Below are 72,089 nucleotides of genomic sequence, written 5' to 3'. Positions count from 1 at the left end.
GAGAACCCAAATGAAACAAGTCACGAATTATCTAAAAACGATATTTCTTTGTCAACTAATGCCAAAGTAGGCTGGCTGATACACTGTGATTCCTTCTTCCTTATGAAATAAGCTTCCATAATCTCCCTGCTCATTTCATCCCGATGCCTAAACAAAATTTTAGTTTTTGTGACTAAAGGGCGGCACTTTTTCTATTTCTTTCTATCGTTTTCTTTCCCACAATCGCGGCAGTGATCTTTTAGATGAGAATATCTGGTGTCTGAAAGTGAGTTAAGATGTTCCCTCAGGCGAACGTTAATACAGCGGCCTGCCTGACCAATGCAGACTTTTTTGCACGAGAGTGGAAGTTCATAGACTACAGAGCATGCGCATTCCACCAACGGTGACCTGTGAGTAACACGGCATTTGAACTGACTAACTCCTAATACCTTTTCACTACGGTTCCTGATGGCCCGGCAAAGCCCGCTCAACTTACAAGGTGCCGAAAAAACAACTTCGCCTTCAAACCTACCAGCTACATTTTTCAGATTATGGGCTACTTTGTGAATGTAGGGAATGACCGCCCTTTTCTTAGATGCCTTGTCCCTTTTTGAGTTGACGAAATCCGTCCTCACCAGCCGCACCAACTTTTCGCATGTTGCCGAAATAACCGAATCAGGGTACCCTGCGGTTTTCAGCCTGCTGACCTGTAACAATACACTCTCTTCGATACGGTGAAAACACGAATTCTGTAAGCTCGAGCGGAGGGCAGACACAGCTATTCCATTTTTTACATTCTTTGAGTGTCAGGAAGAATAGTGCAATACCTGTTTCTGGGATCTTGGGGAGTAAAACCAACAAATATGGTCGTTCTTGAATAACAACTTAATACTCAGAAACTGGAGAGAATCCTTCAAGGGCACTTCAGAGGTAAACGACAGACCTTCTGCGCACTCCCGAAACAACTTCAAAATGTCTATCATCCTCCTGTTGAAGTTGTCTCTTTTAGTCAGTACCAAAAAATCATCCACATATCTGAAAATCTTCACCACCATTCCGTAACTGTGTTTACTAATTTGTTTATCAATCCCACCTAAGAAAATATTGCTCAAAACAGGCGCTACCCTAGACCCAATACAGATCCCCTTTTTTTTTGAACATAGACGCCGCCTTGCCAGCCTACATGAGTTGAGAAGTACTTGAAACTGGGCTTGTTGGTGCATATTCGTGAAAGACATGAGAGCGCAAAACGGGGACACGGACGAGGAAGGGAGCAGCGCTCGTCCTGTTCCCTTCCTCGTCCGTGTCCCCGTTTTGCGCTCTCATGTCTTTCACGAATACATGAGTTGACTTTAAATAAAACGACAACAGTTCAAGAAAGGAGTCAAGAGAAACCCTGCACTGACCCATAAAGCCTACTTCATCATTGCCATCAATGATGCACTTTTTAACTGCTTTCATAATCCCATTGTGAGGAAGTGAGCAGTAAAGATCTTCAATGTCAATACTGAAGCCTGTACAACAACCTGGGTGGTTACGCTTTAGGAAAAGGGTTACCCAGGAAAGGATCATCCACAACTAGATACGAAAGGTGCTTTTGTAGATAACAAGGTACGCAGTGCTGCCAAGGGCCAGTTTCCGAAATGATAGTTCTGAAAGGAATGTTAACTTTATGAGTCTTGGCGGAGAAAAACAGATCTAACAGCCGCCGCCAGCGGTACAAGATTACATTGGTTCAGTAACGAAACGCACTGTTTCTTAACACTCTGGGAATCTACATCGACACGATTAAAGCACTTACTTACAGACTGTGAAGCCTTTTCAGCAAAAATGCGTTCGGGTATAACAACAAAATGACCTTCTTTATCAGATAAAACAAGCCGAAAAATAATTGCACTCGAAAAAATCCACTAAAGAACGTAAGTCCTTATGTCGTCGAGTTGCCCCTGGGGACGCAACCAAGGCGTTGACGCTCTCTTCAAGGAATCTCGGGCGCACCCCTTCAACGACTTCCCTGGAGACGGTTCTTGAAAGGGCCAACCTTTCCACCGGTGACAGTAGCGGTTGTTGGCGTACTTTGGTCTGCGCTCAAGGGTCTTCAGATGTTGCGCCGGAAGTTGCGCGTCGCCCAGAAGCTGCACTTTACCGGCAGGAACCTCCGTCTTCTTCCTAGGAAGGTGTGGAAGGGCAGATGTCCACAAAAACTCCGTCGTCTGCTGTGAAGTGTCGAACCATTCCCTGTACAAAACCATGCCCTTTGGTCATAAAAACTAAAATTTTGTTTAGACACCGGGATAAAAGACCAGGGAGATTATGGAAGCTTATTTCATAAGGAAGAAGGAATCACAGTGTAGCAGCCAGCCTACTTTGGCATTAGTTGACAAAGAAATATCGTTTTTAGATGATTCGAGACTTGTTTCATTTGGGTTCTCAGGGTTGCCTTTGTTCGGAGTTCACCACGTGGCATATGTTGCGATTGTTGATCTTGATTCTGCTAGACCAATGCTCTTTGCTCTGTTTGTTCACGTGATTGTGATGTATATGTTTTCTCTTTTCAATAAAAAAATCAGTTTCGAGTCAGCGCTCGTCGTTGTGTCCTCTTGCTTCGTCTGTCGTCTTGTTCGCGCTGTTCCCTCCCACGATATATAAGACAACGCTGCTTTCAGTGTCTGATTATCTGTTCTCGCTTCGGCGAGCGCGGCGTCGGCCGCTTATCTGTTTTTTGAGCAGCGTCCGCTCCGGCGGACGCAGTTGTTGCTGCGACGCGCGTCTTTTCTTTCCTTTTGCTCTTTCCTCTGATCTTTTAACTCTCCTCTATCTGCACGTGGCAGTGGTGGTGGCTTGGCTCGAGCCAGTAGGCAGGCCTGTGCAATTTCCTATCCATCCTTCTCTCAGTCACAACAACAACAAAAATGGCTGAGGCTTAGCTTAGGTTAAGCCTAGTCAGATGCGAAGCATATTGTCGCCGAGTTGCATATCGAGCACGCCGCTTGGCTAGACGTTCTTCACGCTCTTCATCAGTCTCTGTAGCACGCTGCAACTTTGTTGTTGTTGTTGTTGTGACTGAGAGAAGGATGAAGAGGAAATTGCACGGGCCTGCTACTGGCTCTAGCCAAGCCACCACCGCTGCCACGTGCAGATAGAGGAGAGTTAAAAGATAAGAGGAAAGAGAAAAAGGAAAGAAAAGACGCGCGTCGCAGCAACAACTGCGTCCGCCGGAGCGGACGCTGCTCAAAAAGAAGCGGCCGAAGCCGCGCTCGCCGAAGCGAGAACAGATACTCCTCGTGGCCGAAGCCGCAACTTTTGCAGGCGCACCCCCTTGTATACCGCCGCTCCAGCATCACGTGTTCACTACAGCGCACGTAGCGGCAGAAGCAGGAAACACATTGGTCGCGACGCCTCGCGCGACGGCGCGAGCTGGGCCCCCGTTTCTCATCTGCTGTGACGTCACGCACCACGTGGTCATCCTTGGTCACGACGCCTCGCGCGACGGCGCGAGTTGGGCCCCCGTTTTTCATCTGCTGTGACGTCACGCATCACGTGGTATGATATGGAGGTCACGAAAGGTCAATGGTAACGACACCGCCGCGCTCGAGGAGCTGGGTTGGGCTATTTTAGTATGCTTCGCATAACAACAGTGTCTGATTATTACCGTCCCCGGCATGGAGCTTTGGCTGTGTGCGACCGGCGATGCATCGAACCCCAGCGTTATGTTCAATGCATCATAGTGCTCCGGCGTTCTATGTAGAACCCTTTCATGCCCTCCGTGCAATGTCAGTGCACGTTAAAGATACCCGTGTGGTCGAAATTATTCCGGAGACCTCCGCTATACGGCACCTCTTCCTCTCTTTCTTCTTTCACTCCCAACTTTCTCCCTTCCCTTAAGGCGTGGTTTGGGTGTCTATCGAGATATGTGAGGCAGTTACTGCGTCACTTCCTTTCCTCAAAACCAATTTTCATTTTCAAGCGGCGCGGCGGCCGCGTTTCGATGGAGGCGAAACGGAAAATGGCGTGGCTCAATTTGGCTGAGCCGGGTTATACGGAGCGAAAGGCAACCGAACCAGTGGCCGGTGTCGACGTGGAGACGTTGGCAGCATCCGCTGCCCTTTCCCGCTTGAGATGCTCTTGTTTCCTGTGCCACTGATTCTCCAGATCTACAGTCTTTGTCAAAAGTAACCAGGCTGCCTGGTTTTAAAGGGATGCTGAAAGGTTTCCCAAAAAAATTGAGTGAAGAGATGCACTTTACAGTTTTCCACCCTCGGAATTCGAATTTCTCATCGAAATTAGGCAAAGGAAAGCGCAACCTATTTTATTTTGGCGAAAAGTGCAGCAGCAGCCTCGGGCCAGCTCGCGCGCCTCGTTGCCGCCTGTGATTGGTTGAGCGCCTCGTGACGTAAACACTGGCGTTGGCTCGGTGAGCCCGGCTCGGTCGCCGCCGATGTAGTACATGAAGCGCGGCGCGCGGTGGTTCGGGCTGTTGGTTTGATGCTTATATCACGATGTAACACATCGAAGATTACCAGGAGGATCATGGCGTCATCCCCTACATGTACGAACCAATCGCAAAGAGCAAACCGCTCCAAGGAAGCAACGATGCTGGCGCAAGCGGTGCTTTTGGCTTGAACGAAAGCGAAGCGTCAGCATCTCCACGTGTTGGAAATGTCCATTGGTAAGCATACTTTTCTAGCCAAACTTCATTCAGAGATACAATAAATTAATTTTGAAGCGAGCAAATGTAGTATAGCACTGCCCCACGAAATTTTCCTAATGCAATGTAAGCGGATGCGACCGTCGGCATTGTTGTCTTGCCGCTTGTCGGTGCTGCCGCAAATCTGCTTGTAATCCACACAGGCCATTGACATGCGCAAGAAGTTATCAGGCTCTTTTTAGACGCAAATTTTATGCTGGCATCGCTTCATGGTCGCTGCGTGCCGGCTCTGTGCATAACACACGTGTAAAACAGAAGTTCGCGGCGCTTTGCGGCAGAACTCGTCGAGGTGACAAACGTGCGCCCTCCGTTTTGCGTTCCAAGATGGCATCTGGCAGTAAATTAAAATCCTTTGTTTAGGCGAGTTGCTTCATAGTGCAAGCCCTTGTAGGAATATCTCCATCCGTTTGCGGTCGCCTTTATCGCGCTGTTCTCAGATCAAGCGACAAGTGATTTTTTTTCACTAACTCGATGGCCTCGTGCTGCAACCCAGCAGGCCGAATCGCAAGGCTGGCTGTAGCACACGTGGTGCACAATTATATAATATTATTATTAATGTATGAAGCCATGCTGCACTCGGCAATTTTTTACGACTACATGTGTTATTATAAATGTATTCCTGGCAGAACACTTTACTGGTATTGGCTGCATTAGAACTTCAACAGACTTGTCAGCCTTGTCATCACTTTTAGAAAAGTTCGATGCAGGGTCCTCAGCAGCATCTGCCAGTGGCATTCGACTTGTTGCACAGTCCTGATTTGTATTGCTGTTTGGTGTGCATTCTTGACTGTCTGGTGTGCAGCCTCCAGGTGTGATGTCATTTTCCATGCACTCTTGATTCGCACTATCGTCTGGTGTGCAGTCTTGATCTTGCAGCAGTTCGGCAAGAACCTGAAAGGCATAAGCCATATGATGTTATTGTTGCAAACAGAACAAAAGTGTGCTTCAGTATGAGTAAAATCTTCTGGTTTATTTCATAAACCATTTTGTTGATTGGCGAGCTCCGTGAAAAGTGAGATCATTTATTATATACCAGGTGTTTCTTTAGAAGGTCCAAAATTTATTTTTAAAAACGGGTAACTAACTTTGTATTAATTTTATCCCTGGGGCTATATTGGGGGATATGGCAGACACCAGTAATAGGCAGAAGGCTTCCATTAGCTCACTAAACTGCATATCTTAATTAAATTTTTATTTTCATATTATGTTGTATTTGCAGATTTGGAGCACCTCCTATACATACTATAGCCAAGCAAAAAAAAATCTCTTTAAAAACTTACACCCTGACAGGCAACTTCACGCGCTAACACAGCGCCAGCAGCCCCGTCCGACGTAGATCGCTCAAAAAAAAGAGTACGCTTTGGGGCCGGACTGCAAGCGCCATGACTGCGCACATTTGGCGCTGACGAGGCGGCTATCAGCAGGGCCCCAGGCGAAACCAAACTGAAAACGAAACGCCGCGCGCCCGTATACCAGAAACATCTGCAAACAGTTTTCTCGGCGCTCCGAGCACGAAGAAAAATGTGCCCCGTACTACTACTCCCTATGTTCTCGCCACTGCGGGCTACGCATGAATCCTAGAATACCTGAGCTCCAATGTAATTGAGTAAAGAGTCTGCATATAACGTCTTTTCACGTGCTCGCTTACCGAACGAAGTTCTCTGCTCACGCGTGGCGCGCAGTCTCCGGTTGTGAGGCGCACTTCGCGTCGCTCCACCTCTTGCAGTATTAGTAGCAGTTTAAGATTTTTATTCAGCCAAAATATTTAGGGCCGAGCTCTGATATGAGTAATGCTGTACGAGATGCATGTTGCATCTCGTGACGAGCTCCTGTGCGCGAAGACAGACGGTATTGCGCCGGGTTTCAGTCGAGCTGACTTTGTTGACAGGCCCAATGAACGCATTATCGACAGGCTCTGGTTATAGTCTTCATCACGAAAGTGATCAGAGCATAGCACTGTAGTCTTTGACGGCTTGAAATCCCTTCGCTTCACAGCAGCGACCAACCTCGCGGAAAGCTTCTTATTTTGCGGGAAATAATGAAAGACCACATCGTCGCGGCTGCTGGTGTTAGTACAGCCGAAGGCTGCGCAGAACGCCGGCATGATGGTCCACCGCTTCACTCGATGCTGCACACGTTTCTGTACGTCACCACAAACATAAAAACGCACAAATACAGGAACGCACGGCAGATCGAAGCAGCTTACGATGACACGCACGCAGAAACAAGCACGGTCGCGGAGGCTGCGAGGCGACGGAACACCAAGGTTTACGTCACCACCCCACGGTTTCCGGTTTCGGCTCGCATCGTCAGTGTCATCAGCAGCGCTCGGCGGACAGCGGGGGGCGGAGCTACCGCGCAATTTTAAACGGCGATTACGTCGATCCTAAGTGATTAATCTGCAAAAAAATTTCACCCGCATGATTTTTAAGGTTCCCACATCCATACGTGAGCATCTTAATGAATTCGAAAATCTCTTCAGCTTCCCTTTAATTCTCAGTCGTATATTTAAACTATTATGCCAGCCCTCAAGCTCTAAATCTCCGTATGGCAAGGAGAACCCCTGTCCTCACCTTCAAAGAACTTTTCGACCTTAGGGAAAGCCGTAAAGGCTCTACTATACAAATCAAAAGCAAACGATGCAGCCTGGTTACTTTTGACAAAGACTGTACCTCCCGTTCTTCATCGGCTTCTATAGACCTTTTCAGGACCCCCGGAAAAATCAGTTTTCTGGGCTGTGCCGGGAACGTGGGGAGCTTTGTGCCCAACTCTTTCCTGTACTACGAGCACAGCCCAGCGCACAATATGGCGGCGCCCATGGACCTCTTTTTGAAAAGGAACCCGCTTTCGCGACTTTTCTCTAGCCAACGCGGTTTCGTGACGCTCTCTGTCGTAGAAACAGCCCGGCGCCTCCAGTTCTCAGTCGTACAACTTGTCCCGGTGACCGGTTCTGGCTCCATGCCTCTGCGGTGTCTTTCGTTGTTGAGACTGATAGAAGGATGAAAAGGGAAATTGCACGGCCCTACCGACTGGCTCGAGCTGAGCAACAACCGCTGCCACGTGCAGATAGAGGAGAGTTGAAAGATGCGAAAGGAAAGAGTGAAAGGAGAGACGTGCGAGAGACAGCACTCGGGCGCTTTTTGCGTTTCGCCTCCATCGAAACGCGGCCGCCGAAGTCGGGTTCGAACCCGGGTACTCAGGCTCAGTAGACGAACGCCTTAAACATCGAGCACCGCGGCGGGTCGGCGCCTGTCCCTAATTCGTGTTACCCATGGCGGTAAGTTCATTTTCTCCGGCCCCGTAAAGAAGTACGCTTGGCACTTTCGTTCTGACCCCTGTTGAGTAGAAGTCACACGATAAAAACCAGCCGCTGACATGCTCAGCCATCCAAAAAAAAAAAGAAACTAACTACAGGGTTAGTTAAACTATAAAGATGAATAATTAAAATGGTTTTCAGAGAACAGACGTCCGTATTTCTGTTAGCAGAGCTATTTAATCAAGCCGCGAAAAACTAGGCGAATAAGGCTGAAAGTTGAAAGTTGAAAGTTGAAAGTTTATTGAGTAATACTATAAAAGTTACAAGCGTATACAGCGAGAGGTCCCATGGTACAAGACCGCGGGCGGGACCTCCCATGAATATAAATTTCAATATGCAACATAATATAAAATACACAACACATTAATTAGCGACGAAACAGAATAAATATAAGCACATAGTGTAATATTAGTTACTGAAATGTTTAAACACAAACAATGTAATGCACGATAATGTAAAATAAAACACTCACAGATGCCGCGATACATATAATCAATAACATAACAAAAAAAATCACAAATTAAGAAAGAAAAGCTAGTTAGTTAGTTATATTGATTTTTATGGCGCAAAAGCAACTGAGGCTATGCTGCGCCAACCTCAAGGTTAGAGTTTTTGTTAATGGTGAAGCTTTTTAAAAATACTTAGAGTTTGTTTAAAACGTTGGCTTCCTTGAGAAACCTAAAAATACATGAAATGTCAACCAGTGCTCGATCACCTAAGAGTAGCATGGGGTGTAATGGGATGCTTTCCCTGTAAAATGTTGTGAAATATTTCTTTCTTAGTTCTTCTAATTTTATGCATGAAATTAAAATGTGGTTCACTGTGAGTTCAGCACCACACATTTCACAGACAGGTTTGTTTTGTTTGGCTAGCAGAAAGTTGTGCGTGAGGTGGGTGTGTCCAATGCGGAGCCGACATAAAATAACTTCGGTAAAACGTTCTTGATGCCTACATGATTGCCATTCCCCTAAAATTAGTTTCACAGAATGTAATTTGTTGTTTACGTGATCTTGCCATGCGGCCTGCCACTTATTTCTGAGTTTACTGTTGATAAACTTTAAGCAATCCCTGTGCGGTACGCTCACTTGTTTTATTTGGCCATTCCGGGCTTGTGCAGCGCATACATCTGCTTTTTCATTACCTACGATTCCAACATGGCTAGGAACCCAGCAGAATTTAATGTTACGTTTTTGTTTTGTGATTTTAACAATGTTATGTATGATGTTACCTATTATGGGTTCAGCAGCATTTCTGGAGTGCAGTGCTTTGAGCATACTCAGGGAATCGGTGTAAATGATGCTATTTTTGATATTCTCTCTTACTATTTTTTCCACAGCTACAAAGATGGCATAACACTCAGCAGTAAAAACCGATGCGCATTCTGGTAGTCGCATTATCTGTTTGTTTTTTCCTTGTATTACTGCACTTCCAACGTGATTTTCTGTTTTTGAGCCATCGGTATAAAATTCAATGTAAGTGTCATACTTTTCTTGTAGTGCAAAGAATTCCTGTAATATGTACTCATTTGGCGTTTGCTTTTTATCTAAATGTGTCATTGTGAGGTCACATACTGAAGGCAGGCTGTACCATGGTGGTAAATATTCATTCCTTTGTGCAATATTCGGTAGGGCATCTAGTACTGTTAGCTCTTCACATTTGTCTTCAAAGCGCAATAGTAATGGTCTGATAGAATGTGGTTTGTTGATGAATAATCTTTTAGATGGGCACTTGGTGACAACTGGATGGCAGAGATGTTTCGGAAGAGAACGGATTTTTAAGACATATGAGCATGTAAGGGCGATTCTTCGGTCCTCAAGAGCGGGCTCATTAGTTTCAACGTATAGGCTGGCTACTGGTGATGTTCTGTATGCTCCAGATGATAGGCGGAGACCAAGATTATGAATGGGGTCTAATCTTTTCAAGTAGGATGCTCTTGCCGAGCCATATACTATGCACCCGTAGTCCAGCTTGGAGCGCACCAGAGAGCGATATATTTGTAAAAGGCTTGCTCTATCGGACCCCCACCGCTTCCGTGAGAGCACTTTTAAGACATTGAGGGCTTGAGAAGCTTTCTTTTTAAGGTTGTTAATGTGTGGTAGAAATGTGAGTTTCTTGTCGAAAGTTAGGCCTAAAAATTTGTGTTCTTGTTTAATTGGTAGCGCAGTGTGATTCAAGTATAGACTGGGATCGACCTGTAGGCCTCGTCGCAATGAAAAAAGAACAGCTACTGTTTTTTGAGGAGAAAATTTAAACCCATTTATGTCTGCCCAAGCACCTAGTTTATTTAGTGTGATTTGTATTTGTCTCTCACAGGTTGATATGCTAGAGGACGTGCATGCTATTTGTAGGTCATCTACATAGACTGAATACATTATGGACTTGGGTATTACTTTAGCTAAGGAATTCATTTTTACTATGAAGAGTGTCGTGCTTAGAATGCACCCCTGGGGTACGCCGTTCTCTTGGGTGAAAGTCATGGAGAGAGTTGCTCCTAGGCGGACTCGGAATGTGCGGTTAGCCAGGAAGTCGTTCAAGCAGTTCAACATCCTGCCGCGGATACCTAGCTCTGCTAGGTCACGGAGGATGCCGAACTTCCACGTAGTATCGTAGGCCTTCTCCAAGTCGAAGAAGACCCCAATACAGTGCTGCTTGTGGATGAACGCCTCCCGGATGGTGTTTTCTAGGCGGACAAGATGATCTGTGGTGGAGCATGTTTTCTTAAACCCACATTGGTGTTTATCTAGTAGTTGCCGAGATTCAAGTACGAAGGTTAGTCTAATGTTTATTACACTTTCGAAAGATTTAGCAATGCAGCTGGTGAGGGCTATTGGTCTGTAACTGCTAGGACTTGTTGGTGGTTTTCCGGGTTTGAGAAAAGGTATTATGACTGCTTTTTTCCACTCGTCAGGTATATTTCCAGTTATCCAAATTTTATTAAAGAATTTTAACAGTGCCTCTACAGCAGCCTCGGAGAGATGTGCAAGCATAGCGTAATGCACGTTGTCTGGTCCTGGTGCTGTCTTTTTTCCAGAAGATAATACTTTATTTAATTCTTGTAGTGTGAGAGGCTGGTTATAATCCTCATGTATACCTGCTCCGGATGGAAATTTTTGTTTTTCAGCTATTGATTTGTGTTTCTGAAATGTGTTTGTGTAGTTGGATGAGCTTGAGATCTCAGCAAAATGCTCGCCCAGTATGTTGGCCTGTTCTTCTAAAGATGTTTGTGTCCCGGGTGCTGTCAAGAGAGGAAGTGTGAAAGGGGTATGGTCACCAGTAAATTTACGCACTTTTTCCCACATTTTCTTTGATGTTATTGAACTATTTATTGAGGAGACATATTTCTGCCAAGAGGTTTTCTCTGCATTTCTTCGCACATACCGCGCTCTGGCTTTTGCCTTCTTAAAGGTGAGTAGGTTCTCTGCAGTGGGATATCGACGCAGAGCGCTCCAGGCTTTCTTTTGTTGTTTTTTTGCTAATGTGCATTCTTTTGTCCACCACACTTTGTGTTTCTTTTGTGCAAGTCCTGTTGTTTGTGGTATAGCGAGTGTTGCGGCTGATATTATGCATTCTGTAAACTTCTCATTAATTTCATCTGTGCTAAGGTCGTCACAAAATTCTTTTTCCAGAGTGGCACTTTTTGTAAAAAGTGACCAGTCGGCGAGCTGAATTTTCCAGCGCCGTGGCCTTGTGGGGATGATTGGAGTGGACGATGAGAGCCTGATGACGGTAGGTAAGTGATCGCTGCCCATGGGGTCATTTAAAACATCCCATTTAAAATCGTTAAAAAGTAATGGTGATGCGAAAGCTAAATCGAGAGAGCTCATTTTTGCTGAGCTTGGACAGCAATATGTGGCTTTTCCCGTATTTAAAAGACAGACATTATTAGAAAGTATAAAATCTTCGATTGTTTGGCCTCTAGAGTCACAGCGTTCGCTTCCCCAAAACGGAGAGTGAGCGTTAAAATCGCCAACTACCAGAAATGGCTCCGGCAGTTCATCGATCAGGGCTTCTAGATCTTGGCATGTTAATGTGATGTGTGGGGGAAGATATACGGAACATATTGTAATGGTTTTGTAGCTGATGACGCTAACCGCAACCGCCTCAAGTTTCGTTTTCAATTTGATTTCTTGAGTCGGGACGCCGCTTTGGATGATGATTGCGACGCCTCCCGAGAGTCTATTTGCATGTTCGCGATCACGCCTAAAAGTTGTATAATGTTTTAAGATATTTGAATGTTGTGGACCAAGATTGGTCTCCTGGAGACATAGGGCTAGAGGCATCACTGACCCTAGAATATGAGTTATATCACTGTAGTTCCTCAACATTCCTCTACAGTTCCATTGTATTATGAAAGCCATCTTAGTTTTGTGTTTGTACTGATTGAAAAGCTAGATCAAGTTGTTTATGGCCCCGTGACACGGGGCCTGTCTCTTTTTGACCGATCCAGGGAGCTCCGCCGACCATCCGACGTGGACGGTGAGGGGCTGCCCGGGGTCGTGTCCATCGCCTCTGCAGAGGCACTGGACGACCGTGCAGGAGGCACATTGATTTTTGAGTTAGACCTCGACCTGTGGGAAGAGGTCTTTGGGCCCGCCGACCCGGGGGTCTGCGTCCCCTCCTTTGGGGTAGGCGGAGTAGCGTGAGCTACTCCACCAGACGGCGCGGATGGCCCCGCCCCAGGCTCACTACGTGTGACCTGGACAGGTACCGAAGCCTGGTGTGGTGCGCCGCGCCCACGCACCACATCGGCGAAGTTTGTTTTTGCAGTGAAGGAGAATTTGTTTGTTTGAGAGTATTGCCTTCTTGCTTCTTTGAAAGAAATGTTTTGCGTAGTCTTGAGAGTAATGATTTCTTTTTCTTTCTTCCAGGACGGACAAGCCCTGGAGTAGGCAGCATGGTCGCCTTCACAATTTGCACACCGTGGGTTAGCAACACATTCTTCAGATTGGTGTTCTTTTGACGAGCATTTTGCGCAAGTTTTGCGGCCGCGACAACTCTGCGAGCCGTGGCCAAATCTCTGGCAGTTGAAACATCTGCGTGGGTTGGGAATATACGGTCTTACATTGATTTTCAGGTAGCCTACTTCAATGGATTCGGGTAATGTGCTCATGTTGAATGTCAAGATCAGGTGTTTGGTGTCCACTTCTTTGCCATCCTTCCGGATTTTGATCCGGTGGACATCTATAACTTCTTGGTCAGTAAGTCCTTCGAGCATTTCCTTTTCAGAAAGGTGGACAAAATCTATTTCAGAAATGACGCCTCGTACAGTATTCAGAGACCGATGTGGGGTCACAGAGACAGGGATGTCCCCAATGGATACAATTGTTGCAACTTTTGAGTGTTGTGTGCTGTCGCGCAGTTCAAGAAGTAAGTCGCCACTGGCCATTTTTGACACCTTGTAGCCAAGGCCTAAGGCATCTGTCAAGCGTTTTGAGACTTGGAATGGGGATATTATCCTTGCTTGCATTTCTTCTGCTTTGCTATGGATGACGTGAAATTTTGGAAATGATACTTTTCTTTTTTGAAAAAAGTCGTCTGCTTCGGTCCGCCCTCTCTTGAGAGAGCGATCAAGTTTTGAAAGGGGGGGAGCCATAAAAAATTGAGGTTTTTCGGTCATGGTGCCAGCCACCCACCATGGAGCCCAACAGGGGGACGCGACAGGAACTTGAAAGCAAGTCCTGCCCACGCCAGCTGTACACCTTAACTATAACCTAATATGACTCAACTCAGGGTAGTTGGTCACACACGGTTAACCCTCGCCGCCAGGAAAAAGAGGAAAAAACGAAGAAGAGAGGAGGAGACAGGAGAGTTGTAAGAAAGAAATAGTAAAGTGAAAGATAGAGGGGAGGATAGGAAAAGGCGACTGCCGATTTCCTCCGGTCGGGTCAGGCCGGAGGTGCCGTCTACAGGAAGCTGGGGCCAAAGTGGTGTGTTGCCTCCGCCGAGGGGCCTTAAGGGTCCAAACGCTCGGCATCGGCTCAACCACCAGGATCCCCTTTTCCCCGGACACGGCGATGCCACGCACGGCTAAGCGCGGATGCTCGGGTCCGTGGTGACGCATTGTTCACCATCATCCCCCTGCGGGGATGTCCCTGCGGATGCTCGGGTTAACCCCGTGGTGTCGCCACTCACCAACGTCTGCATGCTGCAGACGCCTCCCTGCGGGGAGAAAGAAAAGCTTTAGTTTGACCTTGAATAAAGAAAGCGTATTAGTTTGTTTGATGTCTATGTTCAAAGAATTCCAAAATGATACGGATGAAAAATGAAGGCATTGTTTCCCGTAGTTAGTTCTGACCTTAGGTAGTAAAAAGTTATTACACAGCGCAAAACGTGTGACGATGTTGCTCATGATCGTGCCGGGAGAAAATATGCTTAGCGGGAGATAATGATGAAGAATCTTAAAGAATAGGATACCAAGGTTGTAAAAATAAAGGGCCGAGGTAGGTAGAACGTTTAAATCTATAAACAAAATGCGGGAGGGTGACATTCGAGGGGTATTGGTTATGATGCGCATGGCTTGCTTTTGCAGTTTTATTAAAGGCCAGAGATGAATATGATAGGCGTTACCCCAAGATGAGATACCGTAGTTTAAGTGGCTGTGGATGAATGCGTAGTAAAGAGATAATAAAGTTTGGACTGGAAAATAGCTTCGGGCTTTAATTAGTGCGCGTAACCCATAAGAAATTTTCTTGCACGTTTCAGCTACATGATGATTGAATTTTAAGTGAGGGTCAATGATAACACCAAGAAAAGAAACTCGATCTTGCAGTGAAATAGCAGCAGAATTGAGGTATAGAAGTGGTGTGATGGGCAATGACGTCTGAGGGGGATGGAAAATCTGGAAACAAGTTTTAGTGACGTTCACGGACAGGCGGTTAATGTGGCACCAACGCTCAAGAGAATTAAGATCATTCTGTAGGTTAAGAATCAGCTGATTAATGTCCTGGTGCGATGATAGCATGGTAGAGTCATCTGCGTATAGTATACTATTGCAATTCTTTAAACAGGATGGTAAATCATTAATGTAGAGTAAAAACAATACAGGGCCAAGAATTGAGCCCTGTGGAACACCCTTGTTAATTAAAGCTATGTTAGATGTATGGTCATTAATAGAGACTATGTGCTCTCGATCACAGAGAAAGCTCTTCAAGAGCATTAGGGGAGGTCCAGTGATACCATAAGATTCCAATTTTTGAAACAAGATGGAGGGAATCAAATGCTTTGCTAAAATCTATGTAAACTGCTCCTGAGAACATTCCTTTATCAATTGTTAGCCTAACGTAATCTATGAGAGACGCTATTGCAGTATCTGTAGATAGTCCGCGCCGAAAGCCGTGTTGACTATCTGTCAATATGTTAAATTTTTCAATATAACTAGACAACCTTACTTCAATTAGTTTTTCTAAAATTTTGTCAAAAAAAGGAAGAATTGCAATCGGACGATAATTATTTGGCAAAGCTGGATCGCCTTTTTTGAAGACCGGTATTATTTTCGCTATCTTGAGCTGCTTGGGATAACTGCCAGATTTAAAAACGAGATTGCAGATGTGGCAAAGGACTGGAGCAAGCAATGACCGGATACTTTTCACATGCTTTCCATGGATATTGTCAACGCCGGGGCCGGTCGTCTTTAAATTAGCAATTACAGATAGAATTTCGTCTGGACACGTGGGGGTAAGAAATAAGGAGTGAGGGCAGCGCTCAAGAGAAGGTGTGCATAACGAAGAGAAAGGATAATTAGGTGAATTGAAAAAATAATTGCTAAATGTATTCGCCATTTCCTCGGGATCAGATAAAGTAACACCACCGTGGAAAATAGATTTAACAACACTAGGTGACTTACGAATATTCAGAAATTCGTCAAGCAGCTGCCATTTTCGTTTAGAATTGTTAGCATGTGTGGATAACTGGTTTTCATAATAACATCGTTTAGCTTTCTTTAGAAGTGACGTTAGTACACTGGAATACCTTTTATATCTTAATTTAAGACGCAGATTGAACGGCTGGTGTTTAGTTTTCTTATACATGTTTTCTTTTTTCTTCAGAGAGTTTAACAGAGCAGTAGTTATCCATGGGGAAATGGGGGTAACATATTTTCTCGTGGATGATTGGAGCGATGTGCATTTATTGATTGCTGATGAAATTATTTTCGACAGCTCAAGTACAGCCACTTCTGGGTTCAAGAGACCCAAAATGTATGAAAGATCAGTATTAGATATGGCTTCAAAATATTTTCCGCTATCAAAAACTGACTTTCTCGTGGACATGTTGTTACTACAGCGAGATGATAGTGCGCAAAGAAATACCGGAAAATGATCAGTGACATCACATTCTATCACGCCAACCGGAGGAGCAGTGGGAAAATTCGAAAGAATATGATCAAGTAATGAATGCGAGCCATGGTCAGTACAACGCGTAGGCGTGCTAATTAAATTTGCATAACCATAGCTGTAGAAACAGGTCGTGTAGTCGACACAGATGGGATTAGTCATGTCTAGCATATTGATATTAAAATCTCCCATAATGAAGACGTTTTTATTTTCGAGTGATAGTTTATGGAGATCTAGTTCAAAAGCCCTGCAAAATTCAGACGCATCATTTGAAGGAGACCTAAAATAGCGCCGCATATAACCTTCTCTGTGCCACCAGTAGATCGGCAATCAATTTCTATCCAAACCGATTCGCATTTACTCACATTCAAACACAAATCAAGACGTCTTTTGTAAGCAATGTGCTTTGAAATGTAGATAGCCGAACCACCATAGGGGTTATCAACACGGTGTGCGTATTCGCATGAATAGCCAGGAAAAGCATACAAATCTTTATCAAGGGATGATAGCCAAGTTTCAGAAAATGAGATGATCGAAAATTGATGCTGAAGGGAAGTAAGCAAAGCGGTTATGTTATCGTAATTCTTCCGTAGGCTACGAGCATTGAAGTGGATGGCAGACAGACCTTTAGCTTCGGATAAGATCGAACGAGCATATTCCGGGGAATATTGATACGTGGCGGCTAGAAGCAGCAATAGAAACAGCAGAGGTAATCTGCTACGCAAGGGACCGACGGCTTGGAGTAGTCTCACAGCACACAAGCTCGCACCTCAGCGTCGTCTTCTTAACAAAACCACTTCGTCGTCCTCCCAGCGTCCATAGCATGACCCCCCTCGCGGCAAAAGCACCGTCCCGGTGCGCACTACACAGGCCAGCTAGACGGCGAGTTGTAAGGTTTGAGGCGGGACACATGGACGATGTCGGTGCGGGGAGCAGCGGCCGGGGATGGCGGATGTAGCGGGGTGATCTCGTACGTCACCGCGGTCACCGGACGTACGACCCGATAAGGGCCTGTATATCGGGGAAGCAGTTTTTCACAAAGGCTCACACGGCGGGAAGGGACCCAGAGTAAAACAAGAGAGCCAGGAGAGTAGGTGACTTCACGACGGCGACAGTCATGACGTCGTTTCTGATTGACTTGGGAGGCTGACAGCCGCTGGCGGGCGACAAGACGGGCAGCGTCGGCGCGAGCGATGGCATCCCGAGCGTAAGGACTCGTGGCGGCGGTGGCGGGCAGCACACTGTCGAAGGGCAGCAAAGGATCGCGGCCAAAGAGAAGATAAAAAGGGGAGAAACCGGCTGTATCGTGACGCGTAGAATTGTAGGCGAATGCAACAAATGGGAGGCTAATATCCCAGTCGCGGTGATGGTCGGAGACGTACATGGAAATCATGTTGGTGAGGGTACGGTTCAGACGTTCAGTGAGCCCGTTCGTCTGCGGATGGTAGGCCGTGGCGAATTGATGACGGACGGAGCAGAAGCGGAGCAGTTCGGCGACCACTTTGGAAAGAAAGCAGCGGCCGCGATCGGTGAGCAGGTGACGGGGAGCACCGTGGTGGAGTATGACGTCGTGCAGGAGAAAGTCAGCGACATCAGTTGCGCAGCTGGTTGGGATCGCTCGCGTAATAGCGTAGCGCGTGGAGTAGTCCGTCGCGACCGCGATCCATTTGTTTCCCATAGCAGACACCGGAAAAGGGCCGAGCAGGTCGAGGCCGACACGGGAAAACGGGTCTTCGGGGATGGGAATCGGCTGAAGGTGTCCGGGAGGGAGAACCGAGGGCGTCTTCCGTCGTTGGCACAGCTCGCAAGCGGCCACATAACGGCGGACAGAACGGTATAGACCGGGCCAAAAGAAGCGGCGGCGCACGCTGTCGTAGGTGCGGGAGACTCCAAGATGACCGGCCGTGGGAACGTCATGAAGCTGCTCAAGGACGCTGCGGCGCAGGTGTTGCGGGACCACGAGCGAGAGGTCAGCGCCGTCAGGCCGCATATTGCGCCGGTAGAGGACGTTCTCATGGAGCACAAACGGGGCAAGCGACGCATCACAGCGGTTGGCAGTGAGGCGGTCGATGAGGGAACGTAGCGAAGAATCCAAGCGCTGTTCATGAGCAATGTTGCGGAAGGCCGAGATGGATAAGACGCAGGCGTCAGCCTCGCATTCGTTGGAGGAAGGCGCATCGACAGGGTAACGGGACAAGCAATCCGCGTCCTGGTGCAAGCGGCCGGACTTGTGGACGACACAAAATGTGTACTCTTGAAGGCGAAGAGCCCAGCGCCCCAGCCGGCCTGTAGGGTCTTTGAGCGAAGAAAGCCAGCATAAGGCGTGGTGATCCGTGATAACAGAGAAAGGGTGCCCAAACAAGTAAGGGCGGAATTTGGCAATAGCCCAAACCAGGGCGAGGCATTCCCGCTCGGTGATAGAATAGTTGCGCTCTGACACAGAAAGGAGACGGCTAGCGTACGCAATAACGCGAAGCTTGTTGCGTTGCCGCTGAGCAAGAAGGGCACCAATGCCATGGCCGCTCGCATCGGTCCGAAGTTCCGTAGGGGCTGAAGGATCAAAGTGAGCCAACACAGGCGGAGCAGTGAGGGCATTGATAAGGGCTCTGAAGGCGTCAGCTTGGGGGGGTCCCCAAGAGAACGGGATGTCCTTCTTGAGGAGCGTGGTAAGAGGTCGGGCTATTTCCGCAAAGTTCTGGATGAACCGGCGGAAATAGGAACATAGGCCGAGAAAGCTGCGCACATCACCGGAGGAGCGCGGAGTAGGAAATGAACGCACGGCGCGGACCTTGTCGGAGTCGGGTTGGATCCCAGCAGAATCGACCAAGTGTCCAAGGACCTTGAGCTGTCGGCGGCCGAAGGTACATTTCTTCGAGTTCAGCTGAAGACCAGCGCGGCGGAAGACGGCAAGGATGGCTGAAAGGCGATGAAGATGGCTTTGGAATGTGGACGAAAAAACAATCACGTCATCTAAGTAGCAGAGGCATGTCGTCCACTTAAGACCGCGCAGGAGGGAGTCCATCATGCGCTCGAAGGTGGCAGGGGCATTGCATAGGCCAAAAGGCATAACTTTAAACTGGTACAGGCCGTCTGGGGTGACAAAGGCGGTTTTCTCCCGATCCCGTTCATCGACAGCGATCTGCCAGTAACCTGAGCGAAGATCGATGGAGGAAAAGTAACTGGCGCCGTGCAAGCAGTCGAGAGCGTCGTCAATTCGGGGCAAAGGGTAGACGTCTTTCTTTGTGACGGCATTCAGATGGCGGTAATCGACGCAGAATCGCCAAGTTTGATCTTTCTTTTTAACAAGCACGACAGGGGACGCCCAAGGACTACTCGAAGCCTCGATGATGTTGCGGGCCAGCATCTTGTCCACTTCTGCCTGAATAACACAGCGCTCTGCGAGGGAGACCCTATAGGGCCGTCTGTGAATAGGGCGGGCCTCGCCGGTGTCAATGTGGTGGGCGACAACACAGGTTTGACCCAAGGGACGGTCCCCAAAGTCAAAAATATCACTGTAGGAGGACAAGAGGCTGTGAAGAGCTGTAGAATCAGCAGAGGGTAGATCGGCCGCTATCATCCGGGAAATAGAATCCTCACTGGAGGGCTGCGATGTAGGTACATTGGATACGGCAGTCGTTGGGTCAGGAGCCAGGAGAGAGACTGTGCAATCGGTCAATGGGGACAGATCAGCAAGTGAAATGCCGGTCGGAAGTACCTGAGGGGACAGGCTGAAGTTGAGGACAGGGAGGCAGGTGCAGTTGTTGGTGATGTGGACAATGGTGTGGGGAAAGATGTAGGGAAAGATGTGGGGAAAGATCATGGCATTATGATGCCATGATGGCGGTTAGAAAGATGTAGAACGGCAGCACCCGTATGTTTATTCACGGAAAATTTCAAGGTCGTCTACATTATTTATCCGAAAGACTGTGCTGTTCTGCTCCTTCCTAGCTAGAATAACACAGTTCCACACAGGCTCCCCGATCTTGTTCGTCGTACTAAAACTAACGACACCAAGGTACGCGTCATCAAGCGCATCTAATGGGAGCGCGGCGTGCAAAAATAAAATGGAATGGAGGGGGGGGGGGGGGGGGGGTCCACTAGTTCCACACCAAAGCTAAGATCTGAAGATGCTGCGCAGCTGCCAGGTGTGTTGACCAACCAGCTAACTGCCCGCTTTATGAAGAGGTCGTGGCTTTTGTCAGGTGACGCCCAATACAAAATATGTGTCTTGGAATGGATAAAAAATCGTAACTTACCCACTCACTAAACAACTCACCCACCAACAACCCACTGAGATACCTAGCTCAATCATACTCGGTTCCACAAATTCGCTGACTCTCTCATTCACAAATTAATTAGTTCATTCATTAATTACTACTAGCTCGGTAGACAGACCGATATTTGTGTGTAAAACTTGCCAAAATTTCCTTGTGTCTTGTTTCATTGGTATTAATACTCTATGACCCCCCACTTTGATCACTCGACGCTCGCATCCTCCGGGTAACACTCACAACACATTTCAGGTTTGGTTGATTTTTTGGGATTTAACGTCCCAAAGCAACTCAGGCTATGCGAGACGCCGTAGTGAAGGGCTCCGGAAATTTCGACCACCTGGGGTTCTTTAACGTGCACCGACATCGCACAGTACACGGGCCTCTAGAATTCCGCCTCCATCGAAATTCGGCCGCCGCGGCCGGGATCGAACCCGCGTCTTTTGGGTCAGCAGCCGAGCGCCGTAACCACTGAGCCACCACGGCGGGGCATACCCATAATCGCTCATACCCATTCGTGGCCGTCCAAGGAACATGCACTATAAAGGTGTCCACTTCGCTATCAGCCATACATGGCATCCGTTACAGGCGAATTCTCGGAAATAGCCTCAGGAGCGCTACTGGCAGGAAAGAAATCAGCGTGAGAAAAAAAAATTGCAAAAAAATCGATTTTGCTGTAGTTTTGTAACTATAGTCCGACTTCTGATACATAACTGTGCATTCCCGCGCTGCTAAATTCAGCACACTGTTAAGAGCCGTTTCTGTGAAAAATGAATTGTGTAAAATATAAACTAAAATAAAAATAGATTGCGTGGTATTTTTGGAATTTTAAATTTTGTTTCGTAGCGCTACTTTTGCGCTTTATTTATGACAAGATTGATTGATGCACCTTTGAAAGCATCATTTCCATAGAACACCTTATTATTACTACTTCTGAACCCTCATCTCAACCTAAAAACTGCGAGTGAGGCCTATTGAAATAAAAATGCTAGAGACCAACCAGCTTTTCCGCACTCTAGTTGTACAGCATCCTGACGCTCTATCGTTTCGCAGCTGGCGTCAAGTTCCTGCCGAAACATAAGCATCGCCGCTGTTCAAAATCCAATTTCAGCCACGCGCACAAGAAACAGTATTTCCCGTCGAACGCGTCATTCTTTTATTATTTCACTCTGGCCTTATTCTGTCCGCAGAGTTTAGTGCGACTTGGTCTCGACCAGTGCTGAACATAGTGCCATTAGTGGTCACAATCAAGGACGGAGGGGAGCGTTCTTCAGTGATAGTGTTTACCCAGCGCAAGCGACAATTTCTCCCTCGTGGTGAGAAAATACGTTTGGAGAACCCCGTTCTACTCAGCGTTTTATTATTGGACGAAAAAGCTAGCAAGGCACCCTCGCTTAGGGATAGTTTCTTCTCGGTGAAGCATGCACATAAAGGAAGTTTTAGTTTCGGTCAGCACCTGACAAAACATTTTATTTTGTTTTTTTTTCCACCCGTATATGTCAGGCCTGCAGGTTGCAAATGCTCCCCACGTCAGCAGCTACAAATGCGCGTCGATAGACAGTCAGTTGGCGCACTGAAAATCTTGTTATCGAGCATCACAATCGCTCCTTTTTCCTGTCTGTTGCTTCAGGAGTGGCTGTATTAGAAAAAAAAATCACTCTAGCAGATTCCTCAAACATGCGAGCCGCCTTCTCTGACAGACGTGCAGATGCTACGAAGAAAGCCTCTCTCTTCTGAAGATTTTTCCTGTAGAAGTACCTGGTATATTTCTTCCGCATTAGATAAAACACGTGCTATGAAATGGCACATGGTTTGTATTAGATAAAATATGTGGTAGGAATCCATGTTGCGGGCAAACTTCGAACCGTACAAAGCAATTTGTTATGTGCACACCAGAGTTTGTTTTCGCAGTATTTCATTACAGCCTCAGGTGTTCAATGCTTCTTGGGCACAGACCTCGTAGCTTGCGAGATGTGACGTCCTCTTCATCTGACTGATTTGACGTCATCACCATCTTCACCGTAGACCTTGGCTTGGGGGGCCCTGTGGTTTCACCCGGTTAGACACAATGTTCTACGAGATGTTGATGCGATGTGGTTGTACCTCTTTTTTCTCTTCAATGCCAGAGTTACTGGAAGCTTTGTGAATTTTTCAGTTACTCCGCTTAATCCACGTAAGTAACGCCACACCACGATGCGAAAACTAACTGAGATGTCCAAACTGGCTCGTTACGAAGGGAGCGGTGTGGCTGCCACTATAAATGAGGAGGCGTTGTTCGAGCCAGCCTTTTTCTCGGCGCGATACGTATATTATTACTTTTCGGCGCTGCTCAAAGATTGAAAAAAAACACCATATACTATTTCTGAGCTATAATTCCATCTTTTGGTTAATTCCACTCACCCGCAACGACCTGGATCCAAAAATAAGGAGTTGGACGTTTCCCCATAAAGCATTTCGGGTTCAATCTTCAGATCCTAGACGAAACGTGAGTAAACAGGAAGTATATGCGCTCAGGATGTTAGAGCCAAGTAAAAGCCGAGCTTAGCCACTACCAAAAACAAGAACAAGTGCCAGTCCTACCGCGAGATTTTCGCGGTTTGTTCACAGGCTTGTAAACATCATCTGGTTGAATAGCCCGCAAACAGGCTTCAAGCGCACAGCCCCCCTAGAAGGGCACATGCTTGAAGGCCGTGGTCGTCATCCTGTCCTTTCTTTCCATCTCACTCTCCTTAGCTTGCCCCTTTCAACTTCTGCTGGCCGCCGCTGAGACACTTCAACTTTCGATACCAGATGCCGCGGCTAACAAAATATCTTCCAAAAGTTTTTGTATTATTTTTGGATTGCCCGATAATAAAAATGGCTGAGGCTTAGCTAAGGTTACGCCTAGTCAGATGCGAAGCATATTGATGGCTAGGCTTGGTAATACATGTAATGCCTCTGTAATGCCCCACTGTAATGCCTCACGGCGCTGTGGGTACTGTAATAAATAAATAAATGGCTTTCCTTGGTTGACGTTAATCCCGCTCTTCATCGGTCTCTGTGGCACGCTGAAGCTTTCGCTCCTCGTTCAAATCAGCTTTGCTTCTAGGCGGCATCCCAACACCTGGCCGCCTCGTAAGTGCCCGGAGAGCGAGGCAAGCTCAGCTTTATACCGCTGCTGTAGCGTCACGTGGTCAGCTGCAGCGCCTCTGATGTGGAGCCTCCACCGCCGCGGCCGACACGCGCGAGCCGGCAGCCCATCTCTCCTCTGCTGTGACGTCATGTTGTCACGTGGTGTCACGTGGTCACGCTCAAGGTCAATGGTAGCTCCACCGCCGCGCTCGACGGGCTGTAGTGTAGCTCTAGTAATATGCTTCGCATAATATTAAAACGTCGAGATGTTCCAAGCTACACACGGGGCAGCGCTTCATTTCGCTCGACACGGCGGGCTGGGCCTCCTGCGAGCGCAATTCAAAGGAGTTGCAAAATCCTGCAGAGTACTTTTCTTTCCGCAAATTGCAGCGGTGGCATTTAAGAGAGGAGTGGAGAGGGCGGTCGACTCCCCACTGAGATACTTGACACAGGCAAACCATGCTGAACCTTATTTCTATGACTAAAAAATGCAACAGATACATGTTTAAAATGGCACCGCCCAATTGGACACCAAGATTTTCGTTAGATAAAAGAAAAAAGATTCCGGTCGTTTAAATTTGCCTGTGGTTCACTTTCCATGAGCCTTTTAACGTGAGAGTGTTCAGGAACTGGTGAGGCGGAAAAGCCGGCGTCGTAGACGTCACTACAGTCCAAGGCCACCGCGACTGTGCTATGGTCCACCGCGTCGTTCGTACCTGAAAAATCCCAGGAGCACCAGCGGCGGAGGCCTTGAGCAGCTGCTCTGCCTTCCTTTTTCTTTATTCCCTTTGGCTTTGTCTTTGTTGTTCATTGTTACCTCGTTCCTTCGTTTAGATTTTCTCGCTTTATGTTGTTCGTCACTCTTCCCTCCTCCTCACTTATTCTCCTTTTCTTTGCTTCGTTCTTGACTTCTAAACTTGTTTTTTGCTGCATCTCTTCTGCGCTCACTGAACCTGGAACCACGGCTTACCTCTCATCAGTATTTGAACTCAGTATTTAACTCAGTATTGTACTCAGTACTTGAAGGCTGCTGGCCTCTAAAGGTTTCCTAGGGAACTACTAAGGTTTCTTCTCGGTTTTTTTTTTTTGGTTTTAAATTTATCCACTGGTCATAGAGGAGGTGCGCTAGACTTGTCTATTTTTTCTCCCTCCTCTGTTGCTCCGAAAACCTCATTCCTCTCTCTATTTCTTTATCTAGCCGTCAACGAGACATCATGCCTTGTTAGCTGCATTGCCTTTCCAAAGTAGAGTGAGTGATTCAGATTTTCCTTCTCCCTGCATTTCTTTAACTCTTTATAGCCATCTTGCTTTCTCCGCTATTCCCTTACCTGCACCTGCAGCTCGCGGAAAGCAACAAGGTCGAAGCTACAACCCGGCAGGCCTACAAGGCGGCCCTTGGGCTCCCGCACAGTACGTCCATGGAAAGGTTGCTGGCTTTTGGGGTTCACAACACTCTCCGTGCGAGGCGCACCTCGTTTCACAGCTCGCACGACTCACTCGGGCGAGCGCGGGAAGGGCCATTCTGTACAAACTAAAGATGTGCGAACAGCTCCCAGAGAGGGACGCGAAAACGCAGTTACCCACGCACATCAGGAAAGCTCTTTTGATTAAACCCAAGAACATCCACCCCGCGCACCACAGCGACGGCTCGCGCACTACACACCAAATATGGCTGACACGAAAACTTGGCGTACGTGGACGCAGCGGAATACCGACAAACCACGAGAAAAGCGTTTGCACTGGTCGCGGTGAACAGGAACGGCGCCTCGTTCCCGGCCGCGTCGATAGAAACCACCTCCTCCGAGACGGAGGAGGAAGCGGCAATAGCCTTAGCTATAGCGAACACGCGTGTTGATATTGTATTCAGTGACTCCAAAACAGCCATTCACAATTCCGCGTGGAGCCGTATCACATCTACCTCACTCCGCATCCTTCAAAACCTTCCGATTAGAAAAGTTGAAATGATCTGGGTCCAGGCCCATTCGTCTGATCCGGGGAACGAGGCGGCTCACGCGCAAGCCCGAGGTTTCGTCGACCAGGCAGTGAGCGCGCCCTCCGACCCGAATTTCATGAGGGACGGGTTAATCTCATTTTATGACATCACCCATCAGCTGGAGAGGCGCGCATATCCCCCTCCCCACAAATCATTTACAAAAGCGCAGGAAGTTACCTGGCGCCGACTGCAAACACGCTCAATTCTGAATCCGGCACTGCTTGCCCTCATGTACCCTGACCAGTACGACCCAAACTGCCATAAATGCCGCGAAAGGGCCGCATACGACCACATTCTGTGGAACTGCGCAAATGATCCGCCTCCAGCGGAGTTGATACAGCTCCCTTCTCCCGAGCGCTGGGAGGCTGTGCTGGTGAGCTCGTACCCCAAGGTTCAAGTACGGGCAATCGAGAGGGCCATTGAGGTCGCCGGCAGCCATGGGCTAGCGGCCATCTCGTACGTGTCTCCTGAAACCTGCTCTCGACGCAATAAATGTTTTACAATCCAACCTCCTTTCTTTCCTTTCTTCGCGCTTTCAATGCGTTAGACTAGGCGGCCTCAACATTAATGCTGGCGTATCCCCCGTTGTTTTCCTTGTTCTGTCGTTTTCCAGCCCAGTTTGGCAAAACAATTAAGACGCGGAAAGTATGATACTCAAGACTTTGTTGCCATCGTCGGAAAATGCCAGTCGCGTGCCAGAGGATGCGAAAAAGAATTGAACCAAAAGGACCGCTGTATTACCGTGGTCCATAAGGTCCCCTGATTGGGTTTGCGCCCACGTCCCTCCTTCATTATTCTTGTGGGAAAATAAAAATAACCTGAGGGGAAGTGGCGGGTAGGGGGGGGGGGGGGGGGGGCTTCATAGAGAGTATCAATAGCGTAACCATCGGTGACACTTATTATCACTACATTCGAGAGCAATATACGTTCTGCAGAACCATGATATGTTGGAAAATAAAAATAATGAGATTCATTTTGACTCTACTTTTTTGGCTTAGTTTCCGCGCCACCCACAGTTCTTCTACTTGTCGATTCGGTGGGTTGGAAAACAAGTCCAGAACTAAAATTCAGTTGTCTTCACAAGGTTCCGGACTAGTTGGCGTTTAAAGAAAGAACCGCAGGAAGAAACACGGACATACGAGAAACGACACAAGCAGAGCGAGAGAGAGAGAGAGAAACTATTTAATGAAATACAGAGAATTTAGCCTGCGTTTAAAAATCGCTGGCATGCTACTCTGCGTAGGGAGGGGAACTTGGGAGATAAAGACAGCAGGAGAGCAGTGTGGAAAAGGTTAAAAAAAAGAAGATAAAATGGGGCCATGAAATGAGTACTAAGGATGCAATGGCCAGTAATGATGTAACCTATGGAATGATGGAGTGCATAGTCCGACAAATGGGCTGACGAAGTTCACTGCATGAAGAATGCATGCAGGTAACGTGCAAGTGAATTTAGAGCTTATCGATATGTCCAATGTCCTTTAAATATGTAAATAGAAAGTTCATTGCAAGTCTCTGTTGCCTAAGGCAGGCTAAGGGACCTAAAACATTGTCCATTGTTAGGGGCACTGGGCAGAGCTTCTGCGTGCAATGTTCATAGCACGCACGCTCGTTAGCATACGCAGGGCGCTCAAGCAGGATATGTTCCACAGTTTCTATCGAGGCACAGTTGTCACAATGCGTACTGTTCATTTGTCTAAAACGGCATCGCAAGCCGTTTGTATATGCAGCATTCAGACGAAGTCGGTGATAAAGCGTTTCCAGATGGCGAGGAATTCCGGGTGAGAGTCTTGATCGGGTGAGAGTCTTGATCTAAGATGTGGGTCGATTCCGTGAAGAAATTGGTACTGATGTGTCGGCACACTCCAAAGCCGATACGTTTCTTCGGAAGCAAAACTTTTAGCCATTTGGGACGCATCAGATTTCGTGAAAAAAGTTCGAATGTTGGTTGGTTGGCCTCAAGTAGAATGGCACATACCCACTACGGGGGAGTGGCCACTCCGATGTTGATGTCCCTTACGGGCCGCTTCATCTGCTTTTTCATTAACCAGAATGCCACAGTGAGCAGGTACTCAGTGAAATATTATGCAGTGGCCTGCGGCAGTAGCTAAATGATGTAGATATCCGATGTCCAGGGAAACTGGCTGGTGATTCGTTTTCTTCAGCAGGTTGGACAAGAGAACTCAATGTAAGTGCAGAGCGGATATACTGGATTGCTTTGGGCTGCTGGCTTCGTTCCTTGTATCCTGAAAGCCGAAGTTTGAATCGGCGGCAGTCGACACAAAGTGGTCTCAAAACAATGTGCCCGTTATCGGTATCTAGGCAGATGAAAACGAAATTATGCAATTTATTTCACTTCGTTGAATGTGTGAATCCCGTGCAGTCAACAGCCTAGCGGCAAGGTGGCGTCATGTATCAACAAGATGATTTCTATTCACACCATTTTCTGCTGGGGAAGAAGTATACCATACGGCACAGACCATGCAGCACAGCATGAGCTTGAATACTTGGAAATCGCAGGGAGGGCATTATCGCGAAATATTTTTGCAAATTGAGCGAAGTCAAGAGGAACAAATGGGCTTGTACAGAGCATGTAATGCGAACGCAAGATGACCACAGGTCTTTAAGGCTAACGGAGTTGATTCCAGGAGACTGCAAACGTAGCAGGGGGCGGCAAAAAGTTAGGTGGGCGGATGAGGTTAAGAAGTTTGCGGAGATTGGGCGGCCGCAGCTGACAAAAGACAGGGGACATGGGACAGGCTTTGGTACTGCTCTGGGCGTAGTCAGGCTAATGACGATGATAAACCACTACAGAGAGAACCTTATGTGATATCGCACTCCAGGAAGTGTGATTACCCACTTCAGAGAGCATCGTGTTTCAGGAGACCGGACTCCCACTGGGCCCAAAAGCACGGCCGGTTGAGACTGTTCCTCCTGTCCGCAGCTGAGAGTTGTCGTCTTTATCGCCTCCATCCACGCTGATACCCAGGGGCGCTCGTGTATCGCTCAAGTGTCGAAACTGTTTCGCTATCTCGGGATCCTTGGGGAGGCTTCCTGTCTGCCGATATAGCCAGCTATACTGGGAGCCGTGTTCTCGCCGAGTAGTCTCCGTTTGACTCTGCTCGCGTGGACAGCTTCATCCACTGACGGCCTAGTGAAGGTGAGTATAGATTGAGGGCGGTATGCCGTGCATATACGCTCGAGATACTGATACTGCGGCTTCTATGGCGTATTTCGACAGCAGCTCACTGTCGGACGATCTAGTACTTGGCGCTTGGCCGGTAACCTGGAAAGCTACAGGCAATGCGGCGCTCCTTCTTTCCTTGCGAAACGCGCATTTCGAAACGTGGTTGCAATCAGGCGCGTTCTTGATATGCTTCCATATATATAATAACATCTCTCTTCTGTCCACATCGTCCTCCATCGCAAAGCTCTTTCTTCTGGGTTACAGACACGGATGGTACATGTACAGTGCGGCATCTGTCGCCATTTCCGACACATTCCGTGCACCAGGCACAATCATTATTGTCTCCTGTTTCCGACTGCAGCGCGGCAGTGCAAAGACAATCCCATATAACTGCAGATGGCAGTTTTCAGGGACGAATGGTTGAGAGCAAGGGCGGTACAGATATATGCGAGCCTTTCATGCACAAGTATAGTACCCAGAACTCTAATCTCAGTGTAAGCTGTCGGCATCTGCTGTACTTTGTTTGAAAGAGTAATTAGAATCAGAATCAGAATCAGAATCATGTTTATTCAACATCATGTCGATGTTGGGTGCGTTGACAAAAAGCCAGTGAATGGCTTGACGAGGCCGACGCACCCCACAGAGGCATTGCAGTGGTACACAAACTTCAGAGCACTTTCGCAGAACAAACGAGCATACAAACAAAGAAAATAAATAACAGATTTGGCATTAGCTATGCATCAATTCGGACTCCTTGTTCAATTGATGCGGGAGGGTGTAGCTCAGCATTTGATAGCCGTAATTGGTTCTCATCCTAGGCACATACCATTTGGGGGTCGCTCGTGTAGAGTACTTTGGCTCTTTGCATTGTAAATCTGACAGCTTTGCCATAGGGCAATTATTTTTATTAACACTGGATTTATAACGCCGTGGAAGTAAAGTTTCATACAGCTGTGGTAGGCGGGTGATTCTAAGTTCATCGAAAATCGGCTCAGTGTGTCCTAGCCGAGGAGCATTCATAACGTTTCGTACAGCTTTCTTTTGAAGGAGATACAAACGGTTAATATTTGTATAAGACGTTTTACCCCACACTAAAAAGAAATAATTTAAAACAGAAGAAAACAGCGCGCTATACAATATCTCCTTAATACTCTTCGGCATGAAATACCTCAATCGACACAAAATACCGACAACCTTTGACAGCTTGTTCATCACCATGTCGACATTATCGTTCCAGCTCAGATTCTCATTAAAAATAACACCTAAACTTTTAACCGCTGGGACCATTTCGATAAGTGACTTACCAATCCTATTAGGCGGCCCAACACGGATGATTCGTTCTCGTGACCAGTAGTTCTCGGCTGTGTCGCCAAATTACTTCTTTCTCATAAAATCTCCTCTTCAAGCGTCTGAACTGAAAGGCTTTTCATTTGAGAACTGTGTCTCTCAAGCCAGCAGTATGTATTGCTCTGCGGCTTCATATCTGCGAATTATACAATTCTGATTTTTCATAAAGGTTCCAGCTGCAGACATCAGTATATTAATGAAAGAAATCATAGGTGAATTATAAAATCCTCTTTAGCAAAATGAAACGAACTTCGTTGAAGCATTTCATACTTTAAAAAGAAAACAAGACCAACGAGTCATTCTCTCCGTTAATTTCGTCGTCGCCATCTAACTCATCCCCTCAAGCCAGGTTATGTCCACTGCGGTGCAAAGCCCTATGCCGTTATCTTGGAACACGCTTAATGTGCCCATCATTTATAGCTCAACAAAGCCGGCTATAAAGTAAAATATCAGGGACAACGTAAAATGAATCAGGGGCATGGCTATATTCGATGTGTCCACCGACGCAGATACAACAGGCGTCTTTCGTTCAGGATTAGAGCGGTCCCGATTTGTTCATGGCTTAACAGTAATCCAACAATGTTTCAACGGACCGTCGCCTTGTTTATCAAGCAGTAAAGATAAGCAATGTGAACAAATAGGCTCATTTGTGCACCCACAGCCTCCTGTGTCAGGCACATTGCCGGCATGGAATCAGTCAGCGAAAGCTTCCATAAAAGCCTTTGCGCAACGTACGCTAATGCAGAGCTCGAAGTTCCAGCTCATCATAGTTACGGCGTTAGGGTAGGTCCACTTTGTCCAAGTGAAAACTGCGTGCTGCCTTTTACTGCAGGCTACATAACTTGTTCTTCACGCCATGCAAGATGTCATGCACAGGACACCTTCGCCAAAACACATTTAAAACGTTCTGTAGTGTATCCATAACTTTATTTTGATAGTCCGTACTTGTACTTTTTAGAGCACTCGTTCACAGAAACTCACAATGCCAGCTGTTATCCTCTACCTTTAGTAAAATGCTAAAAGCCATTGTGCCTGCTCATATAATGTAACAGAATGCTCTTGGTTCAATATAATTAACATCCACATAAACAACAGCAACGGATTCACCAAAGCAAATAATAATCTTTTCATTTGCAGTAGCCTCAAATTAGTGTTTTCTCTGTGCAGCTCTATTTTTAGTGAATTTGAGAGAAGGGTCATCGTTGGTTTATTGGTTTACTGGGGTTGAACGTCCCGAAGCAACTCAGGCTATGAGGAACCCCTTGGTCAAGGGCTCTGGAAATTTCCACCACCTGGGGTTCTTTAACGTGCACTGCCATCCCACAGCACGCGGGCGTCTAGAATTTCGCCTTCACAGAACCTGCGTGTCCGTATTTGCCGGAAAGAGTTCTAGTGTGTTCTTCAATGCAGTCACGGCACAAAGTATAAACGTGATAAGAAAGAGGGCGTTAAACTGAAGATAATAGCAATATGAACCGACCGTGGAAAGAGCCGTGGCACGTAAAGAAGTTTAAAACGGGTGCAAAAAAAAAAAACAGGTGAAAATGCTAAAACACGTGGCCAAAAAGGCAGATGAGAGCGCTGAAACCGTAAAGGCACAAAACAGAATAAAATTAAAAATTACAAAAGCAAGGCTATTAGACAAACAGTAACGCAGCAAAACAACTAGCAGTGAATGGGCATGTGTAAAAGTTATTAAGCGTTTGCTCTGCCACATAGGAATTCCAACTCTTTCTTAGACAGACACAAGGACGGTGTTCTGCATTGGTCAGTGGCACAGTGAATCCCGAGTACTTCAGTAATTTCCCTTGCGAGCCTATGTCGTCCTCTGTCTATGATGCCGCAACGATTAAAGTCGGGAGTGCAGTACTTTTCGTGGGTGCAATTATTTGTATTTGTTTCAGTGCATTGCCAGTGCCCGGAGATGGCTACGTTGCTGCCATTGTTTTCATGTCCTTTAAGTCTGATGTTGACGCACCTCTTCGTCTGCCTGATTTACCTTTTCCCGCATGATAAGGGCACAGAATAGATTACCCCGGTATCACATTGGCCCTAAGGATCGGAGTGCGGCTGCCCGCCCCCACGAGGGGCCGGAGGGCTGTTAACTTTAGAACAGAGCGGGAAAAGTTTGTTAGGAGCCAAGAAGACTACTCTACGGCTGCGCGTTGTGCGACTTTCTTCAGGCGGTGGCTGACATCTTGGGTGTACGTCTTTACGGCGATTTTTTTTTTCGCCAGGTGGCAGAAACATTTCCTGCGCTCGTTGGTGGGTGGTGAATGCTCACAGTATGGAGTACCAACTACCACGACATAATGCTCTTGAACCAGAGCTACTAATCAAATACTGTTCATTCATTTTGTTTGTGTTGCATTTGTTGCTTAGAAGTGTTGCGTAGAACTGTTGGCCCTAAGCAACAGTTCTACTTGCACAAGGATGTTTCTCAGCTACTGACAATAGCCCCGACTTCTGATGAGTACTCCATGCACATTGAACGTGCGTTATTTACGGATCTCTTCATGTGTTATCCAGGACGAACCAGAGACGTCGCAAAAGATAACGTCGCTTTCACGACTTGCTAATCAGCCGTTAGCTGGCAAACACGAAGGATAAGGACTTCGGCTACTACTGTACGGGTGGGCTGGTAACTGGTACACAAAAATTGCCTTCGCTTTGTGTTCGGGCTCGCACATGAGACGCAACGGTAAGCACCTAGGTTTTCTTGTCGGAGAAATTCTAAACGACGCACAAACATGTTGTGCTATACATCACTTCACAAGGGGTGGAACTTCTCAGGCACAACCGCTTTGTGCACGAGCCCGACATTCTCGACATGACAGCCCACATTAAAGGCACACTGCGTACAACGCAATGCGATTTTTTTTGTCTTTTGCTTTTTATGCGTGCTGATGCTTAATCGGCATCAAAAGAAGCAGTTCTTGCTGATAAGAACGGGTTTATGAATGAAACTGTTCAATCATCTCTAACTAGTGACGTCAGTACTGAAAAAAAGACTCTGTGATCACCGGAATTCTATGAATGGCAGGGTGGCCTATAGCTTGAGAGAACCTAATTTAAAATTAAAGCATACGCTTGTTCCCAGTTAACTCGAGAAAACGTGCATTTCGTTTTCTGGCTTTCTCTGGCTCATAAAACCTCTGTTTTATTGAAACTAGCATCTTTGTCATAACAAAGAGGTCACCAATCGCCAATTCGCCAATCTTAATTTGTACATTTTTTCCCTTTAAACACAAAAACTAAAGGGGAAAAATACACGATGATTACAACTGTACAATGCGAGATTCAGCGATAGCTGTTGAGGCGTTTTCATTTCTTGATATACTGAGAGAAAGAATTTGAGAGTTACTTGCATATATGTATAGTTATTTTAATTGGTTTGTTCATAGAAGGTTGTGGCCAAGTACTACACCAGGGTGGCCAAATCCTGTTCTGGTGAGGAAGTGCGTTGTCGGTTCTGCTCACCGAAATCAGGCCGCAATCCAAGCCTGCTTAGTTGAAATCAAGAGGAAGAAATGGGCTTGGGCTGGGCATGTAATGCGAAGGCAAGATAACCGCTGGTCCTTAAGGGTAACGGAGTGGATTCCAAGAGAAAGCAAACGTAGCAGGGGACGGCAGAAAGTTAGGTGGGCGGATGAGTTTAAGAATTTTGCGGGGATGCAGTGGCAGCAGCTGACAAAGGACAGGGTTAATTGGAGAGACATGGGAGAGGCCTTTGCCCTGCTGTGGGTGTAGTCAGGCTGATGATGATGATGTATAGTTATAGAGCACTGTTCTCATTTTCCGACTAGCCCTCGTCCCAGTCCTCCGGTCTAGAAGAGCGGCGCCACCGCAGTTGAGCTTAATTCTCTTGAGGTCACGTGTTTTGCAGCAGCAGCACCCGCTGTGGGCGGAGCGTGCCACAGTCAGCTCTTTCCATACTCTCCCCTCCTCCTCCGAATGCGCCACCTTCCGGTTGCGCATTCGTCCATCCTCGCCGTACTGCCCCTTCTGTGGTAACGACAGCGCTGGACCCAGGCAACGGGCAATTAACAGCTGTCGCTGTATAACTGAACCGAACTTATGATCGATGATGATGATGATGATTTTTTGTGGCGCAAGGGCAACAGTAGCCAAAGAGCGTCATGGCACAAGGTTTTTCTTCTACTCAAGGTGTGACCAAAGACCCATTTCCTAAGCATTTCACCCTAAAAAAAGCCGAAGGCACTGGGGATCGAACACCGCACCTCCCGCATGGGAGGTGGATGCTCAAACCACTAGGCTGCCGCTGCGGTAACTTATGATCAAAATAGTAACCGAACTTAATGAGTAATATAGTGGCGAAGCTAAAAATCATGGAGAAAACGAAATAGGATGGATAGGTGGGCGAATTCGTAATAGTTCATTATGGGTGGTACAGCGCGATGCAGACGAAAGAACAAAAAAAAGAGAGACACCATAGAAGAGCGCACATGTGTGCTGTCTTTCTTTTGTTCTTTCGTCTGCTCCGCGCTGTACCACCCACAATGAACGAAAACGAAATGACCCCCAGACTTACGGGAGTTATGGCATTTTCGCTTGCTGCAGATAAAGGCGCGAGTTTTTGCCCCCGAGATATTTTCTCTTGTTACACAGAATCTGTCTCCCTGTTATTTCTGCATAAGCGGATTCCTGCCTTACCGGCTGGGTGTTGTAGTGCCGGCGCCCACATTTCGCTGGCTGGCCTCTCTGGAAACAAGCGCGGCGCGCTCGCCGACGCTCAAAGCAGGCTTAGACTCTCTCGGACATGTCGCGGCTTGCAACGTGAGTCATCCGCCTCGCTGGCGCCGACGCGGACCCTTCCTCCTTTCCTCCTCGCCGTCGGTGCGGGCTCCTGCGACGCTTCGTCGGCCGGCGCCTCTCGACCATTGGTCTAATTTTAAAGGTGGCCAGTGCCGTGACCTGATTGAAGGATTTGAACGGCTGGCTGCCGCAACCGTCACCAGCGGCTTTAAAAGCGGAGCCGCGCTGAGCCCGAGCAGCAGACGGGCAGCAGAAGAGCCATCACGCCGGAGCTACGCTCGCCGCTGGGGCCGCTCTTCTTCTTTGTGCTAGCCCGTGGTGCTCTTGGCCCTTGTATCATGTAAAAGCCCTTGTACATACTGTACCTAAAAGTCATTTTACTCACCGTCGCCTCGACCGTTTCCTGGCTCGGACACCCAGTCCCAACAGTGGTGGCAGCGGTGGGATATGCCACAGTCCCAACAGTGGATGGCAGCTGCGGGATCGACCGGCGTCAGCTACCTCGGCGCGGTGAGTGCCTGACGTTTTCCCCTCAATTCGCCAGACTGCTCTAGCACACGTGATTGTAGTCTAGAGTAGGGCTGTGTGTGTAGCACTGTAGAGAGCTTTGCTGTTTCGAGCCAAGTCGGAGCGCTTTGAAACGAAAGCTGGTGAAGAAGGAGTAAACGAGGCGTTTTGGAAAGAATTACTTGCACGTGTCATGCTAGTAGCGCTATAGTAGTGAACCGCAAGGGAATTCTTAAAGGGCAAGCTACAAGAGGCTATTGTGCACGATGGAGAACTTCAAAGTGAAGGAACTCATCGAAATTTGTGAAGAGTTGGGCATTGATTTGGGCCCCGCAAAACGAAAGCATGCGATTCTTGAGATCATGCGAAAGGAGAATGTAACGGCTGAGGAAGCCAATGAGGCCTGGGAAGAGATCAAAGAACGCCGTGAGCGCGAGGAGGCCAAAAGACGCCGTGAGCACGAAGAGGCTGAAAAACAGAAGCAGCTTGAGCGCGAACAGGCAGAACGTGAGCGCGAGGAGGCAGTAAAACAGAAGCAGCTTGAGCGCGAACAGGCAGAAAAAACAGAAGCAGCTTGAGCTCGAAGAGGCAGAAAAACGGAGGCAGCTTGAAATAAAACGGCATGCTCGCGCTAAGAAACTGATGGACCTGGAGCTGGAAGCGCATCAGATCGATTTCGAGAGATATAAAACATTGTCCGCTCTGCATGAGACTAACGGTCAGCAGCTGAGAGACAGGCCGCAGCCCTTCGTAATCGCCGAAGATATGGCGAAATATTTGGCGGAGTTCGAGCGCGTCTGCGAGAGAAAGCGCGTTAAGCGGAATGGTTGGGCACAGAAGTTGGTAGCCCTGCTTTCTAGCGAAGCGTACGACGTTGTAAAGCGCCTGTTGGACGACTTATTGGCGGACTACGATGAGCTGAAAAGCTTCTTACTGACGAGATATAACGTGTCACCGCTGGACCTTCGCCAAAGGTACCTGCGAGAGAATAGCACCCCATCGTTTGACGATTTTCCCTACCAGTTTAAAGCCGACGTTTTAGAGTGGCTCGAAAAGGCTGAAGGGTCGGAAGATCGTGACACAGAGGTAGAGTGCGTCGCTGTAGAGCAGCCCTGGCAGTGCGGCACAGAGGAAGGTAGTCCGTACGTGGCAGATGTAACTGCTGCTGTAACAGTGGGAATTGCCCCGCATTCGCCAACTGAGAAAGCCTCTATACCATCGGAGAAGGTAGCCACAGCATCGGACGATGCACTTACAGAGGTCTCGCCCAGTTTGATTATGACGGAGTAACCGGAAAGTGGATCTCCTAGCGTGTCAAAAGCAGGAGAAGTTGCCGAACAGGGCAGACAGGACGTCCGTCTGGACATTAATGAAAACGCCTGCGCCGACGCAAGCGAAGTAGATGAGGACGGCACACCGTGTTGTGCAGCGCGTTTGGCAGAGATGCAGAAACCCGACACTCACGATCAACGGAAGCAGGCGCATGTAGAGTTTGCGGACGCTGAGTTGTGCGTTGGTGTCTCTGGCGAGGAATGCGAAACGATTCCCGTGCTTTCGCACTGCTTTGAGCTTTCCGACATTCCAGAAAGCAGCTGCAGTAGCGGGAACACCGCGACTGAGTGCAGAGCCAAACCTCATCCGAAATTGGCTGAAACGCGTCAGGAGCATGACGAGAGCTGCGTGTCAGCAGTAATGTCGACAGAAAACACTGGTTCGTCTGCGCCTGAAGAAACCAAGGCGCTGGACGACAGTGGAGAACAGAAAGTTTCAGACGACATAGGGACGGTAGACGTCAACCCGTCCGGAAAAGATGAGGACGAATGCGCACTCAAAGACGCTGAGCAGGAAGAGTGCAGCTTTGAGGGACGCCAAAGACAGGCCTGATCTAGGTAGCACATATGAATCGGCCGACAGTCAGAGTGATATTGTCAGAGAACAGGAACCTAGGCGACGGAAGCAGCACGTGCTTCCTTAGGAGAAAATGAAAGGAAAGCACAAGAAAGAAAGCTGCAACCGGAAGGAAAGTAACAGCCAGTTCCGAAAAGCGAGCTATCACCGCAAGGTGATAGACAAACAGTGCTGCCGCCGAAAGGACAGTAAAGGCAAGCTCAAGAGAGAGAGCTGTCACCGAAAGACGATGAAAGGCAGGCGTAAGAAACAGTGGCGCCGCCGAAAAGAGAGAAAGGGCAAGCGCGCGAGAAGTAGTTGCCGCCGTAGGAAGCATCAGCTTCACCGGCACATTGACAGCAGCAACGTCAGTAACGTTGTTAGCCCTGAAGCTAGCGTGAGAATCGGAGCTAAAGAAATGTGCGAGGCATCACTATCGCGCAAAGCGAAGCACATAAGTGTTCCGAGGCAGGTCGATCTGGGCAGTAGAATAAACTGCAAAAAGAAAGCATACAAGTATTCACGCGAGAAAGAGTATCAAGGGATGAAACCGAGATACAAGAGAGCGCTGCTCAAGAAGCTCAAAATAAAGCAGCGAGGCAGGGGTGAATCTTGCCGCGAGCACAGAGAGAGCAAGACGCGCAAAGGCACGTGCTCTCATGCGGGCTCTCGCTTTCCGCTGCAGTCACGGGAGAAACCGCACTCCCACAGAAAGCGGCACGCGCGCAGGGAAAACGCGTGTACGGCTCAAAAAGTGCAAGATTTTACAGGGCCGTAGTGGCAGAGGCAAGAAGAAAGCGCCTAAGCGCTCGGCCAAGCTTAGGTATCGCGATGGAAAGCCACGTATCAGGATAACGCTAGTCGGTAGGCGTGAAATCAAAAGGCAGTGTAGATGCGACCCTCACAGATGCGACCCTCACCTTTTGCCTCGTCTACCTTGGCAGTGCTTTATGCCAATGTGTATTATTCGGTCTTGTATTGTAACCAGTTCTGTCAAAATAAAATGATCAAACAAACAAACATTCAGCGGAGAGGCAAAAAGGTGCGCGAGAAATGGACGACTCGTGGGAGGTCTCACTTGCCACCACGAACAGAGAGAAAGAAACAACAGTCCAACCGGAAGCGTTGCGCACTCGCAATTGAACACCGCAACTGGCGCGCGAAGCGCAAAGAACGGGATAAGTCGTCAATAAGAGAAAACAAATCATTCTCGTACTGTACCGCCCGTAGAAACTAGAAAGATAAGTACAGAGAGAAAGAAAAGCGCGTCTACCGCGAAAGAGGCAGAGACATTAGCTTCCACGGTAGTAGAAAGAGAGAGAAAAGCGCAGCTACAGCGAAAGAGGCAGAGTCATTAGCTTCCGCTGTAGCGGGTGTCGTTTAACCGAGTTAAACGCTGGCGTAGACGCACTAAGCCGTGTGTTCTAAGCAAGGCTGCCTTCGCCTCCTCGTGACCTACATTTTGTCTCTTCGCGAACAGCTGTTAAGTTCGCTCGTAGATCGGGGAAATATTTATGTCCTCATTTGTGGCCTCAGCTGAGTGTTTTCCGGCCGAGTGATCTCAAGAGAGCAAATTTTTTTTGCATTCATTTCATTCCGAGTGTTTCCTGTGTTTGGCACTTTGTTTGAGTTACTTTCAAGTTCTTGTATCCCATATGTGTCTCTTGTTGAAGAGGGAACAAAAATGGGACAGAACTATCGCTAGCGGGGTTTTTTTGACCTTTAAGTCTGGTGTTTTGACGGGTGACAGAGGGAACTTGCTCGTGTTGGGTGTTGCCTGTTGTCGGTCGGTTCTTGGCAACATGCAGAACGATCAACGACCGATGCTGAGAAGCAAGCTCTTCCGAAGGACCGAGCGAAGCTGATCCAGTCACCTGGGCGACAAGGCGGCGGAGCAGTGATCCTGGCCTGACGAGCGGGACCTGTTCACGGAAAGGAGCCTGGAGCTACCTGCGGCTGAACACCGGACGAGAACTTGGAGCCTGGCGTACGAGCGCGCCCCTCATCCGAGCCACGCGCAAGTAGCTCGTCTTCGTGGCGCATTGTCTGGCGGCGGTGGTGCTGTAGTGCCGGCGCCCACATTTCGCTGGCTGGCCTCTCTGGAAACAAACGCGGCGCGCTCGCCGACGCTCAAAGCAGGCCCAGATTCTCTCGGACATGTCGCGGCTTGCAGCGCGAGTCATCCGCCTCGCTGGCGCCGACGCGGACCCTTCCTCCTTCCCTCCTCGCCGTCGGTGCGGGCTCCTACGACGCTTCGTCGGCCGGCGCCTCTCGACCATTGGTCTAAATTGAACGGTGGCCAGTGCCGTGACCTGATTGGAGGATTTGAACGGCTGGCTGCCGCAACCGTCACCAGCGGCTTTAAAAGCGGAGCCGCGCTGAGCCCGAGCAGCAGACGGGCAGCAGAAGAGCCATCACGCCGGAGCTACGCTCGCCGCCGGGGCCGCTCTTCTTCTTTGTGCTAGCCCGTGGAGCTCTTGGCCCTTGTATCATGTAAAAGCCCTTGTACATACTGTACATAAAAGTCATTTTACTCACCGTCGCCTCGACCGTTTCCTGGCTCGGACACCCAGTCCCAACAGTGGTGGCAGCGGTGGAATGCCACAGTCCCAACAGTGTGCACGGCCTTGTTTATTGAACCCCTAGCCAATAGACAGATGTCAACAACAAAAAAGAAAGGAGTAGGCTGGTCGAACATAGTCTCTGAAAGTAAAACGTCCTATCTTCACTCTGCATTTCACTCTGCAGCGGTGGCAGCATAGAAATCGTATCGCCTACTGATCCCAGAAATTGTTACAGGTACTACGTCGTCAACGATAACAGGAGCACTGCCCCGTCACCGCAGTATGCCGGTCTGCTACGCCCACTGACTGGCTCCCGGAAACCTCGGGTCGTTACGTCACCGAAAGGCAGCTACAAAAGGGACCCACCAGCGTCGGCTACCGCATTTCACTCTGCAGCGGTGGCAGCATAGAAATCGTATCGCCTACTGATCCCAGAAATTGTTACAGGTACTACGTCGTCAACGATAACAGGAGCACTGCCCCGTCACCGCAGTATGCCGGTCTGCTACGCCCACTGACTGGCTCCCGGAAACCTCGGGTCGTTACGTCACCGAAAGGCAGCTACAAAAGGGACCCACCAGCGTCGGCTACCGCATTTCACTCTGCAGCGGTGGCAGCATAGAAATCGTATCGCTTACTGATCCCAGAAATTGTTACAGGTTAGTCTCCATTTTTCATTCAGTTTTTAAATGGCTGCCACTGCTGCTGAGTGAAAGGTGTTTTTTTTGTTTTTTTTTTTTTCTGCACGATGGATACTTGTTTCTCATGTAAAGTTTCACTGACTGATGACGAGGTTTTCCTAACATGTGCAGAATGTAAATCTTGTTACCACATTGGCACCTGCTCTGGTGTTGCCGAAAATGCCTGCAAGAAAATGTCGCAGGCCACGAAGAAAGCTTGGAAATGTCCAACCTGTAAAGCGACAAAATCTCGTTGCAGCAGCACTGAGGCAACAGTAGACCTTGCCCAAGAAATTGCAGAGATTCGCCGCATGCTTGCAGAAGTTCTCACAATCAAAGAGAAACTAGAAACACTCGAGACTATAAAAACAACTGTGGATGACATTGAGAAATCCGTAGAATTGATGTCAACAAAATATGATGAAGTCATAGCACGTATGGAAAAACAAAGTGCAGACATATCCGGTCTTGAAAAGCGTGTGGAAAAGCTCGAGACAAAGTTAAAAGAAGGAGAAATCGAACAGCTGAAAAGGGAAGTCAACAACCTTGAACAATATTCAAGGCGTCAAAACCTTGAAATCCACGGTTTGCAGCAGCATAACAGCGAAAACCTTCTAGAAAAGCTGAACCTTTTGGCTAATGATCTCGACCTTCCGCCGCTTTCCGAGTCCGATGTAGAAGCAATACACCGCCTTCCTACAAGAAAGGACGAAAATAATGTTGACAAGGTAGCTCCAGTGCTTGTACGTTTTGCTTCACGCATTGTCAGGGACAAATGGCTTGCAAAAAAGAAAGAACTAAGGGATGCAGATTCGAAAATCTTTTTGAATGAAAACCTGACAGCCCATAACAAAAAGCTACTGTGGCTCATGAAAACTAAAGCTACCGAAAAGGAATACAAGTTTGCCTGGGTGAAAAATGGAAAACTGTTCGTGCGGCGCAACGCGCGTGATAAGATTATCAACATTACAACCATTGAAGACTTGGAGCTGATACGATAACCCATGACCAAAATGCACTTTAACAGGTGGCCATTTAGAAATGATGGCTTGCTTTTCAGATCTGGATCATCCTCCAACTTTAGGCTATCACAGCACAGATTCTTTCAGGCGTTGCAAAGCTCAGCATAGCTCTAGTTTTTCCTTGTTTCATTTAAACGCTCGAAGTCTAAGAAATAAGAAAGAACCTGTTGATTTACTTTTAGAAACTTTTCGTCATGAATTTGATCTCATGGCATTTACCGAAACCTGGTTCTCAAATGAACACGACGTCTTTAATTTTGAAGGTTACAAATCTACATCAGTATTTCGAACAAAGAAACGTGGCGGAGGCGTTACGATATACATAAAAAACAATCTTAACTTTAATGTCATCACAGAATATACTGCTATAAATTCTAGTTATGAAACGATCATGATAGGATGTGTCAACACAATATTTGTTATCATGTACCGGCCTCCCAATGGAACCGTAGGTGTGTTTTTGGATTTTCTTGAAAATGTACTAGAATACTGTGCAGACATTGGCAAGCATGTTGTTTTATGTGGAGACTTAAATATTGATTTTGCCTCTCCTCAGCCTAACAAACAAAAGCTTGAAGATATCCTCCTTTGCTTCGGATGTGAAAACCTGATTCCTGTACCGACTAGAGTAACAGAAATATCTGCGTCCTTACTGGACCTGTGTTTTACAAATTATGATATGAATGACCTAGAAGCTGGAGTGTTATCATATGAAATAAGTGATCACCTGCCAATATTTTTATTTCTGAAGCACATTAAAACTAGGGAACCTCAAAATAACACCTCTAAAACCATAAAATATAGGAATTTTTGTGCGGAAAAGGTAACACTTTTTCAGAACTTACTAGCAGAAACAAGCTGGGAACAAGTATATTCTTCAGCCGATCCTGTTCTAGCGTATGATATCTTTGTCAGCGAAGTTAAAAAGCAATACGAACTTGCATTTCCTGTCGATGAATTTCGAAAAACAAAAAAGGCAAGGAAGCCCTGGATAAACGCTGCCCTTGTTAGAAGAATAAAGAAACGTGACAAGATGTTCGCACTATTTATCAAAACCAGGGATCCAAATACTCTTACTCAGTTCAAAAAATTCAGAAATAAACTTAATTCTGATATCAAACGTTCGCGAGCCATGTATTACGAAAGCAAGTTCACTGAGATTTATAACAATCCCAAAAAAGTTTGGACCACCGTAAATAATTTGATGTCTAAGGGTGAGAGAAGGGACCTTACCGAATTGACAATTGAAGGTGTGCCTTGCACAGGGACCCCGCTGGCAAACAAATTTAATGATCACTTTTTAGCTGCTGGGGCTCCCAATCCCAACATAGACAATAATATTCAGCATAAAACATACATGAAATCAATATTCAGGGACTCGATTTTCCTGGTTCCTACAACTTCAGAAGAAATTTGTGCCATTATACGACAGCTAAGTAATAGTAAATCTTCTGGAATAGATGATCTCAGGGTCCAACCCATAAAATCAGTAGCACAGCATGTCAGCAGTCCGCTTTCTCACATATGTAACTTAATCCTTTCTACTGGGGTGTTCCCTCATGAGCTAAAGATTGCGAAAGTGTCAGTAATTTTTAAAGGGGGAAACGAAAACGACTTAAACAATTACCGACCAATATCGGTTTTGCCAGTCTTTTCAAAAATTATGGAGCAGGTTATTTACATTCGCTTAATAAATTTTTGTAAACAAGAAGGTATAATTGCAGAACAACAATATGGCTTTCAGAAAGACAAGTCCACTGAAAAAGCATTACTTAACACTAAAGATAAAATAATAAGCAACTTTGAGCAAAAATATCATACAATAGGACTTTTCCTTGACTTCAAGAAAGCGTTTGATTCCATCAAACACAATATATTGTTGCAAAAGTTATACAACTATGGAATCAGAGGAATCGCATTTGACTTAATAAAAAGTTACTTAGATAGTCGACAACAATACGTGCAGATAAACGAAGCAAAATCAGGTCTAGGAACAATAAAATACGGGGTCCCACAAGGCTCCATCTTAGGGCCCTTACTGTTTTTGTTTTATATTAATGACATTATCGATATTCCACTTACGCCAGATATAATCCTGTATGCAGACGATACTAATGTATTTTTTTCTGGAACAGACTTAGAAATGCTTGAAAGGCAAACAAACAGCTGGCTAAGCAACCTATCACAATGGCTTAACATTAATCAATTAGCCTTGAACACTAATAAAACAAAGTACATTATTTTCCGTCCCAGAAATAAAGCCATCAGTAGAGAACCTATTATACAATTTCGTGGGGAACACCTAGAACGAGTAAACGCTCACAAATTTCTGGGGGTTATTTTTCAAGAAAATCTGAGCTGGTCTTTGCACATAGAAAAAATACGAAAAGATATTTCCAGATCAATCGGAATTATCTTTAAAGTAAAGAACTTACTACCAATGTGGTTAAAAAAACAGTTGTATTATAGTCTAGTTTTTTCTCGTTTGCAATATTGTATTCTTGTCTGGGGAACTACGACAAAAACAAACATGGAAAACCTGCTTATACTACAAAAACGAGCCATACGATTAATAGAAAACTCTCCATATAGAGCCCCCTCAGCCCCACTTTTCGAAAAACATCAGATATTAACTATCACGAATATCATGAACAAAAGAGTAGCTTTGAAAATATATGATCAAATAAAAATGGACCCGGCTGGGTTCTCGCAAACTTTCTTCTTTAAAGACCACGACCATAACCTTCGGCATATTACCTGTAGAAAAGAACTAGTGCGTACGAACTACGGTACACAAACGCTAAAGTATCGAATCGCTGATCTTCTAAATAAGTACCCGGGTATTATAGAAATCATTCACGACAGTCGTTCCATGAAAGTATTTAGCAAAAAGCTAACCCATTTCTTTTTGTTGACATAGCAATGGCTTACTTTTTCTACACATATCTGCCCTATAAAAAAATAAAAAATCCATGTTCTATTAGAAAAGAAAACCTTACTTTGGCCGGCTTAGTTAAGCTCTTCATGCCTTTTGTTATGTTCAGGAACACCGATATTTGTATTTTATGTGCAATTCTGTGTAACAATGTTGACTGACGAATATACTTTTTGCAGCATTTCTTAATTGTGTGCCTTAAGTGAATATGTGCTGTTTTTCTTGTTTTTTCTTTTTTTTGTTTTCGTGTATAATGTTATATGCAATGTCTCTTTGGTGTTACGGTCTGTTTTCTTTGGTTAAACCTGCCCACTGCTCAGTTGTAGAGTGTAAAGGGGGCGGACGCTTCGTCAGGCAACTTTTGATTGCCTTTTTGTTCGCCTCCTCGGCAACCAAGTGTTGTTGAAATAAATCTGAAATCTGAATCTGAATCTTTTGCTGGGGGCACCCAGGCTACGCAAGAAGTAAAATACACAAGCTTCCTGACGTCACACGACTGCGCAGAACTGATGACGCAACATGCTGCTCGGTTGGCTGCAGCTACAGACGCCCGGAGACAGCGGATACCCGGCGTTGTTAGACGCGTACATCAGCGTCTGTTCGTATCAATTGCTGCATAATCAGACGACGCAGGCGTCCCACGCTGTGTGTCGCGGTGCGGCATATGTTTTATCGGCGAGTCACGAGCACAACTTGCCCAATCGGCTGCCCTCACCAAAGGAAAACCTCCCAAACCCTCCGCATTTACTCAGCGTACAAGCTCTGCAACGTGAGGGGTTAACAAAAAGGTGAAAAAAAGAGCCATCAAAGCATGCTAGTGCTTTCTGGGGCCTAAGATCAGTCTATTTTTATGCGGTTCTCAGCAAACTAAACGCATTTGAGACACCAGCCTGCAAACTTCGATCTACTGGCTTACGGGGAAATAGTAAGTGCATCAATTTTATCCTGCCCAACTTTTTTTTTTCAAGAATTTGCTGGCCCAACACTCGGGGGTGCCAGAAACCTGTCGCCTGAAAGGCTGTCGCAGTGAAGGAAAAACTAGGAAAAACTTTCTTCCCAACACGTTTTTTTTTTAAGGTTTACTCTTTTTTCACTTTTCGGAAAAAAAGCTAAGCAGCGCAAAGGTCTTCCAAGTACCTAGGTACCTGCGAAGGATGTCAGACAGATCTAGGACGCGTATCTTATTTGATGCGGTATGGAGATTGCATGTGCCGGAAGAAACCAGGTGTGAGTGATGCCTGATGGTTGATTGTATATGGTTTATGGGGTTCAACATCCCAAAGCGATCCAGGGTATGAGAGACACCGTAGTGAAGGGCTCCGGAAATTTCAGCCACTTGGGGTTCACATCGCACAGTACACGTTCAATGAAAGCCTAGGCTTGTTTCGAATTAACTCGCGAAAACGTGCATTTCGTTTTCTGGCTTTCTCTGGCTCGCAAAACCTGTTTTTAGTGAAACTGGCATCTGTGTCAATAAAACGAGGTCACCAGTCTCTATTCGCCAATCTTAATTTATACATTCAGTCCCTTTAAACACAAAAACTAAAGAGAGAGAGAAAAAAAACAGGATGATTACCTCCGTGCAATGCGAGATTCAGCGATTGCTGTTGAGGCGTTTTCATTTCTTGATATACTGAGAGAAAGAATTTCAGAGTTACTTGCATATATGTATAGTTATTTTAATTGGTTTGTTCACAGAAGGTTGTGGTCAAGTACTACACCAGGGTGGCCAAATCCTGTTCTGGTGAGGAAGTGCGTTGTCGGTTATGCTCACCGAAATCAGGCCGCACTCCAAGCCTGCTTAGTTGAAATCAAGAGGAAGAAATGGGCTTGGGCTGGGCATGTAATGCGAAGGCAAGATAACCGCTGGTCATTAAGGGCAACGGAGTGGATTCCAAGAGAAAGCAAACGTAGCAGGGGACGGCAGAAAGTTAGGTGGGCGGAGGAGTTTAAGAAGTTTGCGGGGATGCAGTGGCGGCAGCTGACAAAGGACAGGGTTAATTGGAGAGACATGGGAGAGGCCTTTGCCCTGCAGTGGGTGTAGTCAGGCTGATGATGATGATGTATAGTTATAGAGCACTGTTCTCATTTCCCGACTAGCCCTCGTCCCAGTCCTCCGGTCTAGAAGAGCGGCGCCACCGCAGTTCAGCTTAATTCTCTTGAGGTCACGTGTTTTGCAGCAGCAGCCGCCGCTGTGGGCGGAGCGTGCCACAGTCAGCTCTCTCCATACTCTCCCCTCCTCCTCCGAATGCGCCACCTTCCGGTTGCGCATTCGTCCGCCCTCGCCGTACTGCCCCTTCTGTGGTAACGACAGCGCTGGACCCAGGCAACGGGCAATTAACAGCTGTCGCTGTATAACTGAACCGAACTTATGATCGATGATGATGATGATGATTTTTTGTGACGCAAGGGCAACAGTAGCCAAAGAGCGTCATGGCACAAGGTTTTTCTTCTACTCAAGGTGTGACCAAAGACCCATTTCCTAAGCATTTCACCCTAAAAAAAGCCGAAGGCACTGGGGATCGAACACCGCACCTCCCGCATGGGAGGTGGATGCTCAAACCACTAGGCTGCCGCTGCGGTAACTTATGATCAAAATAGTAACCGAACTAAAGGAGTAATATGGTGGCGAAGCTAAAAATCATGGCGAAAACGAAATAGGACGGATAGCTGTGCGAATTGGTAATAGTTCATTGTGGGTGGTACAGCGCGAAGCAGACGAAAGAAGAAAAGAAAGAAACTCCGCAGACGAGCTATAGTGCCTAGAATATACTAAGGTTCTTGCCTAAGACGCACGCAGATAGCAGTCATAGTTGTTGGCGTGACAAGCATATATGCTGCAGTCGGATGTGCCCATCAGCGGGCAATTAATTAGAATTCATACACCTCTACACTGAGCGACTGGCACTGGCAGTGGTCGACCATGGTAATGGAATGATGGCAATGGTCGAGCACGAACTACGCCAATAGGACGTCCAAAAAAGGGAGCCACTTCAGCTCGTTTGCTCTTAGATTCTTAATGCGTGGCATGCTGAGTCCCCCGAGACTGTTGTTAAAGTTTTAAAGTTAGTGTAATTCGTGAATATAATGGATTGAACCTAAGATGACTTCATTTGCGAGAATATTGAGGACCCTGGTCGGAGCAGCGCCGCCACATGTGGCCACATTTGCCGCATGCAGCGACAGACTGTATGGCACAATTGTGCAGTTTCCATAGAATATAGCTGGAAAACTGACCTGAAAAATTTATCTTTCGCGTAAGGGCCGCACCAGATAAGTTCAAAAAGTGCTGCCGTTAGCCACATATATAAGGAATGTCATAGAATGCACATATCGATAACATCATCTCTAAAATCTCACGTGTTACTGGTGACGTATTTAAACTGAGACCTCGTTAGCCAAAAAGTGTCATGCTTTTCATGTATAATTCCTTGTCTCCCTCACGCACATAGCGCTGCTATCCGATGTGGGCGTATAACCAGTGACACAAATCTTGCCAAACTTCGTAGCTCGCAAAAAAAAGGCGCTACAAATTATTATGAATCATTCTGATTCCAGCTACACAAAGGCTTTCTTTTATAGAAATCAGTGTAAAACGTGTTCCGTAAATAAAGAAAACAATGTTAATCAATCGATATAAAGACGTTATCAAAGGAAATAAAGATGCCCTTCTCAGTATCGCAAATTTATTTCGAAAAATATATACAGAACATCCGCCAATTTCAGCAATGGATGATTCCGCGCTCATGAAGAAATTGCGGGAAACAAACGCTGAAGTACCTTCCCCTATTATTTTTGACTGAAACTAGTCTTCTGTAGTTTATGACGTGTGTAATGTGAATCTATGTGATCATCTATGGAATAAATATGTATGCATGCTAAGCCTGTTGAAGTTTTCAGGAAGAACAAGGTGCGACATTATTTCATTGCTATTTCCGCCACTGTTTACGGTCAGTAGAGTGTGCCCTGATCTCTATTTCAGTTCGTCATGGAGGAAACTAACTGACAACTAAACCTGCTACACAACTGTATAGTGAACTGGGTTTCTTCGTCCTCAAAGCAGCGCGGAAAGAAGGAGACAACACAAGCGTTGCTTCTTTATGTTCCACCTTTCGCGCTGTTTTACGTTCATAAACATGTGCTTCTCTAGCTATAGGTTCTCCCTTTCGGCAGGACTTCTGACCAATCGGCGTTCGCCATGGGCACGTTACTGGTGGCCGTTTTGCTGTTCTCGGCTTCGAGCGCATGCGCGTACGACGTGGAGAAGGCGACCAGACTGGGCCGCGTCGGGGGCAACCGGCTGGAGGTGCTGGGAAGCACCGTGGAGGAGTACCGGGGCATCCCGTACGCTCAGCCACCAGAGGGCAAGCTGCGTTTCCTGCCCCCACTGGCGGCGCGGCCCTGGGAAGGCACCCTTGACGCCACGAGCAGGAGGACCGCCTGCCCGCAGGTTTGTTTTCTAGTTTGCTTGCTTGTTTGTTTGCTTGCTTGCTTGCTTGCTTGCTTGCTTGCTTGCTTGCTTGCTTGTTTGCTTGCTTGCTTGGTTGCTTGCTTGCTTGTTTGCTCGTTTGTTGGCTTGTTTGCTGCTTGCTTGCTTGTTTGTTTGTTTGTTTTTGTTTGTTTGCTTGTTTGCTTGTTTGTTTGTTTGTTTATGATATAATTGTTGCCTATAAAGGAAGAATAACAGGCACGTCTGACGAGGCCCCATCTCCTAATACCTTTCACCACTTATGGCATTCTCGCCTGTTACGATGATGAACAAGCAAACGAGAAGGGAAAAGCAATCGCGTTTACAATACACTTCGACAGCGAAGACAGTGTGCATTGAGACCCGAACTGACTCACCCCGTATGCAGCATACGCAATAACAAAGGCAGAGAGGAGAACGCTCTCTTTCGTTTAAACAGCCATCTTGTGCCAGCTAGTAAGTTCTCCGAACAATTTATAGCTAATAATTTAGCTAATCTGAACTGAGGACCTCTGCATGTGCCACCTGTGTGATCCGAACCCATGACCTCGGAGGTCGTTCACCGGCGGCATATGCGGAAGTCGTGTTCAGATCCCATCGGCGGCTTATGGTTGGTTCTTTCTTCTGCTTTGTAATGAATTATCTTTAAGCGATAAAACAGTTATACCGTTAATCTCCTATCTCTCCCATTGATCAGCACCGCAAAATTAAAAAAGGGAAAAGGAACATCCCCTATTCTCCTCATTGACAACTTGTGATGCCGTCACAAGGTCACCAGGCCTAGGTGACAGGGGGACGATAAACGATGTAAAACAATGACCGCACAGCGCTAGCACACTTAATTAGGAATTCGCCTATCCAAATCGACCCTCACTTACTTTCAACCTTTGAGATGGCCCCACTTATAAAATGGCGTATCCCATTAATATATTAAGTATTCGCGTTCATTCAGAACAGGCAGTAAATGCCGACATGAGGGAGCGAGTAACCGCATAAAAGCACTGTGAAGCACAAATTAGCAACTTGCGCCTCAATCTGTTTGGTACGTAACTTCCTGACGGCTCCTTTCCCTGCATGTTCTAAAGTATCTGGAAGAGAGCCTGCTCACAAATTACGCCTGTTTCACATACGCAACATCTTACGAGTGCCATAACTGCATTTGTTCTGCTCGCAGAACTTACCGTGCGTATCAGACTGCTGCAACGAACTCCAACTTGTTACTGCATGAAAATGTTGTAGCATTATGACTGAATGACGAGATTTATAATTATAATAATAAGGTATATTTGTTCTACACAAACAAAAATGTGGGCTTATTGCAGCCTAAAAAGGCTTGAGTGGCCGCTTCTTGCAGCAGGCCACACATCCGACATATATATTATGACATAAACTGCAACAAAAATGTGCAAAAATTCTACCTCATAAAAGCAAAACAATCCATGCCGTCAAAAAGAATGCATAAATTAGCAGTGCATCTTATAAGCGCAAGATTTCATTTTAGTTATAGTGCAAAGGAAAAATATTTCTTCAGACATTTTGTTCAAAACAAGTGTGAAATAATTGCGAAGACGCTCACCATATCTAGAACGTACTCTAGGTAACATAGTATATAAAGCGATCACAAGTATGAAGATCTCAAATGGGAACCTATGGTGCACACGAATCATTTTTCCAGGTATTTTTGAATAGAACCATTTTAGTAAAGAAGTAGTAAAAGTCAAGCATACGTAAAAAAAAATGACACTCTGTGGTTATCACGTGACACCCATGACTTGCCAGTTTAAGGGAGGATTTTAGTAATCGGTTAGCATGCTTCGGTCAAAAGGCTGAGATAAATTAAAAACAAGTGCATAAACCGACGTAAAAGAGCTCTACAGTGCGTGGGAAGAGTCGAAAGCAAATACTGGAAAAAAGTTTTGTGTGAGGTGAAAATGATTCAACTAGCCAGGTATTCCAAGCTTTAAAATAAACACATCCCCAAAAGTGCCGTATTACTGCACCACTATTGCTATTCAGCGGGAAGAAAGATAATTAGACTGTCTACGGTATCGCTGCAGGTCGTCTTCAGCAACTTTATGGTTGGCGACCTCGAGTACACGGAAGACTGCCTGCACCTAAACGTCTGGAGCCCCGTGCGTCGCTCCGAAGACTTTGCTCCCGTGATCATGTGGATCCACGGAGGCGGCTTCACACAGGGTAGCGCCAGTTACGATAACTGCACAGGCGCTGCCATGGCCGCGAAGACAGGCCTTGTGGTGGTCTCCGTAAACTACAGGCTCGGCATCCTGGGGTTCCTCAACGCCGAGTCTCCAGAGGCGCCGGGCAACATGGGCTTGATGGACCAGAACATGGCGCTGAAGTGGATCCAGGAGAACATCCGCGAGTTTGGCGGCGACCCGTCCAGAGTCACCATCCTTGGGGAGAGTGCGGGCGGAATGAGCGCTCACGCGCACGTCCTCTCACCCATGAGTCGTGGTCTCTTCAGGAGGGCGTACATGATGAGCGGAAACTTGCTCAGCCTGGACTTCTTAGAAGCCACGCACAAGAGCATAAGCAAGGGCGACGCAGTCGCCACGGTCGTGGGCTGTGCCGGCGGGGACCGAAGCCTAGCGTCGAACCCAGAGCAAGTCATCGAGTGCCTGAGGACCAAGCGTGCCGAAGAACTGGTGGTTGCTACGACCGAGGCGTTGGCACCCAAGATATTTCACTTCTTGCCCACCTTCCACAACGAGTTCCTCCCCAAGGTCCCATCGGGCGCGGTCCGGAAAGGGTTCTTCAATACTATCGACCTCGTCATGGGTGTCACTGAAGACGAAGGCGTTCTGGCGCTTATTTATCCTTTGAGAGAAGAACTGCTTCCGGACGACTTGGATGACCTGGAAGACGACCACTTCAAGCATTCCTTGCACGAGGGAATCTTCTCCTGGGTTCAGATGGACTTCTCGGAGATGCTAGTGAAATACACGGCCGAGGCTAAGGACAAGGCGTCTCTGAGGCGCAGCTACGTAGACTACCTGTCGGACTCGTCATTCGTATGCCCCATGCATCTCACCGCCGAGGGCCACTCGAATCGGGGCCAGTCCGTGTATACCTACGTTTTCGGCCACCTGTCTACAAAAAGTCCGCTACCTTCTTGGATGGGCACTCCGCACGCGTTGGACATCAACTATTTCTTCGGCGTCCCCTTTGTCGACCAGGAACGCTTCAATGCCGAAGACGCTGCCGTATCAGAGGCAGTACTGACGGCCCTGTCGACATTTGCTACTACAGGGTAAGTAGCACGGTAAATACTGGAGGTATTCCCCATTAATGTGGCATTTGAGGATACTCTGTATAAGCACTGTCAAAGACCCTATTCCGCGTGCTAGAGATCTCATTTCAGCGAAAATCACCACTTTCGACGTGATGTTTTGATAGGTGCGTTAACACTACTACTCGGATGTCAAAGGCGGCAACCTTTGCAAGCGCTAACAAGAGGGAAGGTGTCCCATTTCTAACCACATTTGCACCCCAGACGCGATGTCTATGATATTGTTTGTCGTGTGCAACTGAATTATAGTATAGAAAGCCTAAACCCACCAGCAGCATAACTTATGCGGCTTAATCGCATGGTACATCAAGCAGAGTTTAATAGTTTTTACGAAGGTATTACACACTGCCAAAAAAGCAAAATTGCAATCAAAAGATTGCTTCTATGGTGGCAGCTCGACAAAAACTTTCTTGGTGATACTAAAGCCAAGGGGGAAAAGGCTGGATGAAAGTTTTGGCGGTTACTGAGTGTTGCCAGTTTTCTGTCAAAAACACCACTCTCCACGGCAGTAATGCACAGCAGAGGCACTGAACTCTACAAACGCGTCAGTAAGAGTCATTATTCATGAAATGAGTAAACGGAAGATAACTGGCTCGATTTTCGATTCCGTATTAAGGTCTACCTAGTACTTTCTACTTTGTACTGTGCAAGGTGTTCCAAATGCACGTTGACGCATTTACCGCTTGCTGGACACTCGAACTCCACCTTTTCTTAATTATTCATCCCCGTGGGGTTTTTCTTTAAAGGAAGAGAGGGGGGGGGGGGGGGGGGCATTAGAAGAAGCAAGGACTTTAGAAGAATTTTAAAGGCAAAAAAAAAAAAAGATGTTGGTCCAGCTGGTGCCTGACACCGACTGCATGCATTGAAAGGGCGCCAACAGGTGACCACAATAAGTCGGTGCTTCTCAATGCCTGTATTTTTTTTTGTTGCTTTTCACATAATTCTCTTCACACAAGTAAGTCCGGCTAAACAAATGAAATAAAATCTTATTTCGGCATTTCTCGCTCACGCAGGGTTCCCCAGCTTCCTGGAGACAAGCCATGGCCTAAATACACCAGCGAAAATCCAGTCTCCGTTTATATCGACTATGAGAACACCACTCATATCACCGGTTTTCGCAAGAAGCAGTGCGAAGCCTGGAGGCCTTACCTCTAGATTTCCACTTGACTGTTTCCAGTACTCCGTGGTTGACTCTGGATAAGGTACTGTGGCTGATATTGCATACCAGGCTCTAAAAATCTTTTAAGGCTGATAAAACTTTTGTCCCCGTTAACCCGGGGGTGCCGTAAGAGCGTTACTACATGATTGCCCAACAAAGTAGGTGGCCTGAAAACTTTTGATTAAGACTGCAACTAGTTAACAGTTTCTTTGAACTTAAAGACGAATTTTTCCCTCACATTCTATAGCAACATGATTTTCCTGTTGCTTAAATGCCGTAGTTTCGGGTACGGCCCGCCTTTTGGATCCTTACTCCCAAGCGCTTGGAACTCATCTCCCATTTCCGACCAATTAGGCCTCTCGGCAATAGAGTCTCCATGAACGGGTTTAGGGGACCAATGCTTAAGTTGTGATCGACACTGCGATAGTTGTTTTGCATGATTTCAAGGCATGTTTTGAAACCAGCGGAAACCTTGCGAAATGTTCCATTTAACTGCTGGCGCTGTATAGACCTTTTTCAGTTTTAGCCTCGCTCTCAGCGCACCGAACACCGCCATGTTGCTTTCCTCCTCTCTGGCTGGTTCGGGAAGGCAGTGTCCGTGCGTCCCGTGCGTTCTCTGCGGTTCTCCGTGTTTACTGTATGTGTTGCTTAGCTGCAGTAGCCCGATTTGGGTGTATGTGCGATTAAAGCTGAAACGAGGTCTTCGGGAAACCACTGCGCAGTCATCTGCTGCTCAAACAACTGCAGGAAACGAAGGCGGCTTGAAGCGGAGGAGTGTGAAGAACAGAGAGAGCCACGGCGGCAGTGCGTTTGCGGGCTGTTTCAGCTACACATATCTTACACGCGAGCACATACTGCTGATGCCGCTATGTGTCGTCTGTGACCCTTGCAAAATCAAAACATAAGTAATAATTTGGGTAAATGATGCAGCAGCATTGCGGGTTACGTTAAACATTTGTTATAACTGCCGATACTGGCGACTGATTATTAACTACAACGGCACTGTAAACATAACTATTTGACAGTACCTGAAAGCCATGATGCATTGCAGAAATGCCACAGCTGTTTGCTTGCAGTAAATATCCGATAAACCAGCAGGACTTAAAAAACTGAAGGCTGCAGCTTTGACGTGTCCACCTTGCATCGTGACACCTCATGCTCCGACCAAATACTATTTTCAACTGACGCCATAATGCAAAGGGCCGATTGTTTTTTAAAAAAATGTGCCTATTAGGGACGTGCAATCAGCAGGCACGTAGTGCCCACCCGACCACACGCACGCGCTTTCTCGCTCTTTCGGCATTAATCAGCGGCCGCACCCAAGACGGACCAAACAGATACGCCCCTCAGGAACTGTCACAGCAGGTGCACCAGTTTCGAGTGTACAAATTACATCGCGTTCGAAGGCCAGATGCCTCTCTACTACATCTTTTTCCGAGTTTAGCGAAATGTCAGACGACGCGAAGCTCCAAATCCAGTTTCCTCTGTTCCTGCGACACTTTGCTTCGACGCGCGGCGCCGACGGATGAACTGGCGCTCCGAAGAGCACGGTCACACACTCGCATGTTCACGCTAAGAGTGGACCACCCTACATTTGCACGCTTCACCAGTTATTTTACCGTTAGTGCGAAGTAATCAAGAAATTTATGCAAAGCCAAAAGCCGCAAAAGAATTCTGTGCGCATATGCGCTCCAGCGGTGCCTTCTCCATGTAGCACTACAGAAAGTACCGTTTTTTAGGACGGTGCACAGGGAAAATGTAGTGAAAGACGCGGTCGAACGCAGTTTCAATCTATTCGTGTCACCGGCGCAACGCAGAGCAGACCGCTTGGCAGCAACACTGCTGTTAGCTCGGAACGGAGCGGTTTTTTTTTTTTACAATTATAACTACAACATAGAAGCGCTCAACAAGTTTCGTGCTCGCATTAATAAATGTCTCCATTATTGATACCAGAAAGCCGTTAAACGAATTGCGCACACTTGCGTAGAAGGGCACCTCCAATTTCGATTTTCGGCACAACTTGCAGGGAAACATCCGCGTCGCCGCTCGCCGAAGCACGGGCCATTTTGATCACAGATGCTCAGTGCATACAGTGCAACACTTTGCAGGTCAAAATCATGCAAAAATCAACACTCGGATAAGGCTGAACAACGCGGCGAGTACTCGCCGCCTGTATTGCAGCGGCGGCCACCCACACAACATGGCGGAGAAATCGGCCAGACGCAAGACGGCGCTGCTGTCGAAAGATGGCCGCGCGCACCTGAAAAAGGTCTATATCTACCTCTTGTCACTACTCCCCACTAGAGAGCGAAAAGGCTTTGAAGTTTTTTCCGCAGCTATCTATTCTCTACCGTTGAACGACTCCAGTTTATATTTACAAGCACCTTGGATTCCTCAGTCACATCTAAGCACAAACTTTGGTATGATGGGCGAAATAATGTAGTTTGAAGAATACTCTGCCCGTATAGGCGAGAAAAAAATACCGTTGTTATAGTTAGACTATTTCTTTAGGTCACTGGTTGCCGACTTATGGAACGTTGTGCAATTAACATATCTCCGTGAGTTCTTGCTACGCGTTTTCACGAGCTGTGGAGTTATGTGAGATTTTCAAGCAACAACAACGGGCATCAAATTGAAGATAATATCGAGGCAGAACGTTAAATCAGTGCAGCTCAGTACACCATTCATACGCGGTCCCTTTTTTGCTAAGCTGGGTAAAAAATGTGTCATCGGTTTGGAGACGGACACTGCTTTGTTCTGTTTTTGGTTGCTGCGGTGCTAGCGGAAATAAAATCGCCGTTCCTCCAATAAAGTTTCATTTGCTGGTGTGAGCGTGTGCAGTCTTCTTTTTACTTCCTCGTTGAGTTCTCGTCGTCATTTAGATGCTGGCTAGTGACGGCCTTGAAACGTCTCCTGCGCAGTCATCTGAAGGCAGTGCAGTAGTAACATTGGGGTTGTTGGTACAATTGTGCCCTATGGAAAGCTGGCCACATCTACGTGGGGAATTCGTCAGACACGATTCAGCTGCTTTTGAAACAACTGCACGGAACACAACAACGCATAGTTCGCTTGATAAAGCAAATAATTAAAATGAACAAGACAAAATGAATCTGACTGTAGCAATTTCTGTTTGTGAACTTTTGAACACTTCGCCTTCTGCTCACGATGATACCATCGAATTAATCCCCCGAAGCAATGCCAATGGATGACTATTGATGCACACTGGTTATTGAATAATTAGATTAGCACTGCTGCCCCACAAACAGAGAACTAGGATTTAGGGCAAACAAAATTTCTGATTTCCGAAGCACGCATGTGAATATCTGGCGAAACAGCGGTAGTTTTTGCAAATAGTGAAAAAAAAAAACCAACAAAATCCTAACAGGGTAAAACGCTGCTGAACCGAATGTCGGGCGATAGCTCCGGTGATATAAGACAACGCTGGTTTCTGCGTTTGATTATTACCATGCCCGGACAGGAGCTTTGTCTGTAAGCGGCCCGGCGATGCATCGAACCACAGCATTATGTTCAACGCATCAGAGTTCACCGGCGTTCTATGCAGAGCGCACTTTCATGTCCTGCGTGCGATGACAGTGCACGTTAAAGATACCCATGTGGTCGAAATTATTCCCTAGGCATCCACTACGGCACCTCTTTCTCTCTTTCTTTTTTCACGAGCTAATTGCCCGCTTTATGAAGAGGTCGTTGCAGTTTGTCAGGTCACGCCGACTACAAAATGTGTCTTGGAATTAATAAAAAATCGTAATTTACCCACTCACTAAACAACTCACCCACTAACAACCCACTCAGATACCTAGCTCAATCAATTACCCAACTCCTAGACTCCCACTCGGTTCCACAAATTCGCTGGCTCTCTCATTCACTAATTAATTAGTTAATTCATTTATTACTACTTGCTCGATAGACCGATAGATATTTGAGTGTAAAGCTTGCGAAAATTTCCTTCTGTCTTGTTTCATTGGTATTAATACTCTCTGACCCCCCATTTAGATCACTCAAAGCTCGCATCCTCCGGGTAACACTGACAACACATTTCAGGTTTGGTTGATTTATTGGGATTTAACGTCACAAAGCAACTCAGGCTATGAGAAACGCCGTAGCGATGGGCTCCGGAAATTTCGACCATCTGGGGTTTTTTAACGTGAACTGACATCGCACAGTACACGGGCCTCTAAAATTTCGCCACCATCGAAATTCGGCCGCCGCGGCCGAGATCGAACCTGCGTCTTTCGGCTCAAAAGCCGAGCGCCGTAACCACTGAGCCACCGCGGCGGAATCATACCAATAATCGCTCATACCCATTCGTGGCCGTCCAAGGAACACGCACTTTAAATGTGTCCACTTCACTATCTGCCGTACGTGGCATCCGTTACAGGCGAATTCTCGGAAATAGCCTCAGGAGCACTACTGGCAGAAAAAAAATCAGCGTGAGTGAATTCACTGAATTACGACGAAGAAAAAAAATCTGCAAAAAAAAATTGTTTTTGCAGTACTTTTGTAATTCTAGTTCGACTTCTGAAACATAACTACATAACTGTGCCTTCCTGCGCTGCTAAATTCAGCGCACTGTTAAGAGCCCTTTTCTGCGAAAAAACGAATTGTATAAAATATAAACTGAATTGAAAATAGATTGCGTGGTATTTTTGGAATTTTAAATTTTGTTTCGCAACGCTACTTCTGCGTATTATTTGACAAGATTGATTGACGTACCTTCGAACGCGTCATTTCCATAGAACACCTTATTATTACTACTTCCGAAACCTCACTCCACCTTAGAAACTGCGCGTGAGGCCTATAGCGAAATAAAATACTAGAGACCGACCAGCTTTTCCACAATCACTTGTCCAGCATCCTGGCGCTCTAGCATTTCACAGCTCGCGTCAACATAAGCATCGCCGTTGTTCAAAATCCAATTTCAGCCACGCGCAGAGGAAACAGCATTTCCCGTCGAACGCGTTATTCTTTTATTATTTCACTCTGGCCTATTCTGTCCGCACTGTTCTGTGCGACTTGGTCTCGATCAGGGCTGAACATAGTGAATGTCGTTAGTGGGGACAGTAAAGAATGGAAGAAAAAATTACCGACGATTACGTTACTTCCTAATGCGAAATTTGAGCGCAGCAAATAAGCTGTTTCACCTTTTCGATAGTGAGTCAACCCCAGCTGCGGAGTTGGTTTCAGGGACAACGCCGCCGATGCCGACACAAACAATATGATACCCTCGCTTCCGCAGCGCTAAGAACCAGGTCTAGCCGTGGGAAGGTGGTCACGTATTCGTCGACGCGCCGGGGCCTACGTGAAATAACCGGCGCGTCGGCAACTGAAGAGCACCCTATCCGCCACACAAGAACAGGGGGGGGGGGGGGGGGACCCTTTTCTCCTCTTTCTGCATGGCGGCGACGGTGTTCTATGCAGTCACGTTATCTTGACTCTCTAGCGGCGTCAGCGGCATCCAGCGGTATCAGTCGGTCGTTATCAGTCGGTCGCTGCTAGCGCTGGGGGGATGAAAGGGGGGCGGAGCTGGTTACGAGGCCGACGACGACGCGAAACCCAGGAACGGACGCCAAAGAGCTGCGCTCTAAAAGGCGGGGGGGGGGGGGGGGGGGGAGCGTTCAGAGCTGAACTTACTGAATGCCGTTAGTGAGGACAGTAAAGGATGGAAGAAGAAGGCAGGGGGGAGGGGGGATTGGAGCGTTCTTCAGTGATAGAATAGTGTTTACACAGCAGCAGCGTGAATTTCCCCCTCGTGGTGAGAAAATACGTTTGGAGCGCCCTGTTCGACTTAGCGTCTTATTTTTGGACGAAAAAGCTAGCAAGGCCTCCTCACTAAAGGATAGTTCTAAAGGATAGTGGAATGCGCAGAAATGAAATTTTAGTTTGGTGAGTGCCTGACAAAACATTTCATTCTGTTTTTCAAACGCACATATGTCAGGCCTGCCGGTTTCATATGCTCCCACGTCAGCAGCTACAAATGCGCGTCGATAGACAGTCAGTGAAAAACTGGTTATTGAGCATCATAATCACGCCTTTTTCCCGTCTGTTGCTTCAACAGTGGCTGTATTAGAAAAATAACACTGTAGCAGATTCCTAAAACTTGCGAACGGCCTTCTCTGACAAACGTGCAGTGGCTACGAAGAAATCCTCTCTCTGCTGGAGATTTCTCCTGTAGAAGTACCCGGTGTATTTCTTCCACATTAGGTAAAACACGCGCTAAGAAATAGCACATGGTTTGTATTAGATATAATATGTGGTAGGAATCCATGTTGCGGGCAGACTTTGAACCGTGCAAAACAATCTGTGATGTGCGCAGCAGAGTTTGTTTTCGCGACATTTCATTACAGCTTCAGGTGTTCAATGCTTCTTGTCCAGAGACCGCATCGTTTGCGAGATGTGACGTCATATTCACCTGACTGATGTGACGTCATCTTCACCATCTTCACCGTAGACTTTGGGCCACAAAACTTCAGATGCGACACTTAGGTTTCACGCGGTTAGACACAACGCTGCACGCGATGGTGATGCGATGTGGTAGTACCTTTTTTTTTCTCTTCAATCCCAGAGTCACTCGAAGCTTTGAAAATTTTTCAGTGACTCCGTTCAGTCCGCATAAGTGACGCCACACCACGATGCGAAAACGAACTGAGATGTCCAAACTGGTCCCATTGCTAAGGGAGTAGTGAGGCTGGCACTATAAATGAGGAGGCGTTGTCCGAGCCAGCCTTTTTTTCGACGTCATACGTATATTATTACTTTTCCGCGCTGCTCAAAGGTTTAAAAAATATAAAAAGCCGTATTCTTTTTCTGCGCATTAATTCCGTTTTTTGGTGACTTCCACTAAGAAGCTGCGCGTCCCCAGCAGCTGCTGCGGACATCTTAATGTGTGAGCCGTTTGCTCAAAGCATGCGAGGACCGGCCAGAATAAAGCATGCTGTTACTAAAATCAAGTTATTGGTTTTTGTTGGTGGCTCTAGGTCAGACATGAAACAAATTTCTCCCGTACCTCCGCCGCTTTAAACATTGGTCGAATCTCAACAAAAGTTGCCCTTTTTACAACAGGTGACTGCAAACACCGTGGCAAGTACGGCACATAGTTTAACCACCACGCATGTGTGACCCAAAATGTCTCAACTGGGCAGGCCGCGCCACCGGATATCCGCGCAAGAGAGTCGGGCTATACTGCTTGGATTCATATTGTCTACACTGTTGTACATTCCCCAACCACAGTCCTTTCTTTCCCTCTCACTGTCCTTAGCTTGCACCATTTAACTTCTGCTGGCCGCCGCTGAGACACTTCCAAGTTTCGATACCAGATGGCGCGGCTAACAAATGTCTTCCAACCGTTTTTGTATTGTTTTTGATTACCCGATAATAATATCAAAACGTCGAGAGGTTACAAGCTACACACGAATTTCCGACCCGAATTTCACGAGGGGCGGGTTAATCTCATTTCATGACATCACCCACCACTTTAGGCTGGAGAGGCGCGCATATCCCCCTCCACACAAATCATTAGCAGAAGCGCAAGAACTTACCTGGCGCCGACTGCAAACATGCTTCCTTCTCAATCCACCAGTGCTTGCCCTCATGTAGCCTAGCCAGTACGACCCAAACTGCCATAAATGTGGTAAAAGGGCCACCTACGACCACATGCTGTGGAACTGTGCAAATAATCCGCCTCCGGCGGAGTTGATACAGCTCCCTTCTCCCGAGCGGTGGGAGGCCGTGCTGGTCAGCTCGGACCCCAAGATCCAACTACGGGCAATCGAGCGGGCCAATGAGGTCGCCGCCAGCCATGGGCTAGCGGCCATCTAGTACATGTCTCCTGCAACCTGCTCTCGACGCAATAAATGTTTTACAATCCAATCTCCGCTATTTCCTTTCTTTCCTTTCTTCGCGCTTTCATTGTGTTAGACTAGGCGGCCTCAACATTAATGCTGGCGTATCCCCCTGTTATTTTCCTTGTTCTGTCGTTTTCCAGCCCAATTTGGCCAAACAATGAAGACGCGGAAAGTATGATACTCAAGACTTTGTTGCCATCGCCGGAAAATGCCAGTCGCGTGCCAGAGGATGCGCAAAAAAATGAACCAAAAGGACTGCTGTATTACCGTGTTCCATAAGGTCTCCTGATTGGGTTTGCGCCCACGTCCCTCCTTCATTGTTCTTGTGGGAAAATAAAAATAACCTGAGGGGAAGTGGCGGGTAGGGGGGGGGGGGGGGGGGGGGGGGCTTCATAGAGAGTATCAATAGCATGCGCATCGGTGACGCTTACTATCAGTACTTTCGAGAGCAATCTACGTTCTGCAGAACCATGATATGTTGGAAAATAAAAATAATGAGATTCATTTTGATTCAACTTTTTTGTCTTGGTTTCCGCGCCATCCACAGTTCTTTCACTTGTCGACTCGGTGGGTTCGAAAACAAGTCGAGAACTAAAATTCAGTTGTCTTCACTTAATTTTCTGAATTTTTCGTTCGCTCAAATAACTTATCGGTGAAATGAAACAGCTGCAATCCTTCCCGCACCCATGAGCCGAAGTTACGTCCAAACTGATGCTTCGCTCCGTGCGTCTGGAAAAAAACCCGACGCTTGCCCAACACAAATAATGTTTTTCCTTCTTATTGAGAGACGCCCACTTTCAAATCATCGCTGACATAATGGCAGGAAACATCGCCTACGCACATATCCCGTGCTTTTTGCAAAGCTTTGGAAGCTCCATGCGAGGTTTCCAATATGCACAATAGCAAAGAATATACAAGGGTAAAGGCACTTGCTGCTGGTCTTCAAGTAAGCGCACAGAATTTCTTAACAGTTCGCGATGTATATTTCAAAGAAGGCGATACGCTGCTTAATTAAAGATCCCGTGTGCTGTTCCTTCTTTCACTTTCTTGTAATCTGTTTTTTTCTTTTCCAATTTTGCTTTGGTTTAGAAAGTATTGGTTTGGTTTGGTTTATGGGGTTTAACGTCCCAAAGCGACTTAGGCTATGAGAGACGCCGTAGTGAAGGGCTCCGGAAATTTCGACCGCCTGGGGTTCTTTAACGTGCACTGACATCGCACAGTACACCAGCCTCTAGAATTTCTCCTCCAAAGAAAGTCCAGCCGCCGAGGCCGGGATCGAGCCTGCGTCTTTCGGGTCAGCAGCCGAGCACCATAACCACTGAGCCACCGCGGCGGCGTTTAGAAAGTATTAGGCTCCTGAAGTCAGCGTACACTTGTGAACGAAGGGGCGCGAGAAAATTGCTAACAAAGAAAAACTGACTCCATGGGAATGACGTCATGTCGATACAAGTGCAAATATAAAAGTGCAACGCTTCTGAAAGAATATTGGCAAGCGCATGGCTTCACATGAAGCCGTACACAGGAAGCTCGACGTCGCCTTTGCCGCAGCTAGGACAGAATCCCGATGGTTTCCAATACGATGTTCTTTTGGAGAAACCGTAACCGTTGACATATTCGCATCGAAGGCAACGGTTGCTTGTGAACTGTTCAAGCCTGTATAATACTTCTGCGGAAAATAAAACAGATGTTTAGCACAGGTTTTCAATTTTCAATGAGTGCAGGAAGAGAGGCAGGCTACTGCACATAGAAAAAGGGCGACACTGATGCCCACTCTCGTAATATTTTGTTCCCGCGCTCGCAGCCTCACTTGAGTACAGGCCTGGGTTGCGCATTAGCGTTCTCAGAGGTTGCTAGCACCATGAGGCCAGACATTTACATCCTTTATGGAATAAACAATCTTGACTGGCTATGCTGAAATATATCATCTGCGACAGCAGCCTTCACGGAACACAAAAAAACACGCTCAAGTAAACCTTCCAGGAAGGCGAAATTCTCTGGTTAGGTCAGAGTCAAAGCACAGATAATCTATTCATACACAGGTCCTCAGGGACCTCTACATGGCTCTATGCATGTGAAAGAGCGGGCGCGTAACGACCATGGAGGCGACGAAAAAATAAATCGAAAAAGTTACCTCACAGAACTTTAACTCGAAGCATTCCTTTCTGGGTTGTTGCGGACGACAGTACTCATATTTTATGCTCTATGACCACACTACAAGCAAGATCCCATAAGTTGGGTTTGCTCTTTTTTTTCTTCAGTTATACCGGGTAGTGCTTACCTCTGGATGATTTTGCTACCCACCAGCAATACACATCATGCGCGTACTTGACCTGGCAGTAACAAGCCGTACGCCCAGGAGCCGTACCGTCATTATACGGTATTGTCTATTTGCGCCCTGCAGGGCACCTAACTCCCGGTGCTTCCGATTCCTTCTTGTTTTTTTTATTTCCTTTTCTCTTTTCATGCGCATGTTTAAGTACTCTCCTAACCCGCGCACTACTGCTCGGTTGTGCGCCTCGCTTGTCCGACTTTTTAAAGAACCTGAGTTTAAATAACCGATTATATTAATGAACTGCATTCTTTAAATATCTGCTTTAATGCCTCTATGAAAGTAAAGTCAACACTGCATCCCTGCGTGGAAGTTTCGCGATGGCTATATGGAGGTATCACACGACTGACCGGAGGCCATGAGGAGGTATTTTTCTCTCTTTCTGGACGTAACCAGGGCCTTGATGGTGATAATAATAATAAATGTGACAATAGCAGCGATAAGTGGAAAGCTGTAGTAGCCGCTCGAAACAATAGACTGGCCTGTAAGACTACAGAAAGTGGACAGACGTTCTGGAAACTGATAAAACCGGACACTACCCGGAACACCTGACTGCAAAACACAAATCACTCCGAGTGGGGCGAAATAGCAGCTCCTTTGCCCTTCTTCCTTTTTTGCCCCGACTTCTCTGGCTGTTTCTAAGAAGTGCCGCAGCTGTGCCTTGGTTTCAAAGCAACCGATAAAGCACTAGCGTGACTGACGTGGTGCCGAGACCCCCGAACAACGCCCGACTAGCCCGTTGCTGAGAAGCCTACCAAACACAAAGCATTAAACAAATTAGAAAAGAAACAACGAAGGATGTTAAAACGTGCGATGGTAGGCAGGGAAGACGTTAGATGTTGGGAAATACGATGGCCGGAATGTAGAAAGGGAACAAAGAAGGGGGGAAAGATTGAAGCAATTATAGCAGGAATAAATAAAAGAAAGAATAAACTAAGTAAAGAAGCAAGGAAAGAAAACATGCGAAAGAAGGGAGAAAAAAGAAGTAGGAAGTAATGAAAGAAAGAATGAAGGGGAAGTACTAACGTACGTAAAGAAGAAGAGTGCGCGAAGGTAGCGGAGAAAGTACATACAAGGGCGAAAAGAAGGAGAGAGGTGGAATAAAGAAAAGATGGACAGAAGGAACGAAAGAAAGGAAGGGACGTTACTGTAAGGATTATCCTTAATCATGGGACAAATCTTTTTTATTTTTGTGCATTAAACAGCTTCCGTACACGTCACTTTTCTGCGTGCGCTATCATATCAAGACTTAAGCTATTCACAAGGCGCATGTTCCATAAACTTTCGACAGCAGCTGTATACACTTCTGTAGACCAGCGTCTTGAGCCCAGCACGCCGCACCTCCTTTTTCGGTACTTTGCCATCTCAGGCTCAACTGCAGTCTTACGATTTTTCCGCAAATCTGCGCAAGAACAAATATTTCCAAGACCACCGCCAGCCACGTAAATATCGAATCTTTTGCCATCGCCATGGATATCAATGTCAGCTGCATTCGCCGAAGAAAATGGAGGTAGTGAGGCTGCAGCCTTCTTCATATATTGCAGGCTAAATATCTCACGCGGCCGCTTTTCAGTATACAGACTGCCTGTTTACCAATAGGAACAACGACCGTAGCGCCGCCATGCGGGCACAGGATGCCGCTTAGCCGGCCGCTCCATCCGGTTGCCGATAGAAGCCTCGGTGTTCCGCTTGGTGGTGCATGAACGGCAGGCATCTCAACAGCCCAAGGCGCTGCCGTAATTTTTCAAGCAGGAAGGATTCTGTTTTCATTTTTTTTTTAAATAAGCGTGTTTATCAAATTCTTAGGTCTATAGAAGCAGCGAATTGAAAAGGCTCTTTTGTGCGTCTTACTTGCTGGGCTGAGATGAACAGACCTTTGCGATAGAGAAAGTATGACTGATGGGTAGAGCACGCATTCTGGAAGGCGCCATCAAAAGCGATTGCATGTGGAAGGAGGTTGGGGAGGGGGGGGGGGGGATTTTTAGAACGCCCCAGGAGCATCAGTGAACCAGATTTGTGTTTTCATTATTTCATGCAGTTTGTGTTGTTATCACAGTTCTGCCATAATTTTGTAGACCATTTTTCTCGCATTACATTGTACCTTTATATTTTTTCCCTTTCGTGTAGAGCAAGGCAATTTCATATTTATTTTTTATTCTGAGATCGAGCCTGCACTGCTCTGTAAAGGATGCCAGGGTCTCATCAGTCTGTTTGACAACAGCCTTTCGTTCATGTGACCCACTTCCGGTAAATAAAGTTTAATGTTCACTGTTAAATCTCAATGACAGCGTGACATGTGTTGGTGAATTCATTCCTGCATTGCACTTCAGTTAGTAATAGATTTGCGGGCGTTGTCTGCACTAGACTTGTACTTTCTTATCTCTCTTTTCAGTAGGAGTTGCTAGTCATCATAATCGTCACCAGCCTAACTACGCCCACTGCAGGAGAAATTCCTCTCCCATATCTCTCTAGTTAACGCTGTCCTGTGCCAACCCTGGCCCCTTATCCCCGCTAACTTCTTAACTTCATCTGCTCATCCAACTTTCTGCCGACCCCTGATACGCCTGCCTTCTCTAGGAATCTATTCCGTTAGCCTTAACGAGCATCTCCTATCTTACCTGCACAGTGCATGCTTCGCCCAAGCTCTTTTGCACGTCCGTCTAGACTAGGGCGCCGTGTGAACGCAGAAGGGGATACATTTCTACACTAATCGCTCTTCTTAAGTAGTTGCAGGTTGTGAGTGCTTCAGTGTGTTCTTCGGTTTTACTCCTTCCTCTAGAAGACAAAGTTGCTCCACCCAAAAGCATCTCAGCAAAGTAGCCCTTCCAAGTAGCCAAGTAGCCCAAGCTCGAGCATCGTTTATGGAAATCCGCCTACCACATTCCTCGTGCTATTAATATTTAAATGTTCATTAAGTTTTCTTCTCTACATTCAAGCGTGAGGAGATGGTCACTTGAGTCCCATTCGACCGCGCACTTCAACGTACAGCCTTGCATGCCTTCAGCAAAAAAGCCTCTAAGATTATGCTTAACTCCAAAGTGCAGCTGTTTCAACGCCTACAGCTTCTCTTTGCTTTCAAGAGGCTCAGCAGAAGAGGATTCCTTTTCGCCCAACCCAATACGTGCCTCGCTTAATACATGCCTCTTTTTTTCTGCTCCTCGATGGAAATGAAAGTGTTCCGTAACGCCAAAAAAGCAGTGCCTGTCTCAGGGAACTCAGAGCTCCAGCTGTTTCCTCGAACGTGCCTTCAGCGTCTCCGCGTTACATGGGGCCACAAAGGCGAAGAAAGCTTTTTGCTTAATCGCTGCGTGCACGGGGATCAGTGCTTGGCATTACGTGCTCTCAGAACATCTTTTTTGTTTTTGTTTTTGTATCTGGATTCAAACGGCGGCAGTGGAGACGTGCCACGGGCAGCTCCGTAGAGAGAATCGTATAACGCAGTTAAACGTATAAAATACGGCAACGGAAGGCGAGACTGGCCAAGTCGGGTGAGCTTCAAGCGTGCGGGTGTTCTGCCTCGGCGGCGATGCCCAGAGCGCCGAAGCGGCAGCGGACGTGGCTGAGGCGGACGTGTTTTGCGGCAACAGAGGGTTTTTTGCCACAACCGTCAGAAACACCGCATCGGTGGTTGCAAGAAGAAACTTTCCATGAAAGACAGTTGCTCACAATTAAGAGCTGGAGGAGGTAAAACGTTTGCATAACATAACGCGCTCAGACAAGCTATCGTATCAATGTATGCATTAGAAGAAAAAAAAAGTGCGGTGAGACGGAAAGAAGGGGAAGCGTTCTAAGCAAGCGACAGAAGCCCTCCCCTCCCTCCCTCCCTCCCTCCCTCCCTCCCTCCCTCCCGCAAAAAAAAAAATTCTGAATTGTTTCATAGCTATGTAGTTACATTTCCACTGCCTCAATTACTACTTTTTCATAGAGATCTCTCTGGAAAATTTATTTCCGCTTAATTATATGCTTTGAAACGTACAAATTAAATTTAAAGTGAAATTGGCAAGTGAAATAGGACAACGAGGCACCACTGGCACGCAGCCACGAAATAACTACTTTCTCTTCACCCTATGGGTCCATGTTTTGTGCGTTGAGCTCAATTTCACTCCAGTTTCTCAAATAAGTCCAGCCTATAATTTATCCAGCTTTTCACAAACAACCCCAATAAGTTCTAGTATCACCTTTTCTGCATTAAGGAGCGCCTGTGACCAGGATTTCGGTCAGTGTCTCCGCTAAGGATTGAGAAGGGCATCAAAGCACTCGGTGGCACTTTGAAAGACAGCCTTTTGGCAAGACCGCACAGCCGCAAGGCATTCCTCGACTACAACAACTACACGCAGCTTCGGCAGCCCCTGGACGGCCTAGTTTCGATTTCCTCAGTGGGGCTGTCTATAGTGTCACTGACAGCAGCAACCGACATATCGAGCTACGCCTGCGTTGATTCCAGCTTTATTGGCCAAGACGCATCGCTGGCACGCGGCCACGAAGTAAACAGTACCTCTCCAGACTGAAGGTTGGTAAAAAATCTTCCTATGCTAAGCTTAATAAGAGCTTTTGCTGCTTGGCGGTGCTGTCTTGTCAAAAGGCTTTCCTTCAAAGTGTCACCGAGTCAGTGAGGGAATCCAGTTTCATTGTTAGCGCCTTTTAACGCCCTCATGTTCCTGACCGGGACTTCATGCGTCAGTTGCGAACAATTACCAGCTCCTTTCCTGCCGGCTACAGTATTCTTGAAAGAGATTTCAACTTGCCAGCTGCTGCATGGGCTGATGGCTCGTGTGTTTAGATTTGAAGGCCAGTTCAACTGCGTATTGCGAATCGAAAGCGATATCTGACACAATTGGTTTTTTCCAAGCTGTCGCGCAGACAACTCATGAAACTGGTATCCTTGACCTTCCCGTCTCTAACATTCCTCGTTTTCATTTTGATATTTCCTACATACCAAGTATTTTTGATCATCGTACTGTTTTTGCTAATCTTGCCATTTATACTTCTATACCTAGAATTATGGCTCTAGGTTTCTTTTTTACAAAAGCGACTATACGAAGATTTCTGCGCTTCTTGAAAGTCATTGCTTGCTGTTCGAGTGCATAACTGAGTTTTATTACATACAAAGTTATTAACACAGACATAAACATACACGATATTTAGAGACAAAAGGCTTAGGCCTTCTGACCTCCATACTCTAAGTATATCGAGCAGAAAGGCGAAAAGGAGAAGCCATAGACCACTGGCCCTCTTATCGTTTGATCCGTATAAGACAGCGAGCGTACCCACAGTCCCTCAAGAATAAAGCGAAAAAAAATTAATAAAATTAAACATTTAATGCTGGTGTATTAACAAAAGAGCTGCAAGAGTGTTGGAGAGTGATCTTTGTTTAACGCCTAGAAAACGCCACTAGAAACTGCACCACCCCGCACTACTCTCCTGTTTATGCGAAGCATACTAGCCACACAACCGAGCTCTTCCTTGCTGCGCCGCGCGCGGCCGCGTAGCTACCCCTTGACCTACATCGGCGCACCACGTGATATGACGTCACAACAGCTGTGAAAGCTGGGGCTCAACTCGTGCGCTCGCTGGCGGACGCGCAGCCTCCACCGGCGGCCTAACTCCCGCTCCTTCCGCTAGGGGCGCTGACGTCACAACAGCTTGAGTTTTCTATGATAACTCAAGAGGCAGTGCCCTACTTTTTGAAGCTAGATCAGGGTGTCTTAGAACGCGCAGCTACAAAAAGAAATTTAACGAAGAAGATGACACATGTGCAGTGTGTGGTAGATCTGTGGAAACAATTGAACACTTCATAATCAAATGGGATGGTATCCATCCGGATGTCGATGCAGGCACAGTCACTCTTTCCGAGGCCCTAGGGTTTAACGATAACAATGGTCATGTAAATAAATCTGCAGTGGAGGTCAGCAAAAAGCGATTGGAGGATTGGTGGCTGAAAAGCAGGGATGTGGCATAAGGTTAGAATTGTAGGAAACCGTAGGTAAAGGTGATGGCGAATCTTAATGAGAATTGCCAACACAGTAAACAAAAAAAATAATGAAGAAAGAAAAGCTAAGCATGGTGGCAATTGCCTCCACCCCGTTTCAAAGGGGGCGCTCCTATCCATCCATCCATCCATCCATCCATCCATCCATCCATCCATCCATCCATCCATGTGAAAGCTGGGGCTCAACTCGTGCGCTCGCTTGCGGACGCGCAGCCTCCGACGGCGGTATGCTTCGCATCCTAGGCTTAACCATAAGCTAAGCCAGGCCATTTTTTTAATCTCCCTGGGATGGCATGCTAGGCACTTAAGGCAACGTAATCACTTTATTTACCCCAGACACTCAGAAAAACTATGGTTAAATTCTTGAGATGAAAAAAAAAAAATAGACCGAAATCGCAGACAGATCACACTGAATATTTAGCACTTACCATCATTTCGCACCACAGACCACCTGAGACCCTCCCACAAAACACCTTAGTTATGCAAGGAAAGTGAAAGCGCATTAAAAAGAACCAACCTATGCATTAGCCGCTAATAGGGCTTATGGCGGTGCCAAGAAGCTTAGTAATGTTTGTTTTTCGTACTCTTTGTTTTAAAGCTGCCAGCAAGAGGCTTTATCCCTCTGTTTGCCACGACAGAGGCGACTAGATTCTTCTGAAGTGACTACAACCACGCGCCACTGTTTCTGCCTTGTTTGCGATTGTAGTAGATTTTATAATAATAATAATAATATTAATAGGCTACTCCCGTCGTAGTTAAGGAGAATATCTGGTAAAAACTGCTCTAAGAACGGCAGCTTGACACCGGCAGCTTCATCTACAAGGTGACAATCAGCAATGGTAAAAACACGTACAGAAAATAGTGTTTTTTGTTTTTCGACTTACATATAAAAAAATTAAACATTTGAAACATATGTGACAACCGCAATGAAGAAAAGCGAGTCATATGAACAATAATCGGCATAACAATTTGCGCAGACGTGTACGCAAATAATAAACGGAGAAAAGCGAAATGAGTTACACTCTTTTTTTCCCGCATTTCCTAGGGAAGGCGTGTATCATATTTAGTTATATTAGTCAGCACCTGATACCGAAAGTTCGCTGTTTTACAATATACAACCGTCCAGTGCACTGCTTGCTTTCGCCGCCGCCAACTTTTTTCTATTTTTTTTCTGTCTGGGGTGAAAAAGCTTCTCAATCAGCAAATAGCTTCCATGCCACAGCCTTCCGTTCGCCGTCCACCTTTTCGTCCATGCTGCCGCTAGAGCGACGTGACAGTTAGGCCGACTGCAGAGAAAAATTCAGAAGCCCACGGCTGAATTTCATACTAATCGATATCGTACAATATGAGTTCAGAGCAAGACAAAGCCGTCTCCAATTGATTTTCAATTAGCATTTTGTCAGCCAGCTGCGAAGTCCCTCATTTCAAAGCAAGTTTCCCAACCTCATTACTGCGCTTCATTATCAGCCATATCCTCGACTGCTTTTCTCTATACGCTGCGAACCCCTTCCTTCACTCTAATCGACCAATAATCGGACACGTAACACCTTAGCTTGAAGGCTTCGACTAGCGGCGCACAATTTCTAAGGATTTTAGAAATGAAAAACAGTAAAATGTTTTGCCGATGTGGGGTATTCTTTCTCGCCGTTTTTTCCCCTTTGTATATGTTTTTCTAACACTATCGATTTTGGGGCAGTTGTAACAAAAACGGCGCTCTTTTGGAAGAACGTGCATTAGCGATATCGTATCGAGAGTCATGAAAAAGAAATGGACATGTCCGGCACATGCAATCTGCTGAACGGGTAACCAATGGCTCGTTACGGTAGCGGAGTAGATTCTGAGGGAGTACAAATGAGACGGGGACAAATGGCAGTAAGGTGGGGAGATAAGACGCACAGATTTGCGAAAATAGGGCAGCCGTAGATGGCGCAGGGCTGGGAAAGACCTCGCTACTGGTTTTTACCTCTTCACTTTAGTAGTTAACAAAGCTTCCGCTCAGCACATCATGTCAGCAATCGTTAATTATTGAAAGGAATGCGTAGTTAAAGGGGCCCTAATTACCTTCTGAGGGGAGTACATAAAATCTCCCAACCACTACACTGTAGTGGTCAAATGTTTTAGGGGAATCCCCCAAGGTGGAGTAGATTTGTAATAAGGGAGTAATTACTACACTGTAGTGTCATGAGCACCTGAGCCGAATAATACACTTCTAAACGCCGCAGAGAACCCTCAATCGAGCTCGAAAGTTGGCGAGCCCTTTGAGGCGATTTTTAAGCTCTGGGTCTCCTCCGTGTCACACGTGTGCGTATGTCGGTTCAAACGTGGCTATTGATTCGATTCTTTCGATCGTCACGCCCCCTACACA

The 72,089-nt window shown here is 46.8% G+C and overlaps 1 protein-coding gene across 2 annotated transcripts; it reads left to right on the top strand.

Moving 5' to 3' along the window:
- The first annotated feature begins 28,747 nt into the window (after positions 1 to 28,747).
- Positions 28,748 to 56,378, top strand: LOC149332718 (acetylcholinesterase-like). Of its 2 annotated transcripts, XM_089558294.1 has the most exons (5): positions 28,748 to 28,865; positions 48,784 to 49,060; positions 51,136 to 52,349; positions 53,402 to 53,590; positions 55,656 to 56,378. In XM_089558294.1, the coding sequence occupies exons 2-4, from the start codon at positions 48,809 to 48,811 to the stop codon at positions 53,541 to 53,543; spliced, it is 1,608 nt and encodes a 535-aa protein (XP_089414420.1). In that variant the 5' UTR covers positions 28,748 to 28,865; positions 48,784 to 48,808; the 3' UTR covers positions 53,544 to 53,590; positions 55,656 to 56,378. The 2 variants fall into 2 exon arrangements, with proteins under 2 accessions (XP_089414420.1, XP_089414419.1); XM_089558293.1 differs by having other exon boundaries at positions 53,402 to 56,378.
- Positions 56,379 to 72,089: the final 15,711 nt, after the last annotated feature.

This window comes from Amblyomma mixtum, chromosome 8 (genome assembly GCF_055824585.1).
Source record: "Amblyomma mixtum isolate Tamu chromosome 8, ASM5582458v1, whole genome shotgun sequence".
NCBI lineage: Eukaryota > Metazoa > Arthropoda > Arachnida > Ixodida > Ixodidae > Amblyomma > Amblyomma mixtum.
Note: the sequence above shows the minus strand (reverse complement) of the source record. Positions and strands in the feature narration are given on the sequence as shown.

Bases quoted from the DNA above. Each gene is read 5' to 3' on its own strand.
- LOC149332718 (XM_089558294.1), top strand. From the start codon at position 48,809: ATGGGCACGTTACTGGTGGCCGTTTTGCTGTTCTCGGCTTCGAGCGCA. The intron at 49,061-51,135 runs GTTTGTTTTCTA...GTATCGCTGCAG, and splicing joins GGAGGACCGCCTGCCCGCAG to GTCGTCTTCAGCAACTTTAT. The intron at 52,350-53,401 runs GTAAGTAGCACG...TCGCTCACGCAG, and splicing joins TCGACATTTGCTACTACAGG to GGTTCCCCAGCTTCCTGGAG.